The sequence below is a fragment of the Plectropomus leopardus genome, chromosome 15, assembly GCF_026936395.1.
Source record: "Plectropomus leopardus strain MGB_pleo_1.0 chromosome 15, ASM2693639v1, whole genome shotgun sequence".
Taxonomy (NCBI): Eukaryota; Metazoa; Chordata; class Actinopteri; order Perciformes; family Serranidae; genus Plectropomus; species Plectropomus leopardus.
Window position 1 is genome coordinate 19,021,804 of NC_142190.1, and position 66,707 is coordinate 19,088,510.

At 40.5% G+C, this 66,707-nt stretch overlaps 3 protein-coding genes across 3 annotated transcripts; all 3 read right to left on the bottom strand.

Moving 5' to 3' along the window:
* Positions 1-428: 428 nt before the first annotated feature.
* On the bottom strand, positions 429-13,872 carry LOC121952929 (LIM domain kinase 1-like). Its single transcript, XM_042499813.2, has 15 exons — positions 13,626-13,872; positions 8,714-8,852; positions 7,804-7,913; positions 7,463-7,636; positions 7,255-7,360; positions 6,329-6,597; positions 5,398-5,587; positions 5,169-5,255; positions 4,480-4,611; positions 4,332-4,391; positions 4,181-4,246; positions 3,389-3,575; positions 2,732-2,787; positions 2,390-2,547; positions 429-1,575 (listed from the first exon to the last, which is right to left on the bottom strand). The coding sequence occupies exons 1-15, from the start codon at positions 13,667-13,669 to the stop codon at positions 993-995; spliced, it is 2,361 nt and encodes a 786-aa protein (XP_042355747.2). The 5' UTR covers positions 13,670-13,872; the 3' UTR covers positions 429-992.
* Positions 13,873-14,714: 842 nt separating this feature from the next.
* elnb (elastin b) lies at positions 14,715-35,831 on the bottom strand. Its single transcript, XM_088088875.1, has 44 exons — positions 35,822-35,831; positions 34,952-35,047; positions 34,330-34,419; positions 33,716-34,237; positions 33,290-33,370; positions 33,137-33,184; positions 32,962-33,024; positions 32,825-32,872; positions 32,593-32,655; positions 32,435-32,479; positions 31,893-32,288; positions 31,673-31,708; positions 31,250-31,552; positions 31,080-31,112; positions 30,017-30,529; positions 29,884-29,913; positions 29,598-29,723; positions 29,351-29,404; positions 28,381-28,416; positions 27,880-28,074; positions 27,733-27,780; positions 27,029-27,121; positions 26,796-26,819; positions 25,957-25,977; positions 25,519-25,545; positions 25,417-25,431; positions 25,266-25,289; positions 25,068-25,127; positions 24,145-24,522; positions 23,999-24,037; positions 23,852-23,908; positions 23,430-23,744; positions 23,226-23,282; positions 22,899-23,141; positions 22,771-22,809; positions 21,454-21,891; positions 21,281-21,307; positions 20,830-21,159; positions 20,428-20,484; positions 19,970-20,053; positions 19,735-19,782; positions 19,447-19,470; positions 18,632-18,697; positions 14,715-18,085 (listed from the first exon to the last, which is right to left on the bottom strand). The coding sequence occupies exons 1-44, from the start codon at positions 35,829-35,831 to the stop codon at positions 18,042-18,044; spliced, it is 5,346 nt and encodes a 1,781-aa protein (XP_087945001.1). The 3' UTR covers positions 14,715-18,041.
* Positions 35,832-35,918: 87 nt separating this feature from the next.
* LOC121953013 (uncharacterized) lies at positions 35,919-42,518 on the bottom strand. The gene is made up of 6 exons (XM_088088876.1): positions 42,300-42,518; positions 38,645-38,818; positions 37,812-38,054; positions 37,684-37,704; positions 37,239-37,436; positions 35,919-35,923 (listed from the first exon to the last, which is right to left on the bottom strand). The coding sequence occupies exons 1-6, from the start codon at positions 42,373-42,375 to the stop codon at positions 35,919-35,921; spliced, it is 717 nt and encodes a 238-aa protein (XP_087945002.1). The 5' UTR covers positions 42,376-42,518.
* Between the last annotated feature and the right edge of the window lie 24,189 nt (positions 42,519-66,707).

Below are 66,707 nucleotides of genomic sequence, written 5' to 3' on the forward strand. Positions count from 1 at the left end.
TGTGATGTCATTTGAGACCATGGCTTCTCCACTTTTAAACTTCATGCATGCATGTCGCCCATTTTTTCTGACTGCTTGGACTGTAGGCATAGCAATGATTCTGACTGTGCATGCTCCAGTCTCTTGTTCCACACTTAAGTCCAGTCCAAAACACTTCTGTCAAGCCAGTCACACCTGCCCCACCACAGTTAAGTTAGTTTCAAGTTGGATAATTGACAGACATTCACTCCAGAACCCAGCAGCATTGTTTAGTTTCACTTTCACCCAATGTCGCCAGTAGGAGAACCTCCTAGCCCTCCTGTTTACTGCCGAAGGCAGACATGGACCGTTTATTGTACTATGATTAGAACCACGTGCACGTGACCGCAGTTGTCCATGAACGTGGAAAGTTCTACTTTAAATTATAAAGAACCGCCTTAGAAAAAGACTGCATTTTACTACATTTTTACTGAGATGATTTGACGCCAAACAACAGTGATTTAAACTCATCACATTAAATTTGTTTCCTCTATTAATTTAATTTATTAATTTGTACTTTTATATGTTCACAGCTCAGTATGTTAGACATGATCTGAAACTTTTAAACAGAATATACATAAGGCATTATGATAAATAAATGACTCATGCAGTTTAGCTTTAAGTTTAAAGTGCCATGTGATTCACAGCTTCAAGACTAAGTTGACACCAGAGCACAACTGATAAATTGTCTGTCCAAATTTAGCTTATCACTGCTTATATAATAATGGTTGTTGGTTGATATGTATGTGCTTGGCAGCTGTCAAGCAGCATATAAGTCATGTAAATATCCCATATAAATTTGAGTTTTATATCTCTGCAGGTTTTCCATGTATTTGTCCTCTACATACAGTTTTATGACCCTTCCATGTCTCTCCCAGTGTTTGAAAAGGCACAAATGTCCTTATAAATTGTTTTCATCTGTGAAAACTGTGCTTTATAGGTGGTGCTTGGTCACGGCCATTAAATAAACGCAATCAGAGAAAAGAACTGTCCTCTGTAGATCTGTCCCAAAGTGCTCTGCATGTCCTTCTGGGCCTGTTGGACCGGCCTAGCAGTGAGTTGTTGACCTGCAGCCGTTGTGAGGGCTCATCCTGGGTGTCCTGTCCTATGGGGTTATTGTGTTCATAGGTTTCAGACCCATTCTCACCCAAGGCTGTTTTCACAGACCTGCAACACGTCTGGCTCTTGTTTTGTGCGTGGTCCTTATACTCGCTGCTCGAACAGGAGTGGCCATGCGCAGTCCTCATGTCATGGTTGTCATGTGTGTGCTGCTCTCCGTCCGAATGGCTTTCAGGTGTGCTGTTTTGGTCTTGGCTCTGAGTGAGGTGATTAGACTCTTTTTGGTTCTTTGGGTTGTCCAAGTGTCGCTCGTGGTCGGGGCTCTGTCTCACTGGCTGCGAGCGGTGGGTTTGTTCATGAGATTCAAGGGTTTTGTTCTGGTTGTGATTCTGCCAGAAAGCTCTGCGGAGCTGCTCTAACTCAGAGAGCAGAGGCAGACCGATGTCCAGGTGCATCAGCAGGTTTTCCAGCCATTCCTCCAGCTTCGAAAAGGAAGGACTGAAAGACAAAAGGTCGTAGTGTTACATGATCCACTGCAGTAGTGCATTGATTAGATAGTTAGTAGGCTATTTTGTACTGTATGAGTTTAGTTTGTTTGTGTAATACAATTACTGTATGTGGGCTCACACATCTGTTATGATACAGTCACTTTGTACACCGTTCACATCAGCAGACCAGAAAATTACAAGACTCTTATATTTTGCTAGAAATTTCTTCAACATCTTTACACAGGATTCAGTGTTTATGTCTTTTTTTCACTAGCCTGGTTGGGCAAGTAGGTCAGAAATATACTTGCTTTATCAATTTTTACTTGACCCCAGATAATTTTTAAAAATGATTTATTAGTGGCTATCAAATAACAACAAAGACTAATGCTGCATTTAGATTATAAGTGGCACAGCAACAGGCTATAATTCATTTTCAATGCATTGTCATCATCATCATGATCACTTCAACAGTGACTCTGCAATAATGTAACTGCTTATGTGTTGTTGCTAGTTGTGTGAACACAGAATTAAGTTATTTATCATGCAATCTTAATTTAAATAAATGACTCAAAAATGACCCATTTTATCTGCCTTGCTTTCAGACTTGTGGCAAACAGCACAATACATAGTTGGATTTTTGCCCACACCCTCTAATGCCACTCATGTAAACTCTGTTTCCAGGATAACTGAAATGCATGCTTGGGCTTTTATAGCTCATAAACTTTGTCTTTACCCGATGCCATGTTTTAACGAGCGCCCGGTCAGTTCTGCACCAGTGCAACTCTCAACAGAGATGAGAGTGAAACCAAAAGTTTATTTCATACCGTTTATCAGCATCCATGTCACAGCAGAGGACACCCAGCGGCAGGAAGGCCGAGGGGCACTGTGGAGGGTGGAACTGCTGCAGGAAACTGGCTACATTCAACCCAAAGTCATTCGTTCGAGGAAGGTAGTCAGGATCAGCACTCACTCTGCCTATTATCTTAAAAGAGGTAGAGATAAATAATTACCCACTCAGCTTTAAAATTAATGAAATGCTTGATTAATGAAAAATGGGAATAATATAGGATTGATTCTTCAATATTTACACATTTTAACTCAGGTTCCTTAGATCTGTCATCACCTCATTTTTTAGTTCTTAAATTAAGTGCTTAATATTTTCTTACCTCGCATATCATAATACCAAAGGAAAAGACGTCCACCTGTTCGTCATAGCTTTTCCCTGAGAGGTGCAGAGGAAATATTGGAAAATTTGAACCACAAATTTACAGTCTCATATTAACACACGCTAAATATGGAAAACCTGGCTTCAGTGTGCTGAAATCAGAACTGCTATGGACCTTAGAGTAATATCAGGTCTCGTGCACAGTTTCCCCCTTTTTTTGGATATTTTATGATAGTACAGCACATATGGTATCAAGAGGGTAGTTGAGGTTCGTTAACACTGTTCGGAAACTATATGTAGAAAAACATTCTCAGCAAAATGTCATTTACTAGATTTTTAAAAATAAAAAGTAGATGAAAAAGAAAGCTTTTTCGTTTTTCTTTTTTTTTTCTTTTTTTTTACAAATACAAGTATAAATCCAATGTGAGTCTTTATGCCTCTGCTGTTAGGTTTCATATGACTCCAAAGTTTTTCAGTCATGATCCAAAATACTGTGCCAGTTCCATTTGTGTATCTCTTTAAGGACAAGATTGGAAACAAACAAACCTCACCAATGGACTCCAAAATTGGCTTTAGGTGCCCTGGAGGTCCTCTGTTCATTCAAAGATCGGTGATACCCTGCTATAGTATATTTGAACCCGAAACCTTGTGTACTCACCATTGATCATCTCAGGAGCCATCCAGTAGGGGTTTCCAACTACAGTGTAGCGCTTTCTTCGGTCTGGCTTGCGGAGCTCTGAAAGTGTCCCCTTCGCAGGCCTTTCCAGAGAGGATGTCGTGCTCTGATTTATCTCCTCCCTCACCAGCCTGGCCAGTCCAAAATCTGCCACCACCACTGACTGGTTCTAAACATGGAGAGAGAGAACGAGATAAAATAAATGATAGAGGGTAAATTTGCTATTTTCCAATCTAGATCCTATTTCCCATATCTTTGTGCCTAAAAGACTAACAGGAATAACAGTTTTTGAAAATGGTTAGAGTATTGAGCAAGAACACTGCAGCCGGCAGCGGCGAAAGAGGCTGCAATGTAACCACTCATGGCATACGCACTGTTAGTTTATTTCCACTAAATTGAAGTTGTATAATTTTATAATGTTATGAAACACAGAAGCTGGCTATAGCTGAGAGATTATCTTGTTTATGAGGACCTACAAAATTTTAATCATTTTGAAATGTTTTAAACAATTTTAACAGACAAAAATGACATAGATTTAAGAAATGCACATCAACACTATCAGGTTTTTCCAGGTTACATTATTGCTTCTTTTCTGGATGATACACTGTCCTGTACATTTGGCAGACTTGGAGTCAGCTACTAGAAGCCATCCCTTGTCTATTTTTACAGTAATTCCACAAATTTCTTGCCTTACAGTGTGGAAATTGCCATTAGATGTGTTTGTATATCCTACAATTAAGATATCTAACATGTATGATGAAAACACTTGTTTACCTCTCTGACCAGGCAATTGTGTGAGTTTAGATCTCGGTGGATAACATTCATGGAGTGCAGATAGGCCTTAGAAAGAGAGATGTTAGATATGTCAGGGGAAGTTGGTACCAGATTAAGGAATGATTTTGCATATTGACTTTAAAAGACTCACCATTCCAGCTGCAATGTCTTTGGCATAACTTACTCGTATACCCCAGGGAAAATCCTTGCCCTATAAAAAGCAAGTTTATTAGTGACATACTGTGTCTGTGTACTCTGAAATCACTCACAGTGAAACGTGAAAACATTTTTTAACTCACCATTTTTGTGATGGTTTCTCTGAGAGTTCCTCCTTGGATGTATTCAGAAACAAAGTTTATCCGTTTGTCTTTATAAAATAGACCAATAAACTTCAGAACATTGGGGTGGTCCAGACAGCGCATCACCTTCACCTGTAGAAAGTGAGAAGGAAATGTGGTAAAACAAATGCCTCGTCATTGTAGCAATATGGAAATAGCTCATTGATAAGATAGTCACCAACCCTCTTGATGGTGTAAAATTGTTTTTAAAATGAGTTGCAACCTAAGATGGGCTTTAACTGTGACACCCATCTTCCTGTAATTCAAAAATAATTCATGCTATCAGATGTCTATGTAAGCAAGTTCGAATAAATCATAAGAGAAAAATCGCATAAGATAAGGAGATTGATAACATTTGAGATTGTGTGGCAGAATGGGTTCTGTTGGTTTAACCAACGTTTTAAAAAACGGTAAACATTGCAAATCACTGCCAGTGGTGCTTTGTAGTATTTCTGTGTTCTGTAATGTCAGTGGAGGTCCCCTGGTAGCATTAGTCTTGTGTGAATAATGCTTCATACCCCTTAGATTTAATCTTTTGTATCCCTTTAGCAGTCACCTAAATAATGTGGGTACACTTGTAGGTACATTGGGTATTTCCTGCTTCTTACATATTTCATCGTGTTACCTCTCCTGCTCATTTTACCACTTACCTCCTTTAAGAAAGTCTTCTGTGTCTCTTCGTCAAACCTAATCAATTCCTTCATCACCATCACCTCCCCTGTCTCCTGATGCGTTACCTTGACAGCAGCAGGTTTAGCATAATGGTGATTAAAATCAATATTACAAAGAAATGACAACTAGGGTTAGTAATTTATGTATTTTGAGAAAGTCATCCTTAATAAAAAAGGACAATGTGATGGAGAAATGTAGTGGAGTTACCTTGACAGCCTGTCCAAAGAAGCCCTTGCCAAGCACTTCTCCATGGATGAGGTCTGAAGGTCTGAAGATGCGATGGGTCCGATCTCCAGGGTCCACACGAAGAGACTCTGAGCGCACCATGTCTCTCCTTTGAGATAAAAGTGACAGGGCTCGAGGGGACAGAGGACACTTGTCTATACTGCAGCTGCGCCTGAGAGAAAAGAAAGACTCAGACATGAGGCGGGTTTTCATTTACCCTCAAATTGTGCGAATTGAAATATATAAATTCCGCCTAATAGAAACATGTCAATCTCAAAAATACTCCCATTGATTACAAAAAAGTTTTGACGCTCACATGAGGTGATATTACAGGCCATTCAAAAAGCCGTATTTCGCAAAACTGCAATGGAAACATTTTTTGACTTCTATAGGTCACATGATGCTATGGCTATGTGCTTATAGGAACTGGCTCCTTCGGGCATGATGCAGCAGGTACTACAAGAGTATTACTGCATCACATTCAAAAGTTGAATGTGATGCAGTAACACTATCACCAAATCATGGTGATAGTCCATGATTTCCTCTGTGAAATCATGGACTATCACCTCCCATAAATCCCTCATACGTTGCCACTTCCACTTGTAAGGGGCCTGCTTTTCCATTATCGCTCACATTACACGCCTGTGTCACCTTCATTTGGAAATAATGACGGCTAGTGCGGTGGCTGCAATGGAAATAAGCCTGTTCATTTTTTTAACATCCATCGCCATGCTTCTTGGAATGATATCGTGGGGGGAGAAGTGCATAACATCACTCAATGGAAACACAGTCATCTTGCAACTGTGTTTTATCAACATTTTAAAAATATCGCTTAATTTTTGCACAAATCTGTTGTGGGAACCTGGCTAAAGAGAGAGGGGAGTAATGAATCCAGCTGAGAGTCAGCACTTACAGAATGTGTCTGGATCGCATTCTTGTGTTTCCCTGGTGCTGAGGAGGTGAGAGGCTCATTCCTGGTTCATCTGTCTCCTCCCCTGGACTTGGCTCTTCCTCCACACTCGGGAGTTTGTGGGTTGAAGACAGTTTGTCACGGACGCAGGGTTCAGAACAGCTGATGTCGTCCTGGTGATTGTTTGAGCGAAGGATCTCATCAGAAGACTGCGGGTTGTGTTCAATGGTCAGCTGCAGTGGTCTGTTTGTGTCCTGGATCACACAGTTTATCTGCAGGAAATATGTGGTGTTTGGCAAGATATTAGTTTTTCTGTCTTACCAGTTTCTTTGTTTTTTTTTTTTTTGTTTGTGTGTTTATTTTGCGGATGCCAGGAAGTAGTGTTGTAGTACTTAAGATTGGTCTTGGTCTTTAGACCAGTCTGGAGTCCACTTTTAGTGGGTCTGGTCTCATCTCAGAATCAAACTCATTTTGACTCAGTTTTGTCTCTGTCTCGGACATAGTGGACTTCAAATTTTTTATTGAGACCTCAGCTGATTTATTTGTTAACATAATTACTGTCATTGGATGTAAAACTTCCCTCTTCAAATCAAGCCAATCATGTAAATCATTTGTAGTTTGCTTTTTTTTGTCACCAATAACGGCTGCCACCCTTCCCCTCCACCTTTCACTCATGTGGGTGCAGACCCATGAAGACAACACGAAGAGAAGCAGTGTGGTTGTTTGGGAGCAGAGATGCCGATGGCTGGGACAACATCAAACTTCTATTGGTTGTCTTGGTGGTTCTATTGGTGTCCCAGCACACTCTGGTCTTGGTCAAGTCTTGGTCTCAGTTATTATGGTCTAGACTACAACACTACGGGGAAGCGTAACCGCTTCTCATTTAGTTATGACATTGCTGCTGAGTCGGTGGGTGGTTTGCGGCCTACCTCTTCTGGGGAAATGTTGTGGACAGGGATGCCATTAACCTCTAGTATTCGGTCACCAGTTTGGACAGAGGACAGCAGGTCAGAGCTGAGGGAAGCTGAGTCTAACCTGAAGCAGAGAGACACCGGGTGAAGGAAAGGTGGGACAAATGAGACAGAACGAGCGGGGTTGTTGGATCAGAGTTTAGCTCTACCTATGTGGAATACTAACCCTGTCACAGTGACAACAGGGCTTTTTTCTTGGCTAAGGTCGGTGGCTACAGTCAGCCCTCGTTTGCTGCCTGCATGGGGAGGGAGAGACACCAGTGCCACCATGTGGGGACTCTTCGTGAGTGGAGAAGCTGACCTCGCAGATGAGTCGACACCCTGACAGAAACAGTGGCCACTGCAGAATAGACAAATCAAGAAACTGAATAAAGGTCACTCATCAGAAGCATTAATGAACAATGCAATTTAATTTCACTTAATTTGTGGCTGACTAAGTTGTTTGTCCAAATGCAGAAAATTAAACAAAAAACATTATCTTTTTTCTTCTTTTAGTTTCAAACTTACCAGTAGAGTTTTGTGCGTTCGACTAATGTATAGGTGTCTCCATCTCCAATGAACATTTCACAGCTCATACAAGTGAAGCATTCAGGGTGGTACTTCTGCTCTCCAGCAACCTGTTTATACAGGGAGGCAGTGTGAGACACAACGCAGAGGACAACGGCATGATATTGGTTTTTACAAGACGATGTCTGGTGGGGTCAGACTTAAGGGACAAAATACAGCTCTTAATTTGCAACAGTTCTGTCTGTGCATCCCTGCATCAAGGCATTGTAGTGTCAGGATGTTATTAGAGGATATCCGCTGGTATGTGTGTCAAAAAGTAAAAAAGCATTTACTTTCATACCAGGAGACAGGAAGAGACAGGAAAGCTTTGAGTGTATGAATACTTGTCGTAGCATGCTGGGATTCTGTTATTCTTGTTATGATATTCGATCCTGTAGAGATAACTGCCGCACTTCAGTCTGTGAATATTGCATAATGTACATATTTGGTAGTTGTATGGCCCACCTCTCAGTTTGAACAAATGATGGCTTTGAATGATAAAAAAAAACAGCTATATTTAAAGTAGCTCACCAACTAGCAATCAATTTGTTACTGGCTGAGTTTTGAATGTTTTTTTTTTTTTTTTTTTTACTTCTGGAAATTACATTTAAGCTTCAAAAATCATGAAGGTGGTAAAGATCATCTTGCTGAATTTTTTTTTTTAAATATTAACTACAAAGCTTGTTTTCTGCAATAATCCAGAATTCAATTAAAAAATTGGACTTGAGTATAGATTGGTGTACCATGCATGGGTACGGTACACAGTGTTCACACTAATCAAATGCACTGGACATTGGGGTCAAGTGTCCTTGAATCCAGGCCTGGGTCTCTGACGTGAAAGCCCCCTCATTTTCAGTGATTATCATGTTACCATAATGAGTCCTGTTGCGATGGTCTCTTTGCAGCCGTGGCAGTGCTCTCCATAACGGGCCCAGTAGTGCTTCTTACAGTAGAGCTGTCCCTCTCTTTCATAGTACCAGTGAGACAGGATGCAGCCACATTCAGAACACCTAGAGAAAAGTGGGAGGCAACAAAGAGAGAGAGTAGGGTAAGGAAACAAGAGAACATGGAGACTTAGAGCGCATTTTGGGCAATGGATACTTCAGAGGCGTGTTTGAGAAAGTAACGTGAGCCTCATCAGTGATGGAACATTTGAGACTTGCAAGGAAAGTCAACCTTTGAGTTCGTCACACACAGCAACAGTTACAACACTTCCAGGTCAGTTGGATCCGGGGCTGGATATCGTGGTAGCGATACCGATACTAGTAGAGTACTTCATTTGATACCCATATTGTGAATGGAGTGGCCTGTATACTATAAAACTAAAAAGTAATTACGGCACCCAGTGTGCTGACACAGCACAGCACCCTTCTTTATCCTCTTCAAACAACCCAGCTGGCAGCCAACGTTGTTAGACATTGATATTTTGTTGAAATTTAGGTTTTGACGCCTGGTGACCAGAGAAATTGAAGCTGCAGTTGCTGTTGAGTGTGGGGAAGGTTATGAGAGTCAATCTAGCTGCAGACACACAGAGACAGGGCTAACCAGAACACCAGAAATACACTGCATGCATAAGCAGCACATGACGGCAAGCTCACAGAACAGCAGCATGTTTTACGCTTATGGTGTTCACGCTGGCAGCATTGCTGCTGTGACGCTGTTGCAGGGCTGCCTGCTGCTATGAGTACTGTATTTCCAAATTTCTAAGCACAAATTCCACTTATTTATGAAGTCATGCAAGCTCCTGCATTGTCAACAACAAGTTCCTGCAAAAGTTTCACAATGAAATGCCTTGTGTCAGCAACTGATGTGATTCTGTTGACAGAGATATTGTCAGAGGACTTGTATTTTGAAATGGAAGCAGGAACGTTTGAGTAAAACATATATGTTTGCATTTCCTCATCTCTGCGAATGATAAAGACATTTAAAAGTGTATAGAAAGGTGGCATAGAGTCAATGACATTATCAAAACGCCATTTTCACTGTCTATCTCTGCTGGCAACCATACGCAGCATGCAGAAAAAATTGACAAGCTCCCATTTCTCTAGGTGTGTCGTGGCTGAAAGGCAACTGAGATGCATGTGAGCAGAGCTGCTCATGCAGGCAGTGGGATTGCTCTGACTTGTTAACAAGGACGTCGAAAAAAAAAACCCAACAGGTTCAGCGAGGCTCATGCACTGTGTTCCCGAAGTAAGCGTCATAGATACATAGATAGATAGATAGATAACCTTTTTTGTCTTACCCAAACGGTGACAGACCTTCAAACAGTTTGCATAAAACTCAATTAAAACACCTAAAAACAAACTTAAAAAACACACTTTAAAAACACACAGAAACCCCACACATGCAAGCCGTGTCAGTAGTTACTCTCTTCACGGAACAGCGCCCCCCATAAAGCTTATAATCAAGGAGTTTAACATGGAGCTGCTTTGGTGTCAATGTGTTTGTTGGGACAGGCATTGTGTTCGATATTAGCTGCAGCAGGAGCTGTGTAGCTTGTGCCTAGCGGGCAGGCACTGAACTGAGTGTTAGCCAGGAAGATAGCAGCTCTGTAAATGGCTAACAGAGTCAGTTGGTTTAGCAGAGAGAGGGGACGGTTTGGGATCAGACCACCGGTGCAAAAAGAATCGAAAGCAGGTATCATTTGACTGCAGAAGTGTCAATACCACTTGGTACTAAGCTGTTTCGGTGGATACCTTTAAGGTAGCGAGTACGGATACCAGCACTAGTTATACCATAAATGATTGTCTTTAGTGTAGATGGTTTTTTTTTAAACACACTTGTATTCTGTGTCACTGGTACCCTCCCTTCCTCTCATGAAATCTTGGACCCCACCTTTGTTAAATGTCAGTTTCATGATTTTGTTAGTCACTAAGTTCAGCATGAGACATCAAGCTGCTGGCTGTTTTTGTCAAGGAAGGGAGGAAAAAGTTTTCTTCACAGCAGGCATCATGGTGAAATGATGCATTACAGATCATGAAATGCTGATGTCACCATGACAGAAAGCGCATTCAGTCAGATTATAATCTAATACTGCAGCTTACAAAAGGACTACTCATATAGGGTCAGTCACAAGGCAGCTTCCCATGGGTACACCCACTCAAAGATTACAAAAGAGAATGAAACAAAGTGAAAACATTACAACAGTTTCAAAAACATTCGTTTCTTAAATTCAGCGCAGCTTTTTCACTTTCAGTCCTTTAAAAACTGCAAAGTGAAACTTTTAGTGGCATCCTGGCTTAAACTGAATGAAGAATAATACACATGTGCAACAAAAAACCTGCTTCCTTATCTCTTCAACATTACAGCCGGAGTGGGAGGTGACTTCCTGGACAGAACACAGCTCCGTGTTTCCTCTCTCCCAACCTTACTGTAAATGCCATGCTTTTCTTACAATAGAGAATAAAAAGGTTGCTTTTCTATTGAAATGGAGCAATTTCTTCTCAGGAAAAAGACACTCAGTTATAGCATCTCACAGTGATAAATCACATAATTTTGTTAAAATTTTAGAATGAAAGCTTGATTATAGTTGTAAAACAGTGAATTGTGTCATCAGTGCAGTTTTAAATCCTGTAAGAACTTTGAGTGGCAATAAGCATGTTCCTTAATACAGAAACTAACAATTATTTCCATTTTATTTTCTCAATTATTCACTTAGTTGTGTGGTCAATAAAATATTAGAAAATGAAAAAAATGTCGATTTCCCCAAGATGATGTGAGCAACCTAAAAATACTCAGTCCATAGTCATAGAGCGATGAAGAAACCAGAATAAAAGAAGAATTTAAGAAGCTGGAATCAGAGAATTACTCAAACTGATTATTATTTTTTTTATACTTTTCATTTTCCGAAAGAACACTGAAATAGAGTTAAACTATGCAACTACTACTCAAATTGATTAATCGAATATCAGTTTAGTTGGTGATGACTTAGTTTGACAAAGTATCAATAATTGTTGCATCCCCACTGACGCTCCATGTTACATGGTTTTATAATGTGAAATCAGTCAGTCAGCCTGTCATTTTATTATATTTTACTTTCTTACTGCTTACTTATATTGCTCTGTTGTAACTGCTTACTTACTATACTGTTGTGTGTTGGTTTTTTTTACCGATACATAGTAATATTACCTTGTGTGTTTTTTCACTAACACTTCCTGTTTGCACTGTCCCTTTGCGGCTGTACTGTTGCGGATTTCCCAGAAGTGGGACGAATATAGACTATTTTATCTTATCTTGTCAACAGAGTAGCAACATGGTCATCTATGATTATTACTTCAGTGGATACTGTGGCTTTGCTAATTAACTTAAGGTTCACTGCAGCTCATTATCAGTACTGCTTGAGTAAAGTAAATACTCACAGGAGTCTGGAGTCCTAACACAAACTATTTATGCTCAAGATACAGTGCACTATGGAAAGCACTGCCTCTCTTTCATTGCTGAGGAAATAATTAAGTAATAAAACCATCAGACAGCTGCAGGTTTATTTTTGACCTTCTGTCTTTGTTACTGTGCTGCTAGCAACGGATGTGTGGTCACATCTGTGATTCCATCTAAACATCTGGTTGTGAGAGAACTCAGGCCTAATTCCTCTGTTTTCTACTGCCACCAATCTCTTCACATTTTTCTGTTTCTCAAGTATTCCCCTCATCTGTCTCATGCTGCATCTTGCGCTTATCTCTAGCCACTGTCCTAAGATCTGTTTCTGTATCACAAAAATTTAAGCTGCAGACGTACCAGCACCTGGTGTACATAAAACAAACATGGTGTCAGGACATGAACGCAGGTCAAATGTCAAGAATCAGATGACGTATTCTCCTGTTGTGGTTTCCGCCCTGCTCTGTCTGTGTCGCCCTGCTGGATTTCCTTTAAATAACAGTAGTTTTTGATCTAACTGTATTGTGTTGGATGCAGGGTTCCTGCAGATCCTTCAAAAGTCTGAAAAGGCATTGAATTCATTCATCTAAAAATAAGGCTATATTGGTATTATGTAGACTAACTCGTCCTGATGGGAATCCAAGCAGTGGAATCTCACATCCATATTTAGAAACACAAAATTGCCCAGAAAAGTGCCCAGAAATGCCAGATATTTCCCACTTCTGTTGGTAAACCCAACACACACTTTTATGATATATGTTCATTGTCTTCTGTGTGTTCCAATCTAAAAAGGGATGTTTTTTTCAACATTTACCATATAAAATCTAACTTTTTCACTGGACAATTAAAGTTACGTTTTATGTTACATGAAACATTTGGACAAAATAAAATTCTCCTTCTTCAGTTTTTGTTATGAGAAAATTGCTGTTAAAATTAATTCCGAGTGGCATTAAAAAAAGTCTTAAAAAGTCTTAAATTAACCTTAAGCTGCAGGAACCCTGGTTTGGTGTTGCAGGGATTTGGTGTTATGATATGTATACTGTATCATACATGTTTTAATAATATAGACCTGGGAAGGACTAGTTGTTGATGGGGTAAACAAATGGATACCAAAAAAACAAACAAAAAAAGTTTACTTATGAATTGTACTGAAGCCTTGGATACCAGGCAAGGCAGTAACTTTGTGATTGTTTTGGTTTGATAACTACTCATACACATACTAATAGTTAATGTGAAAGTAGACAGAATATCCAAGCACAGTTACTCATGTTTGTCTCAGCAGTTGTGTTTGAGGAAGTACTACAGATGTTGATGTATATTTTGCTCAGACTCTCTCACTTCCACTCACTCTTTCATACTTTTTCTTTCTTTTCTCTCACGTCACACAAATTAATGAAAATTGCCCTTACCGTCCTTTCATTCCTCTCCGAAACCTCTGGTCCCGTCGTGACATTGTGACCTGTCAGTTCACCAATAGACAGTCAGAAAAAATCCACTCAGTTAAGAAAGGAGCTTTTTTCTTCATGTGTTCATGAGCAGATTCTTCATGTGTTCTGCTGTTATCGGCAGCAGGCGTTGTCTGTTTTTTCTTCTTTACTCTCTCTCGCTCTTCATGTGCTCAGAGGCTTCCTGTACTGTTAGTTCCCCCTCTAATGTGCTGTGTAGCTGTGTGAGAAAAAACTCTGACCTACTGGCACCAGCTGGCCAGTCTCCCTCTGCTGGCTGCTCAGAAACAGACATATCCCAGTATAGAAGTTCTGCTCCACCGTCCCTCTCCTGTTACTTCCAGTATGTAGACCTCTGCAAGATACAGTTACACTCCTCAACAGAGAGTGTTGAGCTCAACATGAGTCAAGAAAAGTCAGCGTTTTTCTCAGAAGTGGTGTAAGGGAGTCTGTTTTTTGAAATGAGCTCTGTTCCCATTAGTGCAGCCATAATCTCTTTATGAACGCCCCAATTACTGCACTGTCCAGATCATACAGTAGAGCGCTTTATTCGTGTCACACACACAACAAACAAAGACAGAGAATTTAGATAAAGCACAAGGAGAACAGCTCAGAAGTGGGAAAATAAAAACATTCAGTATGAACCTTAGATGCCCTCAGAATGAATTTCAAGATTACTGCAAGTTAGTCGACAGCACTTTAGATTTCTATATGCAAACATTGTTCCAAAGTATATTTTCTAAAATTAGTGCAGCCAAGTTTATATCTTCAGGCTGTAATTCATACTAATGGTGTGCCATGTCTGCAGAAACATTTTTTTCATTGCACAGTGCAGGTCTTCAAACTGAGAGACAGAAATAGGTGTGTGTGGATGGGTGCTTCTATCACTGAGCTGACACAGTAAAACCATTAGTAAACCATTAGTTAGTCTGCTTTAAAAACTGCAGTATACAGTATGTGGATTTCTGCTACAGTGAAGATCAGTTCTGGTCTTTGTGATATGTCCTCTGTGATTAAGTCTCCATGTTTGTTTTTTTCAGCCCAGTCGTCAGAATAAAATGTTGGCATGTTTCTACAAACCATGGACATGTTCAGGGCTCCCGTGGTCATGGAAAACAAGGAAAACGTCATGGGATTTTACATCACATTTTCCATGCCTGGAAAACTCCTGAAGTTAGAAAAATCATTTAAAGGTTTAGAAAAATCATGGAATTTTGTTTTGTGTAATGAAATTGTTACAGTAATTTTCCGTGGATAACCTTGCATGTATTGTAAAATGATGGCAAATTCATTTTCTTAAGTTGTCGGTGTAACGTTACTCTAATATGCATCGCTGTGTTACAACTTTTTGTTTATCATCACAAGTATTTCTTCATTTTCTCCCCCCAAAGTCTTAAACTCCACTTGCGTTAGGCTGTAGGAACCCTTTTGAAAAGTCACGCTAAAGTTATGAAACTTTATATATGAAAATGTGTGTGGACTCAGTATGATTTTTATGTTTGACGTAGTTTAAGTTACACAAGCATAGTTTGACATCAGGAGGAGCAGGTGATGGTGGACGGTGTGACGCACATATGAGCAGACCAGTGTTCACGACCAATAAAAGCAGATATATTTTAACGAGAGTTCAGGACATGTCCAGCTGTGTTTGTAGTGACTAGACTGAGTATTTTAAGCTGAGACATGATATTTTTCTAACCCCTAACCCTTACCCTTTTGTGCCTAAACCTAACCACTTGTTAAACAGAATGTAAAAACAAATGTAAAGGAGGTGGCCTTTGGCTAATTGGTAGTGTGCGCACCATTTAGACTAACTCCTTTGAAGTGGCACAGGTTGCGACTCAGATCTGCAGCCCTTTGCTGCATGTTAACCCTCTCCCTCCAACCTTTCTTGTCTATCTACAGCTGCCTTATCAATAATGGCAAAAATCGCCAAAAACAATCCTAAAAAAGAAGGAAACATAGTGTTTCAAGATATCTGTTACATGTGAAACATACAGATGCAGACTGGGTTATATTGTTTATGCACAGTGCTTTTAGGACTTACTGGTCCAGTCATTGATTGTACCTCTGCTTTAGACTTCTTGTTGTGTGTTGTTCTTAACTTTAAGGTGAAAAATGCTGCAGTGTGTATGCTTTACTGAGTTTCGATATGTGTCACCATGAAGATACTGCTTGACTGTTGCTCTAACTTTTTTTAGTCGTTTGTTGTTTCCCCTTTTCTCAGCCTAACTTGTGGTTATCACACTGCCACAGCATATCAACATATTTAAACCAACATCTGCCTTTGGGTGTGCAGCTTCCTCCTTTTACGTTGTGCCAAAAACTCTCCTGAGTGTTTCACATTTTATGCATGTGAAACTTTGTCAAATATTCAAGCTACTTTAAAATAACAATAACCTGAAACAGTTGTCATTAATCATTTCTTTATTTCAGAGAGCATTGTCTGAAAGTGTACAAAAGTGCATCATTTTCTTCATAGGCCACATAAAGAAGAACACAGATGTTAAAAATACATGTTGAGCTACATGATAGAGACAAAGGTGAGCTCAAATGTAAGATGAGATTCAATTACACTTTTCTTATCCAAATGACATCAAAGACTACATCGTGATTCAGCACAATGTAGAAAACAAAGCACTTATATTAATTGTAGTAGTACACAAGTTTAAACACACATACACACAATAACTCAGATATTTAATACTGTATTAATGCACTTGAGTTTGTAAAATGAGACTAACTAGATAAAGCACTCAGCTTTTTCTGCTTTTTGCCAGCATAATTTAAAAAGACTAGAAAATATGAACGATTTCCCAACAGTGTTATTGGAGGTACATTAAAAAAATAAAATAAAAACACAGTAATCAATGCTCCTCAGATACCACTTAAATGCATGTATTCACCTCATATTACCTCACATTTAGCTTCAATGCTTTCCTTAGCCACATAGTATAATAAAAATACATTTTTCTAATTATGAAAAAATAAGTATATTTACCAAAAGTTAACACTAACAATAATTAGTGTTATGTAGCTATAAAGTGGTGCCTTTAATGTTGTGCATGGAGTGGAAGAATCTCATGAGTGTTAACAGCAGAGAAGTCTCCATATTTGTATGTGCTGATGAGGCCTGAGCTCATTAAAATAAACACAGACTGTTTTTCAGGGATCAGATAATGACCAGTCAAAACACCAGCTACAAATAATCCACTTAGTGTCACTTTTGTTCACAGTTCCTCCAAAAACCAGCCGTCTGTTACTTTGTCTGTACAGATTATCCAAGTGTTTGCACTTTGATGTAAAAGCTAAAAACAGTGAATTAATAAAACAAACATTACAATCTGCAGACCCAAGGACAATCCAGTGTAACTGGATAAAAGTGTGGCCTTGGAGCATAAAAAAACGAACAAAACAAAAACAAACACTGTGTCAGCATGCAGACAGGTCTGAAGGAGCTGCCCTGAGGGTGTCCTTGGTATCAGTCTTCACCCAGAGAATTCATGGTGATACTTGAACATGTTGATGTTCAACAACAATAAACAAAAACTGTGTTATATAGTACAGCTTGGCCCCACAATTTTATTTCACTGGTTCTCAGCCCGATAGTCAGCATCCCCAGGGGTAAAATGTCATCATAACAAATGTATCCCCTGTAGGGGTGTAACGATACATAGATCTGGATTGATATATTGATTCAGTGATCAATGATCCAATATTATTGGTGCAAAGTGAGAACATGGATACATAACATCTTTAAGATGCGCCTTTGTTTTTAAAATCCCACGGCAGGTAACCATTTGCGTCCAAGCACATCTGCTTTGTAAACATTCAGAGGCAGTGGCTTAGTGCTAGTCAGACGATGACAGGCTGCCAAGAAAGAGACAATGATCATATTTGCTAATGTGGTCTCAGATCGATCCAAGCCCTCTGAATTGAATCATATTGTGGCACACTTTGGGATATCAGCCAGAATCCTTATTAGTGTATCCTAATGAAATTGTGATTTACACCCCTAATTCCCAAACTTTTTTGCTGCATTTTCTTGTGGAATGGTGGACAGGTTAAAATTTTTCACTGAAGTTGCTGAATTATTGGGAACCCCACCCCCCAAAAACAAAACAACACGTAGGGGACAAATTTGCCCACAATCCTGCAACAGAGGCATTACCTTGTTTCAAAGAATCATGACCCTACCAGGCTGAGAACCATTGCTCTTTTTGAAAGAGACCCTTGTATAAAATCTAAGCAAATGAAAAGTGTAACATGTGGAATGTGTTGAAGCTTTAGCTCCCATGGCAGGTAAGACATTTACAATCTGTGATCAATGCAATAGCACCACTGTTGTTTTAATGAGGTCACTTCCTGTCTGTTGGTCTCTCACTTCCTCCTTCGGCCACAGTATTTACCCTGACAGCCAGCGCCTAAGTACCAGAGCAGAGAAAATGAGTTTTCACTTGACATACAGCATGCTAATTCTGCAGGTAAACACTGCACTGTAAAGCATGTTAAGCTAATTCAACAAATAACAAATAGTGTTAACCAAAGAATTTGTTATACAAAACAAAAAAGGCAGTAAGTCATCAAGTTCTTTCAGCTTTACACTAACTTGACACTGCCTCACTTAAAAAGGGTCAGTTCGTCATCTACCACACAGCCACATAGTTCCTGTATTTGTGGCTTTGAGACAATGTTGCAATTCTTAAGCATGCAAGTTCTCTGGAAACCATTTTTGTGCCAGACTTCATTCAGAGAAAGCAGTGCGAAAATACACTAGAAGCTGCTCTTGATGGCTTTTTAGAATTTCAAGTGTACAGGGATCATGACTGAAGTAGATGGTGTCAGAGGAACATTAATACAATTCAAGTTACAGCATGTAAAGGTAGAAGAACTTGTTGTATACATTTTTTTACAGTGTATACATGCACACTATAAAGCAATAATAACATAACAATGTGTATGATGTTTACCTCTGTAGCCTCCGGCTCCTAGTAGGGCCTGCATGGCTGCATATTTGGCTGCCTTCTGTGCCTTGGCTAATGGACACAAAAGTAAAAGAGAAAATTATTCTGCAGGTATAGACTTCATTTTTCCAAAACAAATGTCATGTTATTTATTTAGTTAATAATACAAGTACAAAATATCAGATATTCAGATATTCAGATATTCAGATATTAATTTTTCTCCCCCTTGGTGCTTAAGATTAAAAAAGCCTTTAACCCTTTGAAATCGAGAGCAACATAATTCTGGTGCGGCTGCTTTTAGACGCCTTTCACAAGTGTTTATACCTTCAAGCAAATTTTTGTGATTTCTTTCAAAAACATGATTTTTAAAAAGTTAGGGGATGATGTCTAGTGGAAAAAGAAAAAAGTTAAGGAAAAATGTCTAGAGAGAATAAAAAGCTAAGAAAAAACTGTATAATTGTCATAATAACAATTATTTTTCCTGGCCATTTCCTTTTTTGTATACTTAAAAAAACAAACAAAAAACTAATTTTCAGGTTATTTTCCTGAACTTTTACTAATTTCTTGCAAAATTTGGGGTCATTCTTTCATTGCTTATTGCTTTGTTAAAACAAGCCAAGTTTCAAAGGGTTAAACTAATATTAAACAGTCACCGTAAGAAAGAAGAAAATAATCAGTGATTGTCTTTATCAGCATTATGTGCTATTGTGTACCATGTGTAGGAATGGGATATCTATGTGTTAATGTTGGACATATGTGTGTTAAGATACTGAAGCTAATTAGAGCATGCATATCCCTGAGGACATTGTGAGTTTTCTTACATTTTTGCCCGGCCCCTGTATATCCTAGAGAACAATAACAGGAAGGACAGAGTCATAATGAACAATTGATAATCTTCACAGTGGTCTCATTTATTATCTCAGCAATGACATGAATGAAAATATGCACACAAAAAAAGAGTTCACCATGCAAGGCCAGATACTCAGGATAAAAGCATTGTTCGCTACATCTTCAAGTTAAAAAAATGCTTAACTTTTTCAAATTTCAAAAATAATATGTTAGGTGTCAAAATAAGAGTTTGAAAGTGTGTTTAAGTTATCTCATCTTACCTGGATAGCTTCCACCAGCCAACCCACCAAAGCCAGGGCCAACACCCCCTGTTGGAACAATTGACACATTACAGCCTGCATCACAATGCACTTTTCTGAATAGAGGAATAATTTATTGTACAGTGGACTGGATTTTGTAAATGCATTTGTTTTCAAAATTCAAAATGTAAAAATGCAAATGTTCCTGCTCTCAAGGTATTGTTCTGTGTTTTAACAGTGCTCAACTTAAACTGACCTGGTAAGCCACCTGCACCTCCTCCTACTCCCTGACCTGTTCCTACAGGACCTCCTGCCCCTCCTGCTCCTCCTGCTGCAGTACCTGGACAGGCAAGTGAGTATAAACATGTAGAAATCAGTCAAGCTCTTAAAACCTCCAGACACAAAATGTAGCTTAAGCAGAGAGAAGGCTTTACGATTTAAGATTTTTCATGTTCAACAGATATCATAATTTGAAACATTTTAAAAACACAATACCAGGCACATTTTAGTCGTACATGAAGTTTTGCTTGTACAGTTCATGCTCTGCAACACCTATGGTTACTTATTTTTAGTCACAAAACATAATGACTTTGGCCAAAGCTTCACTGTGCTTCATTTGCTCTACTGTGCCACCAAGTGGACAATAAATGTAAAACAGGCAGAGTGATTGTAATGACGGTAGTGATTCCAGTTCATTATGAATAAAAAACGCACCTGAGCCTCCAATGATGCCTCCTGTTCCTGTGCCTGGAAGCCCCCCTGCTCCACCACCTGATAACATAGACAGGACTGAATTAAATTAGATGGACTACAAATGGTTGTCGGGTAACATAATGGATAGGTATCTCACCAAGTTTATTATCTTAACACATGAGGAAGCAAAATACAAATCAACAAATAAATATGGAACAAAGATGGACACACAAGATTTTAGGTCTAAACATAAGATTTAAGCTTATTTTATTTTGTAACCCAAACTTTTCACCACACAAGATATTATGGAAGTGGCATAGTTGTTTAATTTATTCTGTATGGTAAATATCCTGTGACCATAACAACTTGCATCAGTAATTTTTTTAAAATCAAATGTTTACATGCATCATTAGACAATTTTACCTGGTCCATAGCCAGTTCCTCCCAATGACGATCCAAAACCTGATTTAGGAGGCTTCCTTTGCCCAAGTGCTTGACCACTAGGTCCAAATCCACCCACACCACCAGGTCTAAAACCTCCTGGCCCTGTTCCAGCACTTCCTGGGCCATAGCCACCAGTTCCAGCACCTCCTGGGCCATAGCCACCAGTTCCAGCACCTCCTGGACCATAGCCACCAGTTCCAGCACCTCCTGGACCATAGCCACCAGTTCCGGCACCTCCTGGGCCATAGCCACCTGGCCTAACTCCAACTCCACCAGGACCACCTCCTGTACCTCCTCCTAATCCTCCTGCTGGGAAACAGATGTAAATATATGACCATGACTATATACTACATAAATGTAGAAACAAATTCAAGAAAAAACATACATGTAGAAAGATATTTACCATCCCTAATTCTAACCTAAACCTTACCTGATCCATACCCAGCTCCACCATAACCTGGAAGAAGTAGATGGGAATGGTCAAACAGAGTTCTGCTAATTACTTCTCTTATGAAACAAAAAATCAAATAGGTGTCTCCATCAGTGCAATGAATATGTGTATATCACCTACATTACAGGTTTACTTGTATGATCATTACTTACCGGATTTAGGTTTTCTTTTTCCTAATCCTTGCCCCCCTGGTCCGAATCCTCCTGTGCCTGTGCCAGCACCACCTGGTCCGAAGCCTCCTGTTCCTGTGCCAGCACCACCTGGTCCAAAGCCTCCTGCTCCCGTACCAGCACCACCTGGTCCGAAGCCTCCTGTGCTTATACCAGCACCACCTGGTCCAAAGCCTCCTGTTCCTGTGCCAGCACCACCTGGTCCAAAGCCTCCTGCTCCCGTACCAGCACCACCTGGTCCGAAGCCTCCTGCGCCTGTGCTAGCGCCACCTGGTCCGAAGCCTCCTGTTCCTGTACCAGCACCACCTGGTCCGAAGCCTCCTGTTCCTGTACCAGCACCACCTGGTCCAAGGCCTGCAGGCCCAAAACCACCTGGTCCATATCTGCCAGGTCCAGTACCTGTTCCACCAGGCCCAATCCCTGAACCGAGACAGCAGGTATGGATTTTTATTAGGTGTGATGCTGGCATGCACAGCTGTCTACCTTGAACTTTTGTCCTCTGAAGTTCCCTTTTTTCACTCTTCTATGAATGTTTTGGAGCAGAGGCTTTTTATATGGCAAGCCATTTAATTGCTTTACTTTAAAGCATGTAGAAGAGGTACAGCTCAAATCAGGAAAGTCAATGTTCAATCAAAACTAGTCTAAAAAATAGATTTACATATATAGATATATACATGCACAGTTAACCATGACATAAAACAACAAAAGTGTCCAAGAAACACTACTACCTCTGTTTTACTTTCCTCTTCACTACTTGATCTTTATTATGCTTCTGCACAGACAATAGCCGAGGCCGGAGGCATTACGTTTTTTGGGTTGTTTGTACATCCATACAGTGATATCGTGTTGACAAAATCGATGTATGTCCATACATCCACGTCTCTATATGTCCATCTCGAGGATGAACTGATTGGAATCTGCTAGTCGAAGGTAAAAGGTGTGTTTTTGGCCGTAACTCAAGAACTGTGGGTGCCCACCTTGAAACTGTGCAGATTGTATAGATCTGTGAAAGATATTTCTTACATCTGGCGAGATGTGTGTTAAGCATCCATGTTTTCACAGACATGGATGTAAAATGTAAGTGCATCTTGACTGGTGCACAGAGGCATACAACCTTATGGCAGTACTTCTATTTGCATATCAAACAATGATGTTCTCCAAAGTGCCCAAATGAAAGACTTTTGTATGAGACATTTGTATTTGTAATGATCAGATAGTTACATTTTGTTTTCATGCACAAAGAGAAAAACACAATCTGTACATTTTAAGGTGTAAAAGCATTACAGTGACATATCTTACCTTGCCCATAGCCAGCTCCACCCAATGAGGATCCATAGCCTGTTAGACAGAGAAAACAGCCAGAATGTGTCGTCAAACAAAATAAATTATTAAATGTTGTTACTGGCAAAACACACAACCAGTGGTACCTGATTTGGGTGGCTTTCTTGTCCCTAGTCCTTGACCTCCAGCAGTGTAAATGCCAGGAATTGGTCTTGTGCCACCAGGTCCATAGCTTCCAACACCAGCACTGCCAGGACCAAAGCCACCTGGTCCAGAACCAACTCCACCTGGTCCAGAACCAACTCCACCTGGTCCAGAACCAACTCCACCTGGTCCAACCCCGTAGCCACCAGGCCCAACCCCAGCACCACCAGCTCCTGCTCCATAACCTAAAAAGAAATATTGGGTCAGTTTTAGTTCTGTGTATAAATGCTTCTGTGTGTACTCTAAATATTTGTCAGTTCTTATCCTACTTTTTGGTGGTTTGCCAGCGCCAGTACCCAGTCCTGGACCTGTGCTGTATCTTGACCCTGGATAACAGAGCAGATAAGACGGGATAAGTAAACCAATATTTCAATTACATGCTATTTAAATGAGACATGTTCTTTTTCCATTAGAATTAAAACAAATTAATAGTTCACAGTCACAGTACAACATAGTCATAGAGGTCAACTTACCACCTGGACCAAGTCCACCACCATATCCCCCAAGTCCACCTCCGACACCACCAGGGCCAGCTCCTATGCCTCCCCCCAAACCTCCAGCACCAGTTCCAACCCCTCCCACACCGAGAGCTCCAGCACCACCAGGACCACCACCAATGCCTCTGCCTCCATAGCCTCCAGGTCCAGTTCCATATCCACCAGGCCCAGCTCCATAGCCACCTGGGCCAGCTCCGTAACCCCCGGGTCCTGCACCATAACCTCCTGGACCCACTCCATAACCACCAGGCCCAAGCCCACCTTGGCCTCCTGCTCCGAGGGTTCCATATACTGATAAAAAGATGAAACACTGAATATATCATGTATATTCTTTGATTGTGAAAGCCAAAATATGTCTTTATTTAAGAGAGGAGAATCCAGTTGACAGTTTATCGAACCTTTGCCTGATTTTCCAGCCCCCTGTCCTACTCCAGCTCCAGTCGGGTAACGAATGCCTGAAAGTGATAAAAATACAGATTTTAAGGTATGCTTCAGTCATCTGTTTGCTATAACAAGGATGGCAAGGGAAGTGTTAATGAGCATACCTCCACCTGGTAAAACTCCAAATCCACCAGCTCCATAACCTATGTTGGATGAAGTATAAAATGTACAGGAACCATTTTAATACAGGCATGAATGTTTGGAGTGAATACACAAACATCTCAGAGACTATAGTATGGTAACAGCTCACTTTTTCCTGGTTTAGTGGCTCCTGTTCCTATTCCACCAGGCCCACCAGCCCCTGGTGCCAAGCCTGCTCCTCTAGGACCTCCTCCAACTCCTCCCATTCCAGGGCCTACTCCTGCCATTCCATTCACTACTACAGGTGGTTTTGGTGTTCCTCCTACTGCACCAACTGCACCTTCTGGCCCAACTCTAGTTCCAGTAGCAGGACTGTCTCCTCTTCCTGTGCCTGTTACGCCACCTGAAACACCTCCTGCTGTTCCTGCACTGGTGGGACTCGCTCCTACTCCTCCAGGTCCTCCACCAGTGCCTCCTATACTGCCTCTCTCTCCATCAGGACCTTCCTCTCCGTCTCCTTCACCTGGCGTGTCCCCTCGGGGGACACCTGCAGATAGAACACAGAAAGACACCAGACTTCTATTTCAGTGTAGAATTAAAAGTGGATCAAAAACAAAGTCACTAAATCCCCAAACTACAATATTACATCCAAACCGACATTACAAAGAAGAGTCCTGGTGAGTATTCTTCATTCTTAATTTAGCCACCACAAAGTCTTCACTAGTCTTCCTGGGGTTGACAACAATAACAGCAATGTCACCTTTTCTCCTACATCATAAAATAACTTTTTTCAACTAAGACCCTATTTTCTTCGTTTTTTTGTGTCACTTGTGACACAAAACTGAAGACAGCCTTTAATGTGTCGTTTCTTCCGAAACATAATGAGTTGCGTTAGGCTGATGTAAGTTTTGACAAATGGGTCCTTAAAGGGAGAAAAGGCAGGACTGCTGTTTTTAATATAATAGTTGGCTCCTTGGCTTATGATAAGTCATTTGAGATCATACAGTATTTTACTTTTTAATTTTCCCATTAGGAATTTGCTATTTGGTGATAGGTGAGCACTATGAGAAAGTTATCCTTTATTTCATTCACCTGGGGGTTTGAGAGGTTTGGCTCCAGGCAGTGCCCCACTTGAAAGATCACCACCAGAACCTGCAAAATTATACACTGAAAGTTAAGAAACAACAGACAATATATAACTTTGCCGAGAAGCAACAGCAGGAATCATAGCTGTAATGGGTTAGGCAAGGAAGTGCTCAATACTGATGTGTGACTTGTTGGAAATCTCACCTCCAGAGGGAAGTCCTGTACCACCTTAAAGAGAGAGAAAATCAAGAGAGATACCAGAGTGACAATCTAAGTCTGTTAATACTACAGGAAGTGCAGGCATCACTAACATCTCATATATATTTTAGTGTGTGAGCCACACCAGACTACTTACCAACACCTGTCCCAACTGAAACAAGAGTAGAAATACTGGTAAGAGAAAGCCTTAAAAAACTGTATGTATACTAAACTGAAGAGGTGACGGAGGTTTACATACCGCTTGGTTGCACAACTCCACCACCAACTGTAATGACAGAAATACAGGTTTTCTTGGGCATCGCTCAATCAGAAACAATTTTGCAATAATTTTTTTAAAGGCAAATATGTTAGTTGCAAGCTTCAGTCATTAGCTGGCATTTGTCTACCATGCAGTATTCAGTGGTGCCAGTTTTGTGATAGAAAGTGTGAAAAAAACACTCACTCTCTGGTACAGGTAAACCAGTGATAGCTGTGAAAGCAGTGAAGTGGAGAAATATTGTGATCTGCATCAGGATTAAAGAACATATTCTGCGATAGTGTGATGTGCCACTGTCAAAGCAGGCAGATTTTAAATTGTGCTGATGCTGTTTTAAAGTCCAAAGTCTTTTACTGTGCAATAATTCTGTCTGTCTCACAAGTAACATCTCAGTGTTCAGTATACTTTATGTTGACTCACCAGGGGCAGCTCCTGTGGAACCTGCAGGATGTGAAAACAAAGTGGTGAATATTCTGAATTCATTAATACATAGGAAACAAGTGAATTTGTTGATCCCCGATAGATATTACATGCAGTACTTGAGCTAAAAAGAAACATGGTGTAGAATCCCTTCAAATAGTGTGGAAGTTATTGCCTTTCACTTTAGTTTTGCAAATAGACAAACGAACATTTAATGTTTGTAAGAACACTGCGATTAATACTTTATTTGGATAGCTCACCCCACAGATAGTTTATAAAGTATTTGTTACTTCTCATAATAATCATCATAAAAATTATAATAATTTAGTTTAACTTGAATCATTCACCCAACTTATCCAGCATATGTTAAGTGAAATAGTTCAGTTGAATTATTCTAAGAATATGTTGATATATGAATTGTTATTTACTCTATTGATAATCTGTTTAACATCTACAAAACTGAGCAAACAGTTGAATCTCAACAAATAAGCTGTTGAAATGTTGCAAATACACTATAAACTATCTGTGGGCACAAGTTACAAATAATGTTTTACCTTTTCAGGGTTTGTAATCATACAGTCCAAATGCTGTAACACCAGTAGAGTACAAAAATGTGTATAGGACCCCTTTTATATCAATGCTAGAAAAAAAAGTATTAATAACGTGTAAATGGCCACATGATGGCACTGTTTGTAAATCTTTTCTTTCCAGAAGATTTCATTGAAAGCTGCATCATGTTTTTTGATTATGTGTGATTGTGTGTAAATTCAGACAGAAATGGACGAACATGCAGTGCTTGCACATAAACATGCAGATCTGGCTATGAAATAAACGCTGACCTGGCACTTCCGTCCCATTTATGCCTGTTTAATAAAAATGATTAAAAACATAAGAGTGGGAAGACAACATGGATGCGACTGAATACAGAGAAAAATTAAGACAGCAAAACGTTTTTCCACCTTACACATTTTTATTTATGCTACTACCAAAGCACTCCTGAATTAATTCCAAAATAATGCCTTCAATTACACGAATATGTCATTCAATTTTGTAGTTTCAATGACCAAAATACCTGGTTTTGCTCCAATGATTGGGATTCCTGTTCCAGTCAAGCCATCTCCATCACGTCCTGCACCCACCGGTCTGCCAGCTACACCAGTACCTCCTATTTTAATACACACACAGGTGTGGACACTTTTTTAAAACAGGATGTACAGCTAAGTGATGGAAAAAAATGTGTCAAGAACAATGATATTTATATTTAGTATAGAGTTGTGTTCCTTAATCTTCACAGGTGTTTGCCACTGAGTGTGTGGGCCTTTGTGTATAGCCGTCAGATTATTACATCCCTGGACCCTGACTTTGATTGTTTGTGGTAAGTGTTGCCATCTCTGCACAAAATCTGTGCATGATTTCAAGGTAAGAAAAGACAGGTTCTCAAGTTTAAACACACCTTCTCCTCCAGAGCTTCCAGACCCCTCTATCAAACTGCCAGCACCACCATCGCCTGAAATAAGGTCAAAATATGAAAAGGACTCAGATTTAAAATTAGTGCCATATTTATAAAACAATGGCAAAATCATGTACAGGTAAGCCAGTTTTCTCTTGCTTATTGCTCTAATTTGGAAGCTCACCTCCATCACTGTCTTTTCCATCCTTGTTATTTTATAGTAAAACTAATGTACTGCAAAAACTAAGATAAAATGTATTGTGATAATATCTGACTTGAAATGTGTTTTTGGCCCCGACTGCTTTATGCTGACACTGAACAGATACCTTCTGATCCTGGAGCTGGTGTGCCTCCTGTGGCTCCAAGTCCTCCTCCTGACCCAGCAGACATAGTTTATCAAATATTTTTAGACAACTGATTATATGCTTAATTATTAATAAGGTGTGTTCTTAATCATCATAATAGAAGCTTACCACTGGGTCCAGCTGTTGTCCCCGCACTGCTGCCAGTGCCAATGCTGGTGCCATTCACTGAAACACCAGTGCCGGTCCCTGTATCAGGTCCTGCAGAGCTAGTCCCTGTAGCAGATCCTGTGGTGCCAGTCCCTATGCCAGGTCCTGCAGTGCCAGTTCCTACTCCTGCCCCAGGTATAAGTCCACCAGGTTGCCCTACAGTTTTATAAAGGAGATCATCAAATTCAAAAGAGGTGCTTATAACAGTTCTATGCTTCAGTTCAAACAATTATATGATTAGTATACATGATGTTCTACTTAACAGAGTCTTGTCAATTTTGGTTTGATTTTTATTTGGAATTGTACAGCATGGAAACTCTCACAAGAATAATGACAAAAAAAAGCCCACGGGATAGCACCTCAAAGCATTACTAAAAAACTTATTCTCAAAGTGGTCATCAGTGGAAACAGCAAACAATACATAAAACTTCCATAGTGATCCATTGTCAAAATACATCTTACCATACTTAGCAGCTTTAGATCCAGCTGTGCCATAGCCTGAGGATCACAACAAATAGGATGTCTTAAGTGTTGAGTACTGATTGAAAAAGAGAGATTTGTACAGATGAGATAAGCAATTTAAGAATTAACTAAACCCCCAAACCGCTTTTTTCAGCTGAAAATCATGATATATGGGTATGTAGTAGTATTGTTGATTTATTCAGGTCCAACTCTTGACATTTGAGTGCAAAATATTAAAATTTTACATTTTGTGTTAGAAACACGCATTGTGACTGCCATTCTAAAGGTTGAAACCTGGCTGTTGCAATTGAATTGTACTATTGGGTGACCATAGAAGCAGGAGCCTGCTTTCATCACCAAGCGAGCCCCCCCATCACTTCTCACCATCCAACTACTTCATGTGTCTGCAGGGGGCAGGCAGGTTCTGTGGATTGAGAGGTGGAATGATTGGGTTTTCTAGGTATGTTTTAGGCCCCTCACAGCCCTGTCCATTTTTGAGACTTTTTCCACATTCCAGGGAGGAGGTACTCTTTAAAGGTGGCCATTAACAGAGCATTATTGTTATTACAATTAGTTAATATATCACTATTTGACTCTACTCTTATATTGCATTGCTGTCACTCTGGCCGAGTGCAGTGCAAGGCAAGGTTGCTGCAATTCCTTCCAGCCACCAATAGAGATCAATAAAGGGATACTGAAATGTGATCTAAGCTGAAAACATGATTCAGGTCTGAACACTGACAAAACTACACATATTGCTACTACACAGACACTTTACTGAAAACCAACCTGGACCTCCAGTGTCAGTTCCAAAGCCTCCTGGTCCAGGACCACCAATAAAATTACACAATAAAACCCAAACCCATCAAGAGAGTTTGGAGAAATTATCATTGAAAAAATAGCAAACAGAAAAAAATCTGTCTTTTTCTCAGTTTGCAATGCTCAATGTCATCATACACAAACAGCTTACCGCCTCGTCCTACTCCACCTCCGAGTACCCCACCAGCACCTGTTCCACCTTGACCTACACCAGGATCATGTAAAAAATTAGCTTTTACTGGGATTTGGAGAAAATATCCATCATGCTTTTAAAGAACAGAAAATGGACCTTTTGATACCAGAAAAAAACAGATACTATTTAGGAAAGTAAGGATTTATCTTAATGTGAGTGTGGCTAGATTTATGTTGGACTAAATTAATTAAAACTGACGCCTAACCTGTTCCGTATCCAGCCCCTGGTCCTGTACCATAGCCTCCACCTGGTCCGTAACCCGTCCCAGCTCCAGGCCCATATCCACCAGGTCCATATCCTGTTCTTCCTAGTGTTCCACCACCAGGAAGCCCTACAGAGGAGCAAATGTGTGACAATTTCAGTTACAGTAAAGGTTTTCTTATATAATAAGACTTAAAATGATTGAAAAAAACATTCACTTTAACTTATTTCTTGCGTGAAAGCAGAACTACAACATTTAGCCTTTTTTATCTGAAAAAGTTGTTTCTTACCATATTTGCGGGCTTTTGCATCAGCATAACCTACAAAAAGCAGGGACAACAATTACTTAGGAGCATTATGTTAACCAGTGGATTCATTTGAATTCAGACATGCCTCCTTATGTTACTACATCTTTCATCCTACCTCCTGGTCCATAGCCTGTACCAGCACCACCAGGTCCGATTCCACCTGGTCCATAGCCAGTACCAGCACCACCAGGTCCGATTCCACCTGGTCCATAGCCAGTACCAGCACCACCAGGCCCAAATCCTCCTGGTCCATAGCCAGTACCAGCACCACCAGGTCCAATTCCACCTGGTCCATAGCCAGTGCCAGCACCACCAGGCCCAACTCCTCCTGGTCCATAGCCTGTACCAACGCCACCAGGTCCGACTCCTCCACCTGGTCCATAGCCAGTACCAATGCCACCAGGCCCAACTCCTCCTGGTACATAGCCAGTACCAGCGCCACCAGGCCCAACTCCTCCTGGTCCATAGCCAGTACCAGCACCACCAGGCCCAAGTCCTCCTGGTCCATAGCCTGTACCAGCACCACCAGGTCCGACTCCTCTGCCTGGTCCATAGCCTGTCCCAGCACCACCAAGTCCTACTCCTCCAGTACTTGTTCCTGAACCTCCAAGGGCTCCACTTAACATGCCTGTGAGCAAAACAGTCACAATTTATTTGTTTGTAGATTCTTTGAAGAGTTACTGAACCCCAAATCACCTCAGTTGAAAAGCAATATGTATGTGTGTTTAGACGTGTTGTTGATTGATTCAGGTCCAACTCTCGACATGTGTGAGTGAAGTATTAACATTCTACATGTTGTGTTAAAAATATGCATAGTGACTGCCCTCTAAAGGTTGAAACCTGGCTAGTGCAATTGAATTTTGCTATTGACTGATCCTGGTAGCAGGACCCTGCTTTCATCACCAACTGAGCCCCCCCTGTTGCCGCCCTCTCACCAACCGACCACTTTGTGTGTGTTGTGTAGGGGAGGTGCTGTGGATCGAGAGGTGGCATGATTAGATGACTGGGCTTGTGTTAGCTTCCTCACAGCCCTGCCCCTTTTTGAGACTTTTTTTCTCATTCCAGGGAGAAGGCACTGAAGTCAAAAGTTGGACCTTGGTTTAGTTACTCTTTAAATGCAATTATACGACAATGATAAACATATGTACAATTAGATTCAAATATATGACTATTCTTACCATATTTTCGAGCTTTGGCGCTTGCATCATACCCTAAAACACAAATAAAATAACTCTTCATTTGTCTTCGCTAATGCATTACAGTCTGTTGAATTACTGAATATTGTACCATTACCATTACATAATTATTTGCTAATTGTTTTTTCCAAAATCTGTTGATTCATAATTACCCCCAGGTCCAGTTCCTGCTCCTCCTAATCCAGTTCCAGTTCCACCTGGACCATACCCAGTTCTTCCTGGCCCATAACCCGTTCCTCCAGGGCCATAACCAAGACCAGCTGACCCAGTGCCAGTACTACCTGGACCAAAACCAACCCCAGAGCCAGGTCCCCCTCCCATGCCAAGTCCAACTCCTCCTCCTGGTCCTCCAAGGCCTCCAGTTGCACCAGTGCCAGGACCAACTCCAGCTCCTCCACCTAATCCTCCCCTTCCAAGCCCTCCAACAGCACCAGTGCCTGTACCACCCAGCTGACCTGGAGAGATAAAAAACATTTTGAGTGTTAGCTACAAACTTAAAGAGGTTGTTAATGTACACAAAACATATTCATGACATTATTTTGATATTTTACAAAAAATGTGCATATACGCCCCACCATATTTGCGTGCTTTGGCTGAGCTGGGACCATAACCTATGGGACAAAAAATGTCTAAGTAAAAGGGTATTAAATGTAAAAGTATATTCATTGTTTACAGTTTTATTGAAAATATTTCAGGAATGATAAACCACATCAAATGAAAAACTCTGTGATGGGTGCATTCTGCACCTTGGTTGCCCTAGAAAGACCTGAAAAAGGTGCACTACGCCAGATTTACCTAAGCCAGGTATGTTGCCAGCAACTCCAGGCCCGCTGCCTGTTCCAACTCCACCTCCAAATCCAGGCACAGCTCCTGGTCCACCTCCTGTTCCAACTCCACCTCCAAATCCAGGCACAGCTCCTGGTCCACCTCCTGTTCCAGCGCCACCTCCAAATCCAGGCACAGCTCCTGGTCTGCCTCCTGTTCCAGCTCCCCCTCCAAATCCAGGTACAGCTCCTGGTCCACCTCCTGTTCCAGCTCCCCCTCCAAATCCAGGTACAGCTCCTGGTCCGCCTCCTGTTCCAACTCCACCTCCTAACCCGGTTGTGACTCCTGTTCCTCCTGGTAGTCTTCCAGCCCCAATACCCAAAGCGCCTCCTTGACCCAGTGCACCCCCTCCAGCTCCAGCTCCACCTGGTCAAGCAAACAAACAGGTGAGCTTACATAAATTGCTTACACAGAGTATAAAATAACTGCATAATGTTCATTTTTGCAGCACATTAACTCATGGAGCATCATATGATGACCACGAGGTCGGCACCTCAGCAGATTTTTTTTACCGTATTTAGCTGCAGCTTTGGCTGGATTCTTCGATTTTCCCGCCCCTGGAATGGAAAATTTTTATTATTTTCTATGTTGCTGGCTTTACATCTGTCATTGATGACATGTTGCTGTACACACAGTTGCAGACTTTACTACATTGCAGGTTCCTATGTACCTGATTTTGGTGTTATGAGAGGGTAACCACGAAAAATCCCAGGCAACTGCTGTCCACGACCATCTAAGGTGAGATATACACCACAGAGATGCTCATCCTGTGAAATACTCAATTGCAGCCTGGGATAACATCTATAGTTGTTAATTAATCCCTTAATTTTAAAGTTGTAAAGATTTATATGAAATGTGCTTTTAATATAAAACAGTAGTTTTTAGGATTTCATGCCACTCACTGCTTGCTCCTCCTGGTCCAACACCCCCCTGGCCAAGTACCCCAGCTCCTGTGGATAATAAAGTAGTTTTTGTTTTTAGGCCTGCGTGCCAAGATGCGAAGTTCCACAATTCATTAATGTAGAGTACATTAACACACCAGTCTGAGGCCCAAGTCCAGATCCTGTGGCCACTCCAGGGAGAACACCACGGCCTCCAAAACCTAGCCAGGAAAGATAAGAAGAAAATCAACACTGATAGATATTATTGATATGATATGTTATATTTACATTGTTAGGTGCGTGTTTTTATATGTTTCTTGTTTTACAACATACCTTGGCCTGGTACATATCCACCTTGATAGAGTCCAGGCACCCCAACTCCTGTGTGTCAGCAAATTTCAGTGTTTCTGGTTTACCATAAGTTATGCAGTGAACTGATGTTGCACATCATTTAGGAACAAAGGGATTTTATCCTTTTTTTCTTACCTGGAAGTTGTTTTGATGCTTTACCTGCAGTCTTTCCTCCAGGTCCTCCCCCAGTAGTACCAGTCTGTGGCAGCACTGGAGCTGAAGCAGGGATTAATCAGTTGGCAAAATATAACTTATACACAGAACTGAAACAGAAAAACATGTATCATTTACTTGTAATCCATAGAATTATCTTTTTGAAACATAATGTAACTTGAAAAGTTCACAGCAAGCAATATATATATATATATATATATATATAAATAGTCATCTAGTGACTATTTATATTATTTGAAATGCAAATTTCCTGGGAAATACAGTAAATTACAGTAAAACTTTCTTTTTTTTTTTTTTTTAAGAAACTTGCGTATATTATTTATATTATATATATATATTATAAGTATATTTTGTTGTTTACAATATAATCTAAATCATGTCATTTACCTCCTCCTGGCACAGTGGCTCCACCAGGACCAACTCCTCCTCCAGGTCCAACTCCGGCACCACCAGGCCCAAATCCAGTTCCACCAGGCCCAACTCCTGCACCACCAGGCCCAAATCCAGTTCCACCAGGCCCAACTCCTGCACCACCAGGCCCAAATCCAGTTCCACCAGGCCCAAATCCAGCACCACCAGGCCCAACTCCTGCACCACCAGGACCAAATCCAGCCCCACCAGGCCCAACTCCTGCACCACCAGGACCAAATCCAGTCCCACCAGGCCCAACTCCTGCACCACCAGGACCAAATCCAGTCCCACCAGTCCCAACTCCTGCACCACCAGGCCCAATTCCTGCACCACCAGGACCAAATCCAGTTCCACTCGGCCCAAATCCTGCACCACCAGGCCCAAATCCTGTTCCACCAGGCCCAATTCCTGCACCGCCAGGTCCAACCCCTGCACCACCAGGCCCAACCCCTGCACCACCAGGCCCAACTCCTGCACCACCAGGCCCATAACCTGCTCCTAAGGTAAAGAAAAAACAACAAAAACATACACAATTCAGTCATACTTCAATGATTAAAACTGTGTAATGTTATTCAGTGAACAGCAAATACCTGTTTTAGGAGGTTTGGGACCAGTTCCACCAACTCCTGGGTATTGTCCAGCACCTGGTCCAAAACCACCTCCATATCCTCCATAGCCACCTGGGTCAGGACGACGGTTGGTTTAGAACACATTTATTAATTTGCAATGCTTTATATCAGCACAAGTGACACAAGCATGAGCCAGCTCTGTTTATTCATGTTGTTGTGTGATTGCTATAGTAGCATCTTAGTGCAAAAACACCTCGCAATAGAACTATTTCATTAATACAGTGTGTTTACATGGGCACGAACAATCTGTTTATGATTGTGTTTGGCAGTATCCTGTTTATATGTTTAAGCATGTAAATACCATATTCTGTTTATGGGAAACCTGACTATGCTAAGTGGAGAGAATGGGATGTATGTGTGGATTGTGAATAAACTGATTTCTCTGTGCTCATGTAAACACCATATCCCGAATATGATCATAACTGGGATAAGCTTCATAAAGGGGTTATTCGTGCACATGTAACCGCACTCATTTATTCATTCACGCACTTACTCATAAGAAGACATAGAAACAGACTCGTGCATTTAAACAAGTTACTGGTTGTCATAAAGATATAGATATAGACAAATTAAAACCACTGACCTCCAGGTACGTAGCCTGTTCCAGCTCCCTGACCTCTGCCAGCCCCGAGGCCGCCTGCTCCAAGCACTCCTCCACCCAAACCTCCTGCCCCAAGGCCTAATAAGAAGATAAAAGAGAGTCAGTACTTCCTGTACTTGTTCTAGTGACTACAATACACTACATCATACATTAATGAATTCAGCATGTCCCTGTGCGACCCCACCCTTTTGTAATCTTATACATGTATGATGGCTGCCCAAGAGAAACCTCACAAGGATTAACTTGTTCTCCGGAAAGGTTTTGAACATTTTTTTGAAGTGTACATGTTTGACTTCAGAGCTAAACGTTGTAAAGGGTTCGGCTGTGGATGGGTCAATAACAATCACATGGCTGCAGAAGTTGATCTGAAGCCTGTGCAGCGAGATTACTCTATCTTATTAATAAAAACAGTTGCTACATCAAGCTCTAAATTTTGATTCTCTTCCTCCCTGTTTAAAGACAGCTGGTGCACATTATGCTTCATATTGAAATGCAATATTTTAAACTAGGTCAGTCCTACTTCTGGCATTTGATTAAATAAATCCATTTGTTTCTTTTTCCCCTGAAGTGTTGTGTTAATGATAAGCAGCTCTCAGTCACTGTCATGTAACAGTTTGCGCAGTTTTGGCTTTAATTGGTTTTTAATGTTTGCTTGAAATATCATTACAGTGTTTATAAGTGCATGCCTCCCATTGCTTGTTCAGGTGAACCAGGATGGTTGCGTCTTATTCTGCAGGGTGGAACACTTTGTGGGCTTTATTGTGGAGTGTAGATGAAAACATTGTTCGGCTGAGGCGGCCAGACTTTTGGTAAACTGGAAAGTGTGACTATGAGTCTGTTTCCTGTGCTTACGTTGACCCATATTCTACCCACCAAGTGGAATTCAAAAGGTTCCACAAAACCAAGACTTAACCTTTAAGGATCGCTTGGATATTATCACCAACATTCCTCATCCTGCATGTTTGGGGGATGAAAAACAGAGAGGCCTTAAATTCCAAAGCAAATCAGTCTTTCTGACTGACGTGATGGCTTCCGTCCTTTATCAGGGACCTGCCATGCCTAATGCATTAGCCTTTATCACTGTATGTGTGTGTGTGCATGAGGTTGGTTGGCCCCTCAACAATAGCTTATAACCTTGAGGTAATGAGGAAATGAAATAATGGTACATGTATGCAATGCTTTTCCTGCTGCATTGAATTGAACAGAGGAACAATATTTACAGTAAAGGGGCTGACCACTGGTCCATGTGTGGAGAGCAGAGAATTTCCTCTTATTGTAAATGTCACACGATGCAACTGAGTTTTAATAATACAGCAGGATCTTCAAAGGTTGCTGAGTACATCATTCTTCCGACCAGCATTTTTTGTGGTGATATTTGCCACGGCGGTCATGAAAGATCAGGCTGTGCACACTGTGTCTGGTACATGTGTGTCGCAATACAAGCAGTTATCAATTATCCCACTCTAACTGAAACTTTGACATTTTTACGCAGCTATCTCATTGTCACATGAAATTGTGTTTAAAGCTACAGTTAGTGACTAATACATATTGTCTAATTTTCCGAAACTGTCACTACATCTACACTGTAGGACATGACAGTGATAATGTTTGATAAAGGTCAGATTCCTTCTCCTCGCAGTGCTTCTAATGGCATTTGCTATGAGACTGCGGCTAAAGGAAAAAAACAACTAGAGTCGACTAATCTCTAACGCAGCTGTCAATCATATTCATCACTGCTAATGAACTGCAGTCAAACTATAAATCAGTTTCACATAGTGATCAAATATTAATCAAGATTCTGTCACTGCAGTGGCTATTCCTCACCTCAGATGTTCTCAGTAGCATACCTCAGTGCAGGCCTAGTGTTGAATCCTGATTCATATTTGATCAGCATTGCTTAGTTTAACAATTTGAACGAACCTCACAAGCAGTGACTGACATCATTGATCATTGCATCAGAGACCCGTCGGCCCTGATTGCTTGTTTTTGTTCATGTGTGGCGGATTCTTGTAAATGCCATTAGAAGCACTATGAGAGGGAGATTATCCATCTCGTGTACTACTGTGTGGGTGTAGTGACAGTTTCAGCAAATATGATACAAAGTTATTTTTTATAAAAGTTACCAACTGTAGCTTTAATGAGGGTGATGGTTTTTTCTTGGTATTTTATTTGTCTTTTCCACCAGTTCCTGTGCACAACAGTAACAAAATCTTACTACTTATTTATCATTAAATATAATTAGGAGGCAAAAACAAAAAAAACTCCATGCCTGTGCCTTGGCCACTGGGTCCAAAACCACCAGGACCAACTCCTCCAGGCCCAGTTCCATATCCTCCAGTACCGACAACACCTGGTCCAAAACCACCTGTCCCGACTCCGCCGGGCCCCAGTCCTCCTCCTATACCTCCAGCTCCCTGTCCTGCTCCAAATCCTCCAGGCACTCCTCCACGGCCACCATAGCCGCCACCTAGATACAAATAAGATAGCAAGAAAAAGTCAGATGTACTTTTGTAAAGTTAGACTCGTCATAGTCTGTAATTTTGTTCTTGCACACTACATATAAACAATTTTCTATACATATCAATAATGAAAAATTTGCTTTACTATCTTTGAAAAGCCTGTTTTTATCCTAATTTAGGATTTGAATTTTCTTCTGTGAGATTCAGTCTTAAATTAGTGCTCATGCAAACAGCAGGCAGGCCATACAGGCTTACCTGGTTTTGGAGGCTTTCCACCTGTAAGAAGAAAGAAGTCATAATTATGTCAACAGAAGCACAATGGAAATCTATCTAGATTTTACTCTTCAGATAATCAAGACGTCAACCAGCTTTGTTTTTCTTACCAGTCCCAACACCTCCAGGTACGACTCCCAGTCCACTGCCTGGGCCAAAGGAGCTAGGCCTGAAGCCTCCCGGTCCGACTCCTCCTGGTCCAACTCCTCCAGGTACAACTCCTCCTGGTCCAACTCCTCCTGGTCCAACTCCTCCAGGTCCAACTCCTCCCGGTCCAACTCCTCCTGGCCCGACTCCTCCAGGTCCAACTCCACCAGTTCCAACTCCTCCTGTTCCTTGACCACCGTATCCTCCTGAGGAATACAGTCATCAGGACATTGTGAGTTGAAAACACATATAACATAGAGTGCCCCAGGGATGACGTTTTTCCAACCCAGAAGCTAACATTGACCTGGATCCTTCATCAAAAAGCCTGTGGGATTTTTTGCATTAAATTTTGGATCATTGCAGAAAATAAGCTCTGTGATAAACAAACGTTTATGATACTTACACGTTTTGCTCAACAAGATAATCTTCACAAATGAACATCACTTTTAGGATTTTTGAAGCCTTAATGTAATCACCAGAAGTAAAAAGGTATCGCTTGGCCTAACAAACTACACTACAGTCACATCACCACTGCTATGAGACTGTTAAGCAGTGTAAGGCTAAAGGATTTCTAAGTTTTAGGGAATCCTTCCTGGGAGTTTCTATATGTAGATCAAAACAAACCAGATATACTTTTTCATGACCACAACTGCATCTGAAACCTGCATGTTACTTGTAGTGATAAAAGTCAGTGTGCTCAGTTAAACATGTCAGTCCTCACATTTCTAACGTCACTCTGAAGTCAAAACCAATGGTTTAAAAAAATCAACAGAAAACAAATGGCCTCCACTTCCACCTGCTCCTGGTCCAAAGCCTCCAAGACTAGCACCAGCACCTCCACCAGGCTGAAATCCAGTCGCAGCTCCTCCAGGGCCAAATCCTGTTCCAGTCCCACCTGGTCCGAATCCAGTTCCAGGTCCTACACCGGCTCCAGCGCCTCCTGCTGCTCCACCAGCAGGTATATATACACCTGATACACACACAAGTGCAGAGTCACAGCAAATGACAATATAATTTTACAATAGTTTCAAGTTCTAAGCAGGTTTTCTGTTCAAGAAGAAAGACCACGTGGATCAGCTGTACACTCAGTGTTTTGGTTTAGACTCCAAACAGATGACAGAATTTGTGGAATTTATGAGTCATCATTCAGGTCTAATGAGACGTAATTCACTCTACTTTTCCAGCACTTAATAAAAACCATTTAATTTGTCTATTTAACAAGGATTACATTTAACAAATAGGATCAGACGCCACACAAGCAGGGAAAGAAAGTGTGTTTATGTCCTTACATTAATTGTGTGTGTACGTGTGCTTGTGTTAGTGATTACAAGCGCTGTGCGCTGAATTTCTCTATAGCTGATAACAAACACCCCTTCATCCAAAAGGCATGCATCTTTGGTCATAATTCTCACACTTTTCGGCACCTATGTTTTGTTCCATAAATCACGATTGCCCAAAATAGAAACACAGAGAGCGAACAACTATAAAAGGAAAGGTTTTTTAAGATCCCACAGCCCAGATGTGAAAAGAAGAGGTCTGCAGGGAATCCTAAAGAATGTGAGTAACTGAGCTCACAGTAATGCCATGTACAGCACATTAACAACACGCAGTAAATATCTTAAGTGTTCAGTCATTCTGCAGGACAGAAACCTCCTCCCCTTAAAGCTTTTGTTGTTTTGGGAGGAATCTTTACGGAAATGAAACACTGGACAACTACGTACATGCTGAGATCCACCAAATATATATCATGAAATAAAACAGCAGTTGAGCTTGGCAGTGAGTTCAAATAATATATAATTCAAATAATAGATACCATCTTAACATTCATTCTGAAACTTGAGAAAAAAGAGATGATATTTTTCACTGACATGTAGGGATTGTCCAGGGTTCACAGTTTGAAAAAGACTCTATGGTGACATTAATATCTTATTATTGAATTAGTAATGTTTGTATCATTTTATAACTCTGTCCATGATATCATACTGTAGCTATTATTGTTTTTAGCCGTTCTGGCGCTGTGGCTCCAGGGATGACAATGTCAGTCCGCCCAACACTTAGGTGCATACTGAAATACCTCAACTCTATTGGAAGGTTTGCCATGAAATTTTGTTAAGTTATAAGTGATCACCAGAAAACTCTAGCTGACTTTAGTGAGCCCTTGATTTTCCTTCTAGTGCCAGGTTGAAACTTTTATCTATCAAGCAAAGTGCCAACCTCCAGGGCTGAAAAATTAAGCCAACACGAACATGGCGAAAACTTGTTTCTCTAATGGCTAAGGGCACTTACTGCAGACAGCTTGTCAATCACAACGGCTGTTAAAATGCACTACTTTACAGGAGGGGTAAACACGTTTACAGCCTGGTACAAAAAACTGTTTTGCTCTCCATAACTAATTTCTGTATTGGGTGTACATTTTTATATAAGTCACTGCTGTATATTTTATTAAGGCTTTAAGTTACGCATAATTAAGGGTATTGCAGCTTCGGGTAGCAGGCTGTTGCCGAAAGTGTTCTCAGCTTCTCAATCAGATCCTCCCCTCTCATCTCCACAGTACCAGCCTCTTGCCTAAATACGGTCACTTCTGGCTCCAAAAAACTAAGATGGCAATGTCTGAGATGCTGAACTTGAGGAGACAATTACAGCTGCAGATACGTTCCATTAATAGCATACACAACACACCGTTACAAACTTCTCCGAAAGTTCTTCTATTATACACAAAGACGTGATTCACCTTTTTAAGTAGCGAGATGTAACCTTTGCCATTACCCCTACCTTAACCTTAACCTTCCCTCTTTTAAGTCCTTAAACACTTAGGGCCAAGGGGTACTTGTGGACTGACGTGTAGGTATGATGGGTGGGTCACGTAGCTTCTCCAGCCGCCTAGTCGAACTCGAGGCTTCAAAATGGGAGTCCTTAAATCAGTTGGTGACGTCACGGTAGCTACATCCATTATTTTTACCGTCTATATTGGCACTAAGTTTGATACAGATGTTCATGGTTCCCAGGGGATGAGACTGAATTACAGCTGAAAATTTGGTGCAGACATTCACAGTTTTTGTGAAGTCAAGTGTTTCGCTGACTTTTCATCAAGCGCAACCATGAGGTCAAAATCTTAATTTGTCCAGTTTGTGCGGTTTATCATTTGGTTTTCTTTTCGATGAGCATCACAACCTCTTAATCTTATTGAAGGTAATTTGTTACAGATATTAATGCTGATTTCATAGTACTTTTAAAAATAATGTGTGTATATGTTATGAACAGACTCAGAATAAGTCTATAATCACAACGTTCCCTGTTTGAGTCCAGCAGAAGACCTGAGTTAATGTCATCCTGCTCCCTCGCCTCTCATTTCTTTTTGGCTTTGTACTTTGTACTCTCATAAAGGCACTTAACATCCAAAACTTGATCACCCTCATCACACAGTTTGTTGTTTTCAACAGCTTGACCATTGCTTATACCATGTTCTGTGCAAGATTTTCAGTTTATTTATGATTCAAGCTGACTTTTCAGAGGTGTAGAGATGTAAGTGAAGGCACTTGTTCAGTTCGCTTCAGTAAAACCAACACACAGAAACTAAACGGCCAATGACATGTCTCTGTACTCTCCTAAGCGTGCAGTGGTTCAGCCTGACCTTGTATAAAATCAAATTACACAAAAGCCTGGTACAGCTTTAAAACAAGTGCTTTCCTCTAGCAAAAGTGATTCTGGCAAATTGTTAACTGACAAGACAATGAGGGAGGATCTGGAGAGATGAGGTCTGGAGCACACACTTATCGTTAAAGCTTTTAATGAGATCCATTAAAAGTCAGGTGCAGCACCTCAATAAAAGATGTGACTAAATGCCTAAAAAGGAGGAGGAGCTGAGATGATAAATACACAGAGATCAAGCAGTGTTGTTATATTGTATTTTTTTAAAGGATTGTCACTCATATTTGAATATGTTTAAAAATGCTCTCAAAGTTCATCCAGAAAAGGACTTTGGTTCAGAGGTTATAAAATCCATTCACACGAGACAAGATGAAAACTGACTTGACGATAATGATAATGTCTCCGATTACCATTTATAATACTGCAAAACATGCTGTCACTCCTCTTCAAACCGAACTTTAATAGCTTGAAGTCTAGGCAAACGTGCAAATCTTTTGCAGTGTGCATTCTAGAAAAAAAGTCCACAGAAAGCAATCTTTATGATCATCATCATCAATAATCTGCAGCAACCAATTTCTACTAGAATCCCAGACAACCTCATTATCATCACCATCATCAGTATCAGTTGCTGCAGCTCACAGAATCACAAATCTCATAGAAAATGAGAAAATACCATTGAAGAAAACAGGACCTGAGTTCATGCATCCCTCCTCTGCAAACACTGCTATACAAACTTAATGTGACACCTGATCCACAGGTGCTGCATTGCTGAGTGCCGCACACATGCCTGAAAGGGAACCCACCTCCTTGCAGCGAGGGTTTCCACAGAGCCAGGAGAAGGACTCCATGAAGGTACGTGGCCACCGTCCCTCTCGCCATCTCGCTCCCAAATGTCCCTCTCCTCTCCCAAGGTCCAGGTTTTATCAGAGCTCAACAAGGCCTTAAGAAAGAAGGAGGGAAAATGAGTGAGAGCAGGAAAAAAAGGGGGGACAGGATGCAAGACAGGACACTGTGTAATTGGCTAAGAGACACACGGAGAAAGATAGACAGAGAGAGAAGGGGAGTGGGAGAGAAAACACTGGATCACCTCATTAAACCAAATGGGTTGTTCTAACCCCCCAATGACTGTTGGGCTGCATTTATTTGGTTCTCCACTGCCAAAAAGAGGGAGTATATGGGGTGGGTGGGGTGCTGAGAGAAAGTGAGACACACACACACACACACACACACACACACACACACACACACACAAATACACACACACACACAAATACACACATACACACATACACTCACAGAACATGTATGGGAGGTAAAAAAAAAAAAAAGAAAAAGTCTGTGAATTGTAAAATTTGGGGGTTTTCGTTCTCTCCAGACACCTCTGAAAGAAAAAGGAGCTGTGCCAGAAGTTCCTTATGGGTTTCAAAACAGTGTCATGTTTGTCAAGTTGAGGAGAAACACTGATTGTAGTGACTCATTAAGACATAGATCATGAATATTTGGTTACCATTTATGAGCAGGGCTCGTGCAGATCCTAAAAAGTCTTAAAAGGCATTGAATTCTTTAAGCTAAATATGAGGCCTTAATTGGTATTAAGATGTCTCATCAATCATTCAAGAGTCTTAAAAATGGTCTTAAAAATATGCTGAGACACGGGAATAAGGGCCTTAGTAGAAATAAAACCTAAAATGTAAATCTGCTCCTCATAGACTGCTTAAATAAATTAAAACTAAAACTAGTGAATCCCTGCAACCTTGAAGTCAGATAATAGCATCTTCTGAGAGGAGAGAAAATGCTGAAGAAGCACAGAAAAGTATTTGAGATACAAGAAAAGGAATGAGGAAAAAAGGGGAGCAGACAAAGAGCAGACAGGCAAAAAATTAAAAACCAAAATAATGTAGTCTACCTTCCTCTCAGCATTGCAGTGCCACGCTCTTACTAATCACACAAAAGGTTGTTATGTTGTCAAGAGGTCTGAAGTCTTCAGCAGGTGTTGTTGATAAAATATAGAAGGTAGAGGAGGTGGTCTGCATAGTCTGGCATAAAGCATGATGCAGTTATTGTTCAAATATGGTTTATAATAGATGAGGCACACAAAAAAACTATATTTTGAGCCATGTTTAAACTGATGTAGTTGAGATTATGTTTTAGCCACGTGCCACACAAGCACATTTTCAGAAATGGGAAGGTGTCACCTTTCAAATGGAGCACCATACATGCATTTTGGCCTTACGATTTATTTGTTATAAGTTTTTTCATTTTGCTATGCCAAATAGGTGAAAATGACAAGAAAAGGTGGATCTTAAGAAGTTCATAAAGTAAATATCTGATAAAGATGCAGTGTACATTGAAACGTTGTTTGCACCTTATTTAACATTTAAGTGAACGTGTACTCCAGTATTGTCTTTGGGTGCAGTCCTCATGAAATTGAGGACTGCACCCAAAGATTGAATTGTTTGCTGTAATTCATCTATTCGGTGAGAACCAACCTCCGCCTAGGAAGAGGCTGAAGCGCAAGAGATTCCTTAAATGTAAGAAAGAGTTGCGTCATCTTAAAAGATGTCATCAGAGATGTCACCTGCCTGATGAGTAACCTCTGGACTTTTATCCGCACAACTTTGTGCTTTCTGCTCACCACCTTTTGTCCAGCAGAGTCCTAGCTGCCGTACAGTCCCACCAGTCAGCATACCTGGAAACAATCAGCGTTTTTATTTCAACCAGCGGTATCGCTGGGGTTTTTCTCCATGTTTGGGCTGGCTGGTTCTGTCCCAGCTCCTGGGGGTCGATGTCTGATTCTGGCAAGATTTTGAAACATGTTGTTCCTCTGGAGATAATGGGCCTGTGAACAGAGGAAGTAAATGAGGTAATGTCACCTAAATGCTGTTAGTCTGAGGTTGGGACTTGAATCCTGGTATTTGGTCATCCCTTGGCAGAAGAATGGAGCTCCACAGGTGATGAGTTGGCATTTTACTGACCTCTGGGGGAAGATATGAGCATCAATTCTCTATGTAAATCCTGCTCACCTGTAGCTCTGTGACCACATGACTCATGGCCACCAAACCATGGCTTCTGGGCCAGAGGTGATCTCATTATCAAGTCCACATGAAATCAGTTTGCTTGTCAGGTGACTGCTGCTTCAGCCATGAGATTCTTGCACGAACAGATAGTTTGACTGACTGAACCAGCAGCAGAGACTGATCTGAGTTACACCAGCCTGCAAATGTTTCTACGATGTGCTCATGTGGAAACCTTTGACTCTGTCCAAAATTGCTCAATTAGAAAAGGAGTGCATTGTATATTTGTATTTCTGCATGAGTGTGTGCTTGCACTGTCTAGCTGTGTATGTACATTTGCATGCGTGTTTGTGTTAGAGAGAAAGAGGGAGAGAGGCAGTGCTACCTGAGCACCCATAATTGGTCTTAAAGTGTAGTTTTATTGCTGTGTTTTCTGACCTGGTATGTTTTGTGTTCAGCTTTGATGGAACCACATAGTTATGTAGTGAAATAACACTGTGGTAAGAAGATCGAAGAATGAAGGAAAAAAAGAAAACTATATGCTTAGAAGTTAGAACCATATACATTTTCGAGTCTTGCAGTCATAAATATCAATGTGAAGTCAAGGCTCCTTGCAGGGAAGTGAATTCTCAATTCCGATAGCTGGGACTATTGTAAAAGTTTGAAAGAGCCTTTAACAGAGGAAGTGGTCAGAGAAAGCAGTATGATGCAGTTAGTTAGTACAATGAAAAAAATACAACATTTATTCTCTCTGGGGGCAACTTTCTCTACAGTTATATCTTTTATGCTGACATAATCCCACTCACACGTGCACAGGGAGGAACATCAACATTCACAAAAAGGTGCACTTTATCTCAACGTCAGTGTGCCTGAAATTTAGAGGCATCCAAGTCAGGTGAAATGGTGGCTGTAGCGTAGAGGGTAGAGTGGGTCATCCACTGATTGGAAGGTCAGCGTTTGGATCTCCAGTCCACATGTCAAAGTATGCTTGGGCAAGATGTTGAACCCTAAATTGTGAGTGTCTGTGAATCGTTAACGGAGTAGCAGGTGGTCTTGACAGACACCGTGCCTACATCTTGCGTCCCACCGTCAGGTTGGGTCACAGCTTCACCTGTGCTGTCAGGGAGCAACACGTTCTTATCTCGACAGTTTTCTCGACAGTCCACTTGGACTCTGATAATCTGATTAGATTTAGGTGCTCAAAGGTCAGTGTGACCCCACAAAAAATCTTGTTGGCCATACGCAAGAATTCATGCACTAATTTTGACGAATTCCCCATCGATTTCTGATAGGATAAAATGAAGTGATGACAGTTTATATCCAAGAGGTCAAAAGTCATCTTCACTGTGATATCATAATATTCTGATAAAAACACTTTTTTGCCATAACTCAGAAACAGAATGGCAGATATTTGGCCAGAATTGGTGACAGTAATCTTTGGTCTCCATCTTGAAACTGATTGTATAGATCTTCTGTGCTGTCAGGTTGAAGATGTGTGTGAAGCATCTGTGTTTTCCAATTTGTAGCTTCTTTGAAGCAACTTTCATATTTTAGGCATTGTCAACTGTCATGGCTACATATGAGTTTGGACACACATGGATGTAAACTGCAACTTGACAGGTTTGTGGAGGCAAACACAAGGTGATAACTGTTTTTCGGAGAAAATGAACATTAGGCATAAACACTTTTTGCATAGACTTAAAGAGTAAGAGTAAGACAGCAAAAGTGATGAAACTGAAGAAAAGTGAGAATACACACATTTGTCCCAAAAAGAAGAATTGATTTCTCCTTCTACAAAGGATTTCTGCCTCCTCTGGTTTTACTTTCATACAAAGTCTAGAAAGACTGTTTCAACAAATTATTATTGTCATTATTCTTTCTAGCAAATTCTGTTGTACTTTAGTTACAGTGGAAACATGTAGACATGACATCATGTTGTCTGCATTCAGCCAGCTGTCCACAAGAATAAGAAAAAAATACCATTCAACAAAAAAGTGGGCACAGAAAGGCAGGTCCTGTTGCCAACATTTCTTTAAACAAAGTTAAAGTGTTATTCTGAATATAGCCATCGGTGTGGTAATGTGTGTAAACAGTGTGATTCATACACTTTCACAGTCATCACCATACACACACACACACACACACACACACACACACACACACACACACACACACACACACACACACACACACACACACACACACACACACACACACACACACACACACACACACGGTCTCTCTCATCCACCTGCTGTCGCTCATCCACACAACCTGCAGTGCCATGTGCCCTCATCTTTGCCAGCTCAGAGAAGCGTATCGGTGTTACAAATAAAGTAGCCGACTGAGTAGTGCCTGTTTTGAGTTTACCTAACGTCTACCTAGCGTTTACCTAACGTCTGCTGCCTATATATGGGCGTGTGTGTACTGGAGGACTGCTCGCCCCCCTGCCAGACTGGTAATTTACCCCTCTGGGTGACAGAGTGAGGGAAAGCAAGTGATAGAGGAAAAGGAGGTTAAGCCAGAGAGAGGGAAACAGAGAAGGCGTGATCCAGACAGACAGAAAAACAGACAGACGTGCAAACTCAGACATGCACTCGTTTGACTTGATAAAATGGTCGGAGTGCTGCTGAATATCAGGCAAAAGGTCTGGGTAGGATCGACTATCACTGCTTATCCGTGCCAAAGAATTATATCTGCAAATCTTATGACAAGTCCACAGGCCTCGTGCCCACCCATGTATACAACCCTTAAAATAAGTTACCATGGAAATAATTCATCCTGCACTGCACAGTGGGATGTAGTCAGGTGCATAATAGCTCCAACTGGGAATTAATGTTTCATTGTGAACGCACAACATCAGGAACTGTTAGTCAGCATGAGGCTAATTGGCCAAAGTGTTGCATTACCATGGAGACTGACTGACTGACTAACTTGTTTGGCAACACAGGCCAGTTTAGACATTTGTAGAATGTAAGATCAATAACATCAATAAACATGGTCGTTTTGACGTGAGGTTAGCAATTCTCAGAAAAACCTCCTGTAAAATGAGACATTTTGTCTTTTATTTTTTGGCAGCAGTGAAATGTTTTGCTGTTGATTTTGAACCCGCGTGATGCTCATCATACGTTAAAGGGGACCTATTATGCTTTTCCTTATTTTATGTCATACAGTATATATAATATTAAAGTGTCGGACATTCATAGTAAAATGTGGCCGTAGTTTCAAATAATGAGGTAAACATTTGTTGAAGTAATCCCTGTGAGCGAAAACCTCAGGCTTCAGACTGTTGGTTATACTGGTTATGTTAAAAAGCTTTTATTGGTGATTTTTGCAGTAGAAAGTGCCAGTATACTTCTTTTAATGACTTCAGTCATTAAAATGTAAAATTAATATGTGAAAAATTGACGCTATATGTGACATATTTTAACAGTTGCATGGCAGCATGCATCCGAATGAACAGTGTCTAGCAAGCAAGGAATGACTCGCCCACAAGAAAGTTTTCATTTCTGGCAGCATGGGAAGAAAGAAGTTTGTCCTTTTAATCGTTTTCAGGATGCTTGTTTAGCACTACAGGGCATGTCATTGATAATATTCATCTCTGCATGTGTTATGCTCTTATACGCTTGAGGCTGTAGTCTACCATGTGTATCTGGAGAGGCACGTCACAGCCTACATCCTGCCCAGGACAACAGATGGGTCAGCAATAACAGGGACTGATATAGATGTACTGGCAATGACTGAATTTAGGAGAAAACAAGGGAAAACTCACCCGCAGAAATTGGAGACATGGCTCAGTTAGTAGTGATCCCATATGGGGCTGATCATTTAAACTGAGGACAGTAAGCATTTGCTTAAGTGGCTTAATTAAGTCATTGAGGTAGAATTACATCATGTTGGCATGGGAACACTTAGAACCCCCAAAGGTGTTTTCTCCTCTTGTTTTCACACAGATACACCCAGACAGAGGACAATACACCGGTAATTTATATGCACAAAGGAACATACTCAAGCATTTTATATCACAAATTACAGCTGAGGAGTGTGATATCAGATGAGTTATGCAGTACGATGTCGCCCGTTACTAGCAGGCCCCTTCCCATGACTCATATCGGCCCCCCAGTATTGGAGGGGGGAGGCTTCACTTCCCTGGAGGTTTGAAACAACACCAGAAGAGCGGCACAGCGCCTTACATAAACACTGCAGTACTGTAGTATACAGCGGGGACCATCCATCAGTGCGCAGCAAGGAAAAATTGGGGCCGAAGGACGTAAGGGATGCAGGAAAAAGCTGTGTTAGGAGGTCATACAGTGCAGTGAGAGGCCTAACAGGTCAGAGCACTTTGTGAGTGAAGGATCAGCAGCAGTGTCTTGTGTCACCTGTGAATACTTGAACTCACCAAAGGAAGATTCAAAAAGTGATTGTACAAGAATGTTAAAGTCACACGTGCTCTCCAGCGAGGCTGTGAAATCAGCATAAATCTGAGGGTCATTTCACTGTGATGTCAGAGATAGGATTTCAGATACCAGAACATGAAAACAAGACAATCTTACTTCCTGCCAAGTTTCTTCACATAAGTGAATGATGGAGTGTGTGTGTGTGTGTGTGTGTGTGTGTGTGTGTGTGTGTGTGTGTGTGTGTGTGTGTGTGTGTGTGTGTGTGTGTGTGTGGGTGTGTGTCCCTCCCACTGTCACATGTTTCGTGTTGCACTTTTTTCAGGCAGATTGATGTAAGTGGAATGATGAGGTCAATGCTTCACTTCATGCCAGGCGTCTTTTGACATGACACACACACACAAACACACACACACACACACACACACACGGCACACATAATGTAAACCGTCACATATTCATAGAAGACATTACATATGTACGAACTAATGATGACATGATAAATACTTTAAATAAGATACAGTTTGTAAAGCCTTTTGTAGTACATTTCAGGACCTTCTTCACATAATACAGTTAAGCTAAACTGACAAAAGCAAGACTTTCATTCGATTCATCAGACAAAGCTGTAGTTGGTAACTATTATTAAAAAACAAGCAAACAAATATAAACAACCAATCAGAACAGGGTCTCTAACGCAGCTGTCAATCATGGCCGTGATGATCAAATGTGACGAATCAAGATTCTGTTACTGCATTGCTTATTTCTCACCTCAAATGTTTTCCGAAATATATTTTAGTGTACTGTTTAGTTGGTCTGACCAGTGAGCGGTGCTTGGTACTTTGGTTGACTATTTCCAGCATGGCAGATGGGCCAAAAAATCATTTTACAGCTCAACAGTAACTGAATTGAGTCACAGAATCCTGATTCATATTTCATCAGTGCTGCCTAGTTTGACCACAGTTCACGAGCAGTGAGCTACGGTAGATCATGTGCTTCATGTGCTTCTTTTAGAATATAACAATAGTTTTAGCAAATATGATAAAAAGTTATTTTCATAAAAGTTTCCAACTGTAGCTTTAAATTTTACATTTAAAAAAATCATGTTTCCTCCTTAAAAACACTTAGTAGTAATTAATAGTTAATAGTTAATATTGATACAGCTTCATCACATGTAATCAAAAACACCATAATCACGCCGCGTTAACACTGGAAGCAGAACAGCTGTGAAGCACGCCAATTTTCCACGGAGCACCATCTGTTTGCTTTCACATCTGTGCTGAGCAGGCAGGCTGTTCACGCTGGACCGGTGTGGCCCCACGTTCTGCGGCAGGGTCATGATCTGCAGCGACAGTCTTGGCGTCTGGTCTATTCTTTCTGCAAGTCACATATTTTCTGGCAGGAAAAGACACTAAATGATCTTTTATGAATGATATAAAGGATATATTAGATATGATGTAGATGAACTGATCATGATAAATGATTAAATACACATCCAGTGCTTCAACAATGCTAGTCAGTTGTCTGTAAACAAACATGAGGGGGCAAGCAGACACACACACGCACACACACACACACACACACACACACACACACACACACACACACACACACACACACACACACACACACACACACACACACACACACATACACAGCCAGAAAGACACACAAGCAAGCACTGACAGAGAGACAGAGACAGAGCTCTTAATGTGATTAGAAAGGAGCAAAGAAGGAGAATCACTGCTGAACGACTCGATATGAACGTCTGAACGTCTGAATGTCTAGGCAATTGCTGAAGGGTTTCTCCACAACAATTGACATATTGAGGCGCTTCCACGTTAGTAATGAACCCAGCGTGAATCATCTCTGGAGTATCTCCCCTGAAATGCTCAACACAAACAATCTGTCAAATATTGTTTTACTTTTCTCCCTTCTTCCTTAGCTTTCTTTTTTAACCTCCAGCCCTTCTTCCTGTTTCACCACATTCAGTGGCAGCCATTTATATAGCAGAGATACAGCCAGTGCCAGGACTGTAATCCATCCAGAGTCATACATGGGTCAGGCCTATAGCAGGCATGAGCTCCTATATGACTAAAGTGTTACATCCCAGTAACAGGAACCCCCATCATGCAGTCTGAGCTCATTCAGATCCCCGTTTAGCGAGGATCACCCAGCCGAGGATCTCGATGATGAGTCCATCTTTGTCATCACTACAACATCAGGGCCGAGACAACCAGATGGAGGCAATTTGGACACTGAAATCATCTCATTCTCCTGCTGACATCATCAGAGGGGGCAAATTAGACAGCAGGCTCATCTATCTTCTTGCCTGGTCTAACAGCGTTGCGCAGGCTGAAAACTCAACATAACCTCCGCTCATGTAGTTCACATCCATCAGTTGTCTTATGAAGTTTTCTGCAGTTGCTGTGTGATGGTCACAGTCTGAGAGATGATGATGAGTTTGGTGATGTGACAATGAGGACCAGTGCAATCCCATAGCTTTGTTTAGGTCTGTAATGACAGCAGTCAGTCAGCGAGTGTGTGTGTGTGTGTGTTGTGTGGGCATAGAGTGTGTGTCTAAGACTGTGTTCACACCAAGCATGTTTAAAATTATATTGGTTTCTCCCTTGTTTCTCTTCATTTGGTCAGGTGCTAAACATGCCAATCAATCTGTACCCACACCACCTGAAAACATAGCTCTTGGTCTTTTTCCAAGTGAACTGTTGTGCAGCTCAAGAGCAGTGAAAACATAATTGTACCGGCTACAGGAAATTGCTCTCAAACGCACCGTTTTACAGGCATAAGGAGGCAGACTGACATCTGATAGCCAGTTATTACTCATGCTGGAAAGTCTAGTGTAAAAATGATTCATGATGCTCATATTAATCTTTTTTTTTGCTTCATGTTGTTGCAGGGTATGAACACCAAGGAGGGTAAAATGTCATCATAAAGAGGTCAGAGAGGTCCATCGTGCTGCAAGATGACAGGTAACAAACACACACTACAGAAAAAGAACATGTAATTCCAGTTTTGTTTGCAATAACTAATTGGGCAGTGAGCACTGTTTACAAAAATGCAGAGTTTCCGTGCAGGTTGCTAGCAAAGAAAACAAACTTTAGGTGTGGGTACACTTTATGTTGGAGGAAAGGTGAGAAGAATGGATTTCTGAGCTCCCAGTAGGAGCAGATTGATATTGTTTCATTAGCAGAGGAACACAAATGGACGCTGGTCAATATAAGTTCTCAACACTTCTATAGTGAATAATGACCTGCTGCTTGACTTATGTCAACAGCAGAGTGACGAAGCATTGACAGCCTACGAGAACAGTGAGAGAAATAATAAACATTGACAAACACACCCAAATTAATGGTTGAAATGGTTTTTTTTTTTGGTTTTTTTTACAAATAACAGTTACAGTATATGTTGTTTCCTTTTTCTTTTATTTATTTTTTTAAAACCAATTTTCAGGTAAGAAATCAAGCTAATTTGCCCAGGTTTTGAAGGTTAATCTGACAAAATCGGTATTGTTGCTTAATGGCTAATTTTTTTTTTTTTTAAAAAAAAGATATAAAGAAATATTAAATCTGCCACGATCACCCTGTCCAAAGGTCCACTGTGCTACAGATTGTTCAGTCTTCTCTGACTGTAACTGCTGACTCTGTGGACCCGTACATTAACCAAGTGGCCTGCAAGTGTCAGCTTCTTATCGCCATGATTAATGTCCTCTAAATGCCACCGCTGCAGTGGACAAGTGTCAGGGCCCGTGGGTCCGTCACTGGTGATGTTACACAGTCGCACAGTCTCTTACCATATCATACTGAGTGAGCAGAGATTAAACATATTACTCACACACAGCGCATGCATCATTTATGCACAACAGCTGACACATTTTAGTTGGCCTTGAAACCTGTTTCGATTTCTGTTTTATTGTTGGCTTAACTACTGTGAGAAAGATACAGTAAGACATAACTCCTGATAGGAACATATAAAAGAAAGAGGCTTGAGTAAACAAGTCAGTTATGACTGAAATGAGAAACTGTTGATAACAAATGAATGTTGCGTCGCTAATATGGACCAGGACTGCTGCTTCGGTTCTACCTGCCATGTTGGCAGACAGGAGGCAGCTGAAAAGGAATGTATGTGTCACACATTTTACTGAAAAATGTGCTGTGGGAATATTTGTGCCTCTGTGCACAAGTTCTTCGACAAGTTAAGTTTGATTTAGTATCAGCAACGAAAAAGGATAACATCATAAAACATATTTTGGGTAACATTTTACTTGTATATCTTTGCCGTGATCCTTTATTCTGTCAAGAGTGGTTAATTTACTTCTGCATGAATATTATAGCAATGTGCAGATAAGAATAAAACACTTCACAAAGAGCCTCCTTCAGCTGCTCATCACATCTGCAGTAAGTGTACTAGATACCTGTTTTAAAATACATGTGATCTGACAGAATGTCCTGCAACATGACTGAGGTCAAAGGTCAAGGTCACAGTGAGCTCAAAGAACATTTATTTGGCCATAACTCAAGATCCTTGGGTTTTCCCCTTGAAGCTGCGCTGATTGTATAGATCCTGTGCTGATGTGTGTGAAGTGAGTGTCTGTTTTCACACGTGGATTTAAACTGTAAGTGCATCTTGACTGGTGCTCGGAGGCATACAACCACATGGTGGTATATCTAGTTTAACGCAGCTCTCCCATGGTTGACATGTGTTATCATGTCTCTTAAAACTTCCCCTGGCCAGATACAATACGTTTTTGCAGGATTTTTACATTCGCATGCACCATCCAGGCTACAGTATAGTTAGATTTGGTTAATCGAGTGAAGTAGATAAGTATAGCTTTACATGAATGGCCTAATAGACTAACCGAATTACAGTAAAAGTGACTTAAATGGAAATGTTTTTATAAGTCTCAGACCCAAACCCTGACTTTTTTTTCTGGGATGCCCCTCTCATAACATTAGCATCTGTGTGTTTGAGGCAGACAGCGTTACAGTGAAAGGATGTCACTGTGTTTGTGTGTGTGTGAGAGAACAGCACCACTGACCTGTGCAATGACTACACCACTGCAAACATTGTAATTACAGTTGTTACTGTGACTGCACATGCAGAGCAGAGAGAGATGTGCTGTGTTTTCTGAAGCATCTGCCAACAACGTGAAAGGATCCATTGAAAAAGAGAATTTGGCTTCAAAAATATGAGGGAAAGAATCAAGTGATGAAGTGATCATGACATGATTATTATGCTGTTATTTGTCGAGACATGAGAAAGTTTGTCTTTTACCCAGAGGGCCAATGAACAAAGGCAGTCATGTAAGTAATGATGTCATTAAAACTGGGTTAAATTCGGGCTCACCAGACTAGATACATAGCTTGTCAGATGACTTAATGCAGCAATTACAATTATCTCTTTCCAGTCTGATAGTCTGAGCCTTGGACTGCATGAGATGGAGAGCATAAACATGAAAACTCACTTGTCTTCTGCACATGGATGTCGGTGCTGTGTGTGTTCAGTGTGTGCGTTGCAAGCGCATGCCACAGCTATGACTGTAAAGTGTCTGATCTTTGAATCACGTCCAAAATGCAACAGGAGAGTTTAATCACTTTGCAGAGAGAGAGGGGGAAAGCGAGAGAAAGACATGACACAATTGCACTGAGCTGCCACTCAAGATTTTGGCAGCAGAATTTTTGAGCTCTGCTTGTGGCGCATACCTGCAACACGTCCTCTCGTCCTGACCATACATAGAATCAGGCAGCCGTGATATAAATATTGAGTTGAGACATTTTGGCAGGTGAAACTGTGACCTAAATGCTGAAACTATGAGCAGTGCTGATGGGTGTTTCTTAGAAGCGAGAGAAAATACAACTAATTTAGTTACTGTAATCTTTTTATAGACTATCTGAGCAGTCTGGTCGGCTGTGCCATCAATCACAGATGGTGAATGGCTTCACCGGCTGGAAACTGAAGTTTGATGTGTTACACGTGTGTTGAGAGAAGCTGCTTTGGGGCGATTCTAATGGGAAACAGTGGCCATGGAGATGCTTTACCATTATTGCTTTAATCGTTCAGTTTCCTGCAGACATTTAAATGTTTTTGTGCTTTTATTTTGGAGGGCTTGATTCTAAACAGCAGAGAGGTGATGTGAAAAATCATATTTACAAACAACAACGGTTCAAACATACTAGGACCAAGACTTATCCTGTTTCCCAGTGCTGTTTTAAACTGAACTATAATCCTGGTTTGAGTTTGCTGTTTCTTTAGACTGAAAATAAATCTGTTGCCAGTTTATTAGTTGCACTAAAGTAAAATTCATGCAATCCTATAATAAATCTCTTTTTCATTAATGTAATCAGGTCCAATTTTTTTAAACAGTTATAGAGAGATGTTGATTTATTTTTTTTAGTCATTTTAGAGGCTGTAGTTTGTGGAGCTGCCAAATATTTTTGTGTTATACTTAGAATGATTTCTAGTATTTAGATAAGTCACACTGATATGTATTGGTGGTCAAAATAGTTGAAATAATGCTTAAAAGACTGAAAAAACATGGTTCACCTACTGGAAATGCAATAGTGTTTGAATTATTGGAGATCAAATTTAATGCAGTTAATATATATTCTTTTTTCCTTGTTTTATTTGAAATTTGTAGAAGTTATTTAATGTAGGAGCTTAATTTCTGTTCATTTACTTTTAATATTTATATAAAAAAAACAGAACATTTGAGATAAGTGATTAGATTTTGGTGGTCATAGGCCAAAGGACAAGGTCATTGTGACCTTACAAGACATGTTTTTGGCCATAGCTCAAGAATTCTTATTATTACTACAATATTTCACACAAATGTGTAATTGGATAAACTGATGAAGTGACGACATAGAGTGACTCTGAGGTGACTTTTATTTTCAGTTTTCACTGGTGAGCGTGTTTCCAAACAGTAACTGACAATCCTGCACAGTAAACCTTGAAAATTACCATATACAATATTTTACTTTTCTTACTTGAGTGATAAAATGCTGAATATAAAAAATTAGCCTGACATGAAAAAGAAAGACACTATTTATGACATCACATTTTGAAATACCATCCAAAGTTCGTCTTTAACACATTATAAATAATTATCCATGTGAAAGTTAAACCTGGACAGTGGATTGCTTTAGATTTCATACGTTTAACCACACAGAAATATTTACACAGTTCGATATGACGCAGCTGCTCACTTCCTAAAACATTAAAACTTCTGTCATAGCAGGTCTAATAATCCACCTCCATAAATATGCTGCATATCGGCGAGAGTTTATAGAACAGACTTGTCAGCAGAGACTTGAAGTTGTCTTTTCATTGTGTGTTCAGAGATAGAGCTCCATTATCTGCGGAGGTCCCAGCACACTCGAGCTAAAAGCATGACCTCACTGCACTGTGGGAAATGTCCATAGTGTTCTGCTTGCATAGCTGTTTAATTCAATCATGTTTTTCTCTCTGTCTCTGTGTAATGATAGGGATTCATGTGGATGTGGCTGGGATTCCCAGTGACTTTTAAAGGAGCACTCCCCTGAAAGCTTTCTTTTCATTATCAAACAACAAATCCCACCGAACTTTAAAAAAGGTGGTTCTGAAATATTTGTATGTTTCTATTTTGTGGAAGACAAAGCTATAATCAGTATGCATTCACAGCTGTTACAGTGGATTCTAAAAGCACAATTTCACAGCAAAAATGGACAAAACATCTCGAGAAACTTCTGAAACTAAATTTACGCAGCATAATCCAAACACGAAAATCAGTTTGGTTTTTTTTTTAATAAATTGATGCAGCTATAATCTGCACCTTTGGCACACCATTAATTCAACATCTGAAAACAGCTATTAAAACTTGCTCTCCATGGATTTGTTGTTTTATGCATTTGCCCAATATTGCATCATTAGCCACCATTTTATCACTTTTTGCAACAGCTCTTCTATGCACGTTGCAGCCATCATTGGTCCAATGCTGCACTGGCCTATATGGGATCTTTGTTCACAAAATTCGACAATCCTTGCTTCAAAAAGCAATCTACATTCTTCTGGAAGTGGCAAAACCATCTTGCTCTTGAGCCTGTAATCTCTTCAATTTCTTGAATTGTTAAGAACACACGCCACTTTGACTTTAAAGAGAGGAGTGTTGCACACATTTAGCAAAATGACTGCAGCTGGATTCTCCCTGTCTGTCTGTAACAATACAACAAAAGACAAAGATCTAGAGTTTATGATCAAGCACAAGAGCAAACAACAGAAATTTAAAAAAATGTCAGGAAGTCAAAAGACATTGGTTGAAATAAGCTTTTGCTCATTTCCTGTTTTGTTTTTCAACAAACAGTATCACACCATTCACCATTTTCTGGACATTTTTCTCTATTTTTTTGCTATTTTTTAAATAATCCTCCCCTTTTAAAAAAACAAATTTTCAGGGAATTTCTTGTCACCTTTTCCTAATTTCTCACATTTTGTGGAAAGATTCTTGCCAGGATGGTCATTGCCTTTCTTCCTCCTGTTTTCAAAATAAAACTGCTATCAATCCATGTTTTAAAGGGTTAATACTTCAAACCCCGAAATGGCTGTTTGTATATTGATTACTCATCCCGTGCTACGTTGAATTCAGAAAGAAAACTTTGTCAGATGCTCAATGCTACTTCCCAAACATACTTTTGCTAAAACATTATGGTTAAAAAACTTTTGCAAGAACAGCGCAGGCTTGCAACTCGTCCACGTGAGAGACTGTTCATGCTAAAGTGTTTTTAACAGTAAGGTTTGGCAAAAATGCATGTTTTCAGGAAGCACTGAGCATAAGAATAGATAAATGAGACACGGATTATATTGCACAAGTTGTGTGAGAGATTGAAAATGGGTGTTGCGATTTAGTTTGGCTGTTTTTAATTGCAGAACTGTTTCACATCAATTCATCAAGAATTTTCTCCGTTTTTAGCATCTTTGTTTAATGTGGAGGCATAAGAGACAAAGTTTCTCGACAAATTTATTGTAACATGGGGTGAGTAACAGCTATACAAATTTTGGCTCTTGGTGAAGAAATGGGACTCATGAGGTGCAACTGGGACTGTGAAGGTTATTGTGGTCAGCACTGAGACAGAGAGGTTGATTGAAGTCTGTGGGTATTTTAGAGCTCTTTGTGTTTAATTGTTATTTTGTTCCCTAACTGCGTGTCAGGGAAGACCAAATGTTATTCTTTCCACCTGCCTGTACTTATATTTTCTCCGTTATTGTTAGTAAGATCACATTGTTTGTATTATGCAAAGATTTAAGATTGCTGGGGAATTAGACTTCATAAACCCAATCAAATTGTTCGACCATGAGTTATGAATTGTAAATATGAACCACATTGCCGGCACGACATCTCATAGCAGAGGGATTTCCGATAACATGCCTGCTTCACACGCTCTGCCCTCTTCGGAAGTATGACGCAGTTTCTGCAACAGGTATTGAAAAGGATATCACCTACGTCAAACCTCAGAGTCCCATTATGAATGTTTGACGCTCCATTTAGTTGGAGTATTCACTTATAACACACACTGCACTGTACAAGGTCAGGGGGCTGGCAGCGGAGACAGGAAGAGATGATGTCACTGCCCGGGGAATATCTCTGAATCCTTCCCGACTTGGATGTTTAATTTACAGCACATTAGCCAAAGTGATACCATATTGTTACCTATGACCTACTTTAATGTTTAATGTGTGTTTGTGGTAGAACATATGGCACTGAACATGACTGGTGCTGCTACATGCAGGGTGACATAACTCAGCTGCACACTTTCCATTTAACCTCGATTTGTTAGCACCGACAATAACTGCATATATAAACATGGTATTTGCATTTTTTAACCCTTTTCACGCTGATAGCCATTTACATGTCTTCAAACATAAGGCCTGAGCAAAAATGATATTGCTTAAAAATGAATGTTTTTGCCTTTATTTCATATAAGACAGGTGAAAGGAGAGGAGAGAGAGAAGAGGGATGACATGCAGCAAAGGTCCACACCTGAACTCAAACCAATTTGCGATTGAGTGGTCAGCATCCCTGAGACTCCAAGACAAGATACCCCAACTACATTAACTTTAAAGTAAGGATCAATGTTTGGTTATTCATTTTCTGTGAGTAATCCATTATATTCTAAGTTTCCCAGTATGTGATCCACAAAAGCTGGATATTATTTTGTGCATAAACGACATGGTTAATGCCCCCCTCCCTGAGGAGCTAGTGCCCCATGTTGATGTAATAACTTTATGTCTGCCAGGGCACAAGCAGCGCCCTGTGCACACCAGCGTAAACAGAGCTTAGTGACACATTCACTCGAATGCAAAATGTGAAATAAACAGTCACTTTTATATATAATAAATAGCCGTGGCAGCAAGTGTTTTTAGAGGCAGGAGAGTGAGAACCCGCTAAAACGAGACTTTGTAATGCTCTGTATGACGGAAGTGTGTCATGAAAGCCAAGGTAAAGACAGGATGTCATGTGTTGTGACAGTGTCACACTGTCAAGGAGTGGAGTTTAGGGACAGGTAAAACTCTCACCTCTGACTCAATCAAATATGAGCTGAGGGAGGAATCAGCATACATTTGAAAGGCTGTATGTTAAGGATCCTTAAATACATGAGCATTAAACATGCAATGTGTTAAGCTTGGCCACATGCCCATCAAATAGGGGGCAGCATTTGAGCTGAGCACAGCTGCGTGTCTTGCGTCTGTGCTGATTGTGTAGGTGCGACGGTACATGCTAGCAGGAGTTTAAGGGGCGCCTCGGGGTGTGGGGGGACCTGGCTTGCCCGCTTCTGACGCAACGGAGTACCCAGCTGTCTTCCAGAGATAGTAAGCTTCCCTCATTGAGGCTTAGATTATAAAAGACAAGACCACATAATGAAATTATTATTTGTGCATAGCTGTATTTCACAACAGGACCAGTTTACTTTGGCTGACAAGCTGTTGAAACTTACAAAAGTTACCATATATTGAAAAAAAAATGTACACAATGGCTTCATCTTCTTAGAAGATTGTACAGCTTTAGACTGAGTCAGTCAGTCTTAGAAATAGTTTACAAAACTCTGATTGAGAGTTTGCTAATATTCCACTTGACATCATAGTTTGGTCATGACTTCAGGCCGATGAGTCAGCTTGTTACGATACTTGGCGTGGCCGGAAAAGGTCATGACTATCTTCTCATCCTTTGTTCCCTATGAACTCTGGAGGATGCTACGGCGCTCCTTTGGCAACCGCCAATATTTTTTTAAAGTCTTTTATTCCCAGTTTAATCAACACTTTAAACTCAAGGACATAAAGCTTCATATCACACACCATAGTGTTTTGGGGTCAGTTCTGTTATTGGACCCTTTGTAGTATTTATGCAGAGTTAAGTACATTCTTAAGCCGCATTTCCACTGCACAAAAAACCCACTAACACCTGCTAACATCCGGCTTTTTAATGCAATGGGAATGTGTACATTGGTATTCACACCTGGGGTAGTAATAGGTATTTATTACCTCTAATTCAGATTGCTGCCACTAATTAACTTCCTTCTCTACCTAAGCAGTGCTCAATTATCGACCCAAATTAGTCTCCTCTGAGTTTAAGAGAGAGAGACTGAATAAGTAAGAAATATATAAAGACAAGAAACCACCTGAAAGTTTTCACAGACCTCTGTCCATGCTGCATTTTACTGTGTGCCTGTTCTCCAGCCTGTGCATATTGTTGAATGGACACACCAAAATAACCCCCACGCACACAGAAGGCGCACTCGTCTGCTGCAGTGCCGTGTACACAGCTCTCCTTTACTGGCAATGGGAAAGCAGTCTACAGCCTATTTTAGGAGGTTTAACCATGTTTAAAAAACTTGCATGCATGTGCTAATTTTGTTGGGAAAGGGGTATCATATTACATGTTTCCGGTAACTGTCTACTCTGCCAAAGTGTCTGCAAATATGTGAGGATCTATCAAGCTCACTGGGACTTGCTTAATGAGGCTTTCTAGCTGCTGATGCAGATACACGATAGCTCAGTTGAGCTCAGACCTTTGTGGAACCCAACATAAATATCTATTTATTATTGTTGGACCTAATCCAAGTTGTCAACAACAGCTCAGCTGGTGTGGTGCAGTGGACCATGGTGAACTCTGATTCACAGCAGGGGAACTTAGTGGAAGTGATTATCATGTGTGAGTTAATTATTGCGTTTCAGATGTGGTAAACACTTTTCTATGGGTGGTTCATAACCATGCTCAAGACAACAAGTTTAAGGACGGACTCTTTTTGTGTTATAGATCTTGTATTGATTTCTGAGTTCATACTTTTCACTACAGCCCGTTTGGTGTTCTGTTGCCATATTTATTTTATCCATATGTCTGAGTACACACTTTGCAAAACACCAAAGTTTTGACTCCTAGTGTAAAAAGAATAACTCATATATTCAGGCCATCTAACTGTGTGGCTTTTTGAACCCTCTGTTCAGACAACATCACTAATCTGCCACGTGCCGCTGCTTGTTGTCTCATCAGTAACTGCGGTTAAACCAACACTGAAACTGTAACAGTAATGAGGAGAACAAAAGATGAGAGAAAGCGCACAGATAGTTGGAGACAGACAGGGCCACAAGGATAACCATCTCAGTCTAATCATCACCAGCTCTGTTTAAATTTTGGCTGCAGCCTAAAAGGGGGAATACTTTCATTAACCTTAAAGTCAATCCACCATGAAAACAAACACATTAGCTCCCCACTCTATGACTCACTGCCCTTTCACATCGACTACGAATGTAAGTGCTGCCAAGGTTTTTCCTGTCCGCCATGCCTCGCCCTTCCTCGCTTTTTGCCGCCACCACTGTGTTATCTCGCTTCAACTTTTAACCCTCGGTGCTGGAAGCTGGATGAAGCTGAGACTAAGCGACCTTATCATTTTCACAGACTGCACGAGGGATGGGAATGAATATAATTATCAGCTAGACTGTATCATATCTATAAAACATGTTTTTATACATATTTTTTAGGATGATGAGGCCTCAGTCCAGCTGGTTGCCTATATCTTAAATGTAGCCAGGGGTTTTTAAAGGTCCCATATTATAAAAAGTCAGATTTCTTTTTTTTTTTTTTAAATTTAAGCATGTGTAGGTGCTGTATAAATACTGTGAAATAGCAAAATGCTCAATCCACACAGAAATGCACACGGTCTGTTTTCAGAAACTGTGCCTTTTAGCCGTTAGGATTTTCATTAAGTTGTGATGTCACAGGGGTGCCTGTGGCCCAGTGGATTGAGCAGCGCCCCCATTTATAGAGGTTGTATATTTGCCTTGGCCATTTGCTGCATGTCGCCCCCCCTCTCTCTCTCCCCCTTTCATGCTCAAGCTATCCTGTATATTAAAGGCAATAAAAGCCCCAAACAATATCTGAAAAAAATTTAAAAAAAAAAAAAAAAGCTGTGATGTCACAAATCTTCTATATAGACTGTTTTAAACTTGAGACATAAGTAAACATTATCAGTGGATCCTTTTGTTTTTCCTGTTGAAGTGTTTAAAATGTAAATGACATTAGCTGAGTAGTAAAGTAAACATGCTGTTGCTTAATGCATTCTCAGTGAAACTATAACTTTCAAGATAGAAAGTGCTACTACAGTGCTGTTACAGTCAGAGCATTTTGGGAGGGGGCTTAAAGAGACAGGTGTTAAAACATAAGCCTCTTCTACACTGCCTGTTCAAGGCAGGTGTAATGTGCCATTATGCCGCCCTGCTGTTCGGGATATAATGTACAATCAAAAGGTGGGACAGCGTGGTATCACCTTTGAGCTGGGAGCAGAGGTAATAGCAGCCCCAAAACGAGGTTTGTTTAAAGCCGGAAAGACCATGGGTGGGGCGATTGTGACATTTTGACGATACGTTATGTGTGCGACCGACCGCGGGAGATTTAAAAAGTGGCTTTTAGTGGTTAGCAGCAAATTCAAAGAAAACTAACAGTGGCTGTAAATTGAGAAAATAATGAGATTCGACAGCTCCTCCTCCTCTGAGCAGAGAACTAAATCAACCGCCATATAAGAGGGACGGTAAATGATTGTCATTGATATACTAATGCTGTTGTTATTTTGTATAAAGGTCTGCTGACACATTGTGTAAAATGCAAGTGAGGCATAAAAAAGGGACCTCGTAGCAATCCTACAGCACAATCTCTGTGTAAAAAGGACTTTAGTGTTTCAGAGACTGACTTTAGGCTATATTCAGGCAGACAGTTGGAGAAATTTAATGCCGTTTTTGAACGTGAAAGCATGTAAAAATGTTTTAGTAAAACCCCAGAATACAAGTATGAATCTTGAAATGAGTATAATTTGGGACCTTTGATGAAGTTATTCAAATATTTTAGTCCTAAAGGAAAACTTTCTCCAGCATAAAACAATGAGTCAAATTGACAAACTTTTTAAATCAACCATATCCATGCCAGCCTGTGGATATCCTCATATCAAACCAAGCTTAAGACGATTAAGACACAAAAAGAGATCAGAGAGGCAGTGGGAGGCAGCCAGGAGGAGGCTATGGTGGCAGGCTTTTTACCACGCTTTAGGGGATTGGCAGTCGGTCTTAAAACTTTTGCCCTCAGATGTGGTCAAAGCACACATCATAAACTTATCCCAACCTTGGCCCCAAGCTTAACTGAAACCATGTATAAAGCACTTCATTAGTAGAGAGTGGTAGGAGTTGTGCACAGCCTGGGTGCTGGTAGGAGACTCGTTTCAAGAAAAAAAGTCCCACATTCATCTGATTGTGGGATATTGTGACCTTTTTTTAAACTCGAAAAACAACAACACTTTCTCTCATAACCAAATCTTCCCAGAATTTCTACAATACAGTTGCTCATCTTCTCCCAGCTTTAAAAAACAACCCCATGCGCAGGTCCTAAGGGCTGATTTTAATTCAGCGATAGACTCAGTCAAAGTCATACACAAACACTCTAGTAAAACAGTCTAATCTGTTGAAAAAAGACATATCTGAAAACTAATAATTTACACGACGATGCAGGCCAATGTTACTCCAGCATGTTAATCAAGCATGAAAATATAAAATGTGCTGATTAAGAGGTCACCGTGTTATCATAGAAAACATACATGTGCAATCACACAGTCTATGTGCTATCAGGACTCTGTCTTATGTCACAGCAGCGGCGGTTTCACATGATTCAGAGCTGATAACTGACTGTGTCAGCTCTGTCATGTATAAAAACACCGGCTGCATTTGCAATAAGTGACAGTATGCATGTGATTATCTTTGGGTAAATATTTTAATACGGCCATTGAAACCATATGATATGCTCTTACCGATTTGATAAGAGGGAGAACTTATAGTAGAGCTGCTCCTGTGCTTCTTTTTTTTTTACATCATGAGAGTGGAATAATACAGACTTTATATTCTATAGTCCCATAAATATATGTTTTAGGATGATGGCAAGGTGAAGTGGAGCGCTGCTCAACATCAGTACAGCCTTACATTATTTGTCGGACAACAAGTTAGACAGGGAACAGTATGAAAACAGTTGGTAAAATGTGAATTGTCTCAGTGTTCTTGTATGAAGGAGACTAAAGTTGGCTAATGCTGTAATTCTGGCAGTGGTATACCAATGCTGCACTGCCTTAAATGGGAAACAGAGACCCAGACCTGTGCTTTACTACAACATGGCTCTGATTAAGACCAGATTGGTCTGCCTGTGGTTGGTTCTGAGCCGCAGCCAATTCTTACTCAGGAACAAGACTGTTAACGCTGTGGTATGAATGCATCGATGTTACACTCTCCCCCCTTTCAGCAACTTATATCTGCTTTAGCTAAGATCTCAAGGAGTCCCTGTCATTGCCATGGATAGATACATAAGTACTGACTATTTTGTGTTCCCATCACAGAAGTCTGGAAAAAAGTAGTGCTGCAAGTAACAACTCTTTTCATTGTTGATTATTTTGTCTTTTTATTCTCATATATTGATCAGTTGTTTGGTCTATAAAATGTCAGAAAATGGTGAAAAATGTAGACCTGTGAGAGTGATTACATAGATATGAATAATTTGTGAGGCTTATTCCAGCCATGATCAGGTTCATATTTCCTGTATACATCCTGGTTTCTTCTCCAGCTAGCATTATTTGGCTTTCTGATAAACAGAATATGGTGTTTACATGCTCAAACACATAAACAGGATACTCCAAAACTTGTTCATAAATGGGTTTTTCATGTTCATGTAAACATACTCAGTGTTTCTTAAAGCCCAAGATGACGTCCTGAAATGTCATGTTTTGTCCACAACCCAAAAATATTCTGCTTACTGTCACAGAGGAGTAAAGACACAAGGAAATATTCACATTTAAGAAGCTGAAATCTGAGAGTTTTGACTTTCTATCCCAATAACTTACTCAAATTGATGAATTGATTATCACATTAGTTGGCAATTAATTTAATAGATGGCAACTAAACACTGTAGCTCGAGAATTTAAAAAAATCAATATCTAACAAGACACAACAATAAATGGAAGATTTATAATATTCCACTATTGAAGGATGCATTTTTTTTCTCTATCCTGTTATCTCAAAATCAGTTGTTGACGATTGCTTAAGAGAACTTTGGACAGTTTTTTCAAGAGAATATAATAATTATCTCGTTACCAATATAATTATATCAAGATAACAAGATAAAATTATAACTTCCTTAAAATCAGTCTTTCTCATTTAAGGAGAAGACTCTCAGGGAAATGTATTTCAGTGATCATACTGCTACCTTTGGCTATACAGATGGATATCTTACCATTTTATTATAAACTGAAATATCGACACAAATACTAATTAAACTGTCAGGACATCTTGTACAGACAATCATGGTCCCCAGAGGAGGAATCCTACTATTACCAGGTCAAACTGAAAGTTGTGTTAGCCACTCTACAGTGTCTGTGCACACTTGCATGACAAAACAATAAGTAGAAATAACAAGAATATTTACTCGATATCTTGAGAAAACAGGATTGAAACAATTATTGCAACCAGGGTCTCCCAGCTTCTGCACCAACTTATTTTACTGTACATATTTAGCTTTTTTAACTGTTACTGCACCATTATGAGTTTTGATGTTGTTCGGTTGCTGACTGTTACCTACTTTCTCTCTCAGGACGACATGCTTTCAGAGCCTCTCACGTCTCATCAGCAGCTCTGGTGCATCAGTTACACTTTGTCTCACAGGGTAGTTTTAGGAATCCATTTGCAGCTCAGATGTCACACAGGCTGCAGTATGGTAAGAAAACATCACACTTGACCCGATGCATTAAAGGTTTCCCCTCCATGTGTAGGAGGTGATGTCTGCTACCATCTAGTGGCCAAAATGAAAATTTCATCACACAGATGAGAGCAGCTCGGGGAAAAAACTGTAACTTTAGTTTTGTTGAAAAAAGACAAACACTTTTTTTTCGCAGTAACCTTACAACCTAATATATTTAAACAAGTTAACTTACAGCATATCGTCTGCCTTCAGTTCCAGGGGCAAACATCCTTTGATGATGATGATTATTTTTCTACATTACAATTTCTTAGCTCTGGATGCTCCTTTTATTTATGGAACAACAAACAAGCCATGTAAATGAAAACCATCAGCTGTACGTGATGCAAAATATTAAACAATACAGGTAATATAGAATATGACATGTATTCAGTATCTTATGACAGTAGCGGTGTATTTCAGTGGTTCTCAATTGGTGGGCTGCGATCCAAAAATGGGTTGCAGGTCCCTTCTGAATGGACCATGAGGGACTCATGAACGTGT

What these genes read in the sequence shown, in the direction of transcription:
- LOC121953013 (XM_088088876.1), bottom strand. Translation starts at nt 42,375, where the DNA reads ATGGCGAGAGGGACGGTGGCCACGTACCTTCATGGAGTCCTTCTCCTG. An exon ending in AGGCTTTGGACCAGGAGCAG is followed by an intron (nt 38,055 to 38,644) that starts GTGGAAGTGGAG and finishes TGTATTCCTCAG; the next exon opens with GAGGATACGGTGGTCAAGGA. An exon ending in TGGAAAGCCTCCAAAACCAG is followed by an intron (nt 37,437 to 37,683) that starts GTAAGCCTGTAT and finishes ATTTGTATCTAG; the next exon opens with GTGGCGGCTATGGTGGCCGT.
- elnb (XM_088088875.1), bottom strand. An exon ending in CGCCAAAGCTCGAAAATATG is followed by an intron (nt 30,530 to 31,079) that starts GTAAGAATAGTC and finishes TTTTGCTCACAG; the next exon opens with GCATGTTAAGTGGAGCCCTT. An exon ending in ACCAGCTCCAGGATCAGAAG is followed by an intron (nt 27,122 to 27,732) that starts GTATCTGTTCAG and finishes GTATTAAAATAG; the next exon opens with GAGGTACTGGTGTAGCTGGC.
- LOC121952929 (XM_042499813.2), bottom strand. Translation starts at nt 13,669, where the DNA reads ATGTCACGACGGGACCAGAGGTTTCGGAGAGGAATGAAAGGACG. An exon ending in CCTGTTGTCACTGTGACAGG is followed by an intron (nt 7,361 to 7,462) that starts GTTAGTATTCCA and finishes TCTCTGCTTCAG; the next exon opens with GTTAGACTCAGCTTCCCTCA. An exon ending in GAGAAACCATCACAAAAATG is followed by an intron (nt 4,392 to 4,479) that starts GTGAGTTAAAAA and finishes TGCTTTTTATAG; the next exon opens with GGCAAGGATTTTCCCTGGGG.